General features: G+C 40.0%; 2 protein-coding genes across 2 annotated transcripts; one reads left to right on the plus strand and one right to left on the minus strand.

Annotated features, from left to right (window-relative positions):
- Nucleotides 1-33,802: 33,802 nt before the first annotated feature.
- On the plus strand, nt 33,803-36,285 carry LOC110906351 (secretory carrier-associated membrane protein 1). Its single transcript, XM_022151497.2, has 9 exons — nt 33,803-34,054; nt 34,139-34,201; nt 34,644-34,677; nt 34,741-34,863; nt 35,194-35,256; nt 35,355-35,448; nt 35,863-35,908; nt 36,030-36,097; nt 36,225-36,285. Exons 1-9 carry the CDS (start codon nt 34,016-34,018, stop codon nt 36,283-36,285), a joined length of 591 nt encoding a protein of 196 aa, XP_022007189.2. The 5' UTR covers nt 33,803-34,015.
- A 713-nt stretch (nt 36,286-36,998) lies between these two features.
- On the minus strand, nt 36,999-39,450 carry LOC110907999 (cell division cycle 20.2, cofactor of APC complex). Its single transcript, XM_022152904.2, has 5 exons — nt 39,104-39,450; nt 38,551-38,820; nt 38,203-38,472; nt 37,537-38,118; nt 36,999-37,459 (listed from the first exon to the last, which is right to left on the minus strand). Exons 1-5 carry the CDS (start codon nt 39,173-39,175, stop codon nt 37,316-37,318), a joined length of 1,338 nt encoding a protein of 445 aa, XP_022008596.1. The 5' UTR covers nt 39,176-39,450; the 3' UTR covers nt 36,999-37,315.
- Nucleotides 39,451-72,089: the final 32,639 nt, after the last annotated feature.

Raw genomic sequence — 72,089 nt, forward strand, 5'->3', positions numbered from 1 at the left:
GCTGGATTTTTATAACACATGATCCTTACATGTGATCCTAACCAGTGATCCTTGTTTCTTTGGCAGATAGTGATCCTCAGCAGAGTTCCAGGATCAGGATCACGGACCATCATAGGGATCCTCATGCTAACAGTTGTTTTCATTGAATTTAATGTTATCCTGCAGGAATGTCTAGCAGGATCCGCTCTTAGCATCGCAAACAAGGGACGCGTCTTTACAACTTTGGCATATGCTTAATCAGAGATGAACGTTGTAGAGGATATGGAAACTCGGCATGATTTAAGGGCGATAATTTAGGCTAGATTTACTTTTATTTCTAAAGGGGTAATGAGCTGATTGTTAGTCTATTTACCTAAAATAGGTCACTCACACTTGTATATATAACACTCTTCCCCATTCGGAAGACACACAACACATTTCTCACACGCTTAGACACTCGATACTATAGTGATCCTTGTACTCAGCTCATTATGATCCGAAGTTTTAACCATTTTTTGTTATATTGAAGTTTGGTGATCGGTAGTTGCCATCACCCGAGGTTTTTTATGCCGGAGATCATTCATTGATCAAGGGCTTTTTCCTCGTATAAATCCTTGTGTCGCTTGCATATTTCTCACTAAAGTGATCCTTTACTTTTTCAACAAACCAAGCATCATTCCCCGTTTACCTAGAGTTTGGTTGCATTATCCTTGTGTGATTTTTGACCAAAACACTTGGTAGTATATCCCCCTCCATATTCTTAAGCTGGTATGCTCCTTTTCCGGATTCCGATTCAATCTCATAGGGTCCTTCCCACTTTGGAGCCAACTTTCCATCAGCAGGGTTCGTAGTATTCTGAAAAGCCTTCCTTAACACCCAATCCCCAACCTTAAATCTTCTGGTCCTGATATTCTTGTTATATGCTCTGGATATTCTTTGTTGATATGCTGCCATTCTCAACTTTGCCGCATCCCTTGTCTCATCGATAGTATCCAATTCTTGACATAGGGCTTCAGGATTCTTCTCAGGATCCCAGAGGTTGGATCTTGCTGTAGGTATCACCATCTCTGCCGGGATTACTGCCTCTACTCCAAATACTAAGGAAAATGGAGTTTGCCCAGTAGCATGCTTCACAGTTGTCCTGTCAGCCCATAGGACAAATGGTAGTTCTTCTGCCCATCTTCCCTTTTTAGCTCCAAGTCTTTTCTTCAAATTGTTGACAATTATCTTGTTCGAGGATTCTGCTTGTCCATTTGCTTGAGGATGCACTGGTGTAGATGTGACCATTTTAATTCCCCAACTCTTGCAAAAGTCAGTGGTTCTCTTGCTGATGAATTGAGAACCATTGTCACAAACTATCTCAGCTGGTACCCCAAATCTGGTCAGGATATTCCTCTTTATGAAGGATACTACTTCTTGGTCTCTAACTTGGACAAATGCTTCAGCTTCAACCCACTTAGAGAAATAATCTGTCATTGCTAGCATAAAGACCTTTCCTCCCGGAGCTTTTGGTAACTTTCCCACTATATCCATACCCCACTTCATAAACGGCCAAGGGGAAACAATAGGATATAACGGTTCCGCAGGCTGATGCAATATGTTACTATGTCTTTGACATGCGTCACATCTTCGAGCATATTCTGCGGCATCTTTTCTCATTGTTGGCCAATAATATCCTGTCCTTAACACTTTTGAGAATAATGACCTGCCCCCAGTATGGTTACCACAATCCCCTTCATGTATATCCTGAAGTACTTTTTTGGCTTCAGGATCCTCCAAGCACCTCAAATACGGTCCTGCAAGAGATTTCTTGTATAAAACATTATTTATAATAGCGAATCGTGATACCTTCTTCCTAAATGCCTTAGGATTTTCATCTCCGGGGATATGTCCTTCCTTGAGATATCTCATGATTGGAGCCGTCCAGGATTTAGGATCCTTTTCAGGATAATCCGCTCCAGGATCCTGAATACCTGCTACATCTTTATCCTGAGGATTCGTTGCAGGATACAAGATATGTAATATTGGTATTGGGGTCCCGTCTGGAATCCTGATCGATGATCCCAGGTTTGCTAAGGCATCCGCTTCAGCATTATCCTCCCTTGGTACCTGTTCAAGTGTAAAAATATCGAAATATCCTGCTAATTTTTTGAGAATACCGAGGTATTCGATTAATTTCTCACCCTTGACTGCATAGGATCCGTTAAAATGATTAGTAATTAACAAGGAGTCAACATATACTTGCAAATTCTTGATACTCATATTCTTAGCCAATTCTAATCCTGCAATCAAAGCTTCATATTCTGCCTCATTATTAGTAGCAGGAAATTCACACCTAATAGCCTGGGATATTATGTCCCCCTGTGGCGATTTTAGTAGTATACCTAAACCTACACCTCTTACATTAGATGCGCCATCAGTATATAATGTCCAGGATTCTAAGTTTTCTCCTAGCTGTTGCACTTCTAGATCTACTTCATTTTGAATATCACTACTGAAATCAGCCACAAAGTCTGGTAGAGCCTGAGACTTTATAGCATTTCTAGGTTCATATATTAAATCATAAGCACTCAACTTTACTGACCAATTGGCCATCCTGCCTGACATCTCTGGCTTCCTAAGCACATTTTTAATAGGATAATTAGTTTTAACATGAATCCTATGTGTCTCAAAGTAATGTCTAAGCTTTGTTGATGCCATAACTAGAGCCAATATTAACTTTTCTAGGTGAGAATATCTATTTTCAGCATCTAATAAACTTTTGCTAACATAATAAACAGGATACTGCTGACCTTCGTGATCCTTTACGAGGACTGCACTTACTGCATTCCCTGATACTGCAAGATACAGGGATAATGGTTCACCATCCTCAGGCTTCATCAATAGAGGCGCGGTTGAAAGATACTGCTTCAAATCCTGCAGGGCTGCTTCATGCTTCTCATCCCATTCAAATTTCTTATTCTTTTTCAGGATATCATAGAACTCTTTACACTTTTCCGAGGATCTCGAAATAAATCTATTCAAGGCTGCTACTCGTCCTGTTAACTGTTGAACATCCTTCATATTCGAGGGTGACTTTATATCCAGGATAGCTTTAATCTGCTCCGGGCTTGCCTCTATCCCCCTTTTTGTCACCATATATCCTAGAAACTTTCCCGCCCCCACTCCGAAATGGCACTTAGCAGGATTCAGCTTCATGTTATACTGATCCAGGATATCAAATGCTCCCTTGATATCCTGGAGGTGATCCTCAGCCTTTTTAGATTTCACCACCATATCATCGATATATACTTCCATGGTGTCCCCCAGCTTATCCTTGAACATCATGTTTACTAATCTCTGCTGCATTTTTCAAACCGAAAGGCATAGCAGTATAGCAATATATACCTGTTGGTGTCATGAAAGCAGTATCCTCCTGGTCAGAAGGTTCCATTTGAATCTGCTGAAATCCTGAGGATGCATCCATGAAAGTCAACATTTCATGCCCGGCAGTAGCATCCACCATTGAGTCGATATGTGGAAGAGGGAACGGGTCTTTTGGACAAGCTTTGTTCAGGTCTGTGTAGTCTACACAAACTCTCCACTTCCCATTCTTCTTTTGAACCACTACCACATTTGCTAGCCATCTAGGGAATTTGACTTCTCTGATCATCTTGGACTTCAATAATCTTTCAACTTCCTCTTGGATAATTGCATTTCGCTCAGGGGCGAACTTCCTTCTCTTTTGTTGTATAAGCTTGAATGACCTGTCAATTCCAAGCTTGTGAGTAATAATGTCTTTGGATATACCTGTCATATCCTCATGCTTCCATGCGAATGTTGACATCCTGCATTTCAAAAAGTTAGTTAATTGATCTTCAATATCCTGAGGGATATTGGTTCCTACGAGCACCGAGATATCAGGATTATCCTGATCCAGGATAACTTTCTTCACATCCTGCTCCGAATTCTCCACGATATCCTGGGCCCCCATCTTTAATTGCTATGCTGCACTTGGTTTGGTCGAGGATTTCATTGAGGATGAGTAACATTCTTTCGCCTCCTGCTGATCACTATCGACTTTGACAACTCCCCAAGGGGTAGGGATCTTGATGCATTGGTGATATGTTGATGGTACGGCCTTCATATCATGAATCCATGGTCTTCCCAGTATGATGTTATAGCAGGATAGAGAATCCATCACACAGAAACGTTGTATCGAGTTGACTCCTTCAACATATACCGGTAACTTTATCTCTCCCACCGTGTTCCTAGCTTCTCCACTGAAACCAACGAGCACAGTGGACTTCGAAGTAATGTCCATCGGAGATACATTCATCCTCTTCAATGTTTCCAGCTGAATTATATTGACAGAACTACCGTTGTCTACCAGTATCCTGCGTACAAAATGGTTAGCCACATATAATGTTATTACCAAAGCATCATGGTGAGGATCCTGAACAGTATCCCTGTCATCACTATCGAAAGTGATCACTTTATCAGTTGTGAGGGTAGTCATCCTGACTGGTTTGTCTCCCCTCTCACTCTTAGCTTCCTTTGCATGTCTCTTAGCCGCTGAATACGAAGTCCCACAAATGTCGGATCCTCCTGAAATAAAGTTAATTATCTTGGCATCTACTGGGGGTGATGTTGCTCGTTCAGGATCCTTCTCGGGATCCTGCCCTTTATTTTTCTTTCTTCCCAGCAAGTCCTTCAGATATCCTTTGCTTAGTAGATAGCTTATTTCTTTTCTCAAGGCAATGCAATCCTCAGTAACATGTCCGAAATCCTCATGGAAGGCACACCATTTGGATTTATCCTTCCAATCAGCTTTTTGTTGATTCTTCCGAGGCCACCTGGCTTTATCTCCCAAACCCTGCATAGCATAAATTAGTTCAGGTATATTAACGGAAAAACAATATTCGGATAATTCAGGATATTCTTCAGGATCCTCGTCTTCAACAGCATTCACTCGCTTGCTATCATTTCTGCCATACGGCTTAGAGCGATATGGCTTATATGAGGATTCTGATTTCCTATTGGTTGATTCGTAGGTCGAGGTAGAATTCATCCTCTCTTGCATTTTCTTGTCATCTTCCAAACGGATATATCTCAAAGCCCTGTTACGAGCTTCGTCGAGATTCCTGCAGGGATTCATTACAAGATCCTGATAAAAATGAGAATCCTTTTACAACCCCATCTTAAAAGCTTGCACGGCTGTTGCAACATCAAGATGTGGAATATCCAAGGATTCTCGACTGAATTTGTTCACATAATCCCTCAAGGATTCCTGAGGCCCTTGAGTTATCCTGTATAGATCACTGGTTAGTTTCTCAAAGCTCCGACTACAAGAAAATTGACTGTTAAATAAATTAAGCAAATGAGCAAACGAAGTAATTGAGTGAGGAGGAACGTTTAACAGCCATTTCAAGGCTGATCCTCTCAGAGTAGAACCGAATCCCTTGCATAAGCATGCTTCCTTGAGCTCCGGAGGGATAGGGTTTATCTCCATTCTTTCCCTATACTGAGCAATATGCTCTTCAGGATCCGTAGTCCCGTCATACAGCTTCATGTTGGGAGTTTGGAATCTTTTTGGGATTTCAGCATCGCAAATAGGACGTACAAACCGAGATATCCTGTGGCTATCCTGGGATACTTCAGGAATTGGCTGAACCACCCCAGGTACACTGGATATCATATCCTTTAGCTTCTGAAGCTCCCTGGATAATGCTGATGTTACAGCTGCATCCTGCAAAGATCCAACACTGTTAGTAGCAAAAGTATTATTATTAGGCACGTTACCAGTCGGAGGATTCTGCCCATATCCTGAAGCATATCCTGAGCTCCTCACGGTTGACATCCTAACCGAGGAGGGTATTTCAGGAGTATGATTCTGAGGAAGGCTGGGCACAATATTCCCCCTATTATCCTCAGTATACACAGCTGAACTAAAGTTCAAAGCTCTGGGTTGTAGTGGAGTGACGATATCCTCGGCAGATCTGCTCGAGCCGGACTTCAGGAGTTGTATTTCCCTCAACAGCATTTGGTTTGTTTCCTGTTGCTGCCTCATTTGTTCCTGCACACTTCCAAATAAGGTTAGAATTTCATCATTAGAAGCTAAAATCAGAGCAGATCCCTGAACACTCCGAGTAGGTATAATATCCTGAGGTTGTGAAGAAGATTGCATCCTTGGAGGAGGTGGTGGAAGCACCGGACCAGTAGTAGCAGAAGTTGTAGCAGAAACAGTGGAGGAGCTCATGTTTGATCTCGAGGCCATTGTAAACAATGTGGAAAAAAGGGTTGAAAACAGAAAACTGATTAGCGATTTCACAAAAATTTTTAGTAAAGAGAGCACCACTTGCCCCACGGTGGGTGCCAAATTGTTTTGGTCAAAAATTACCTAAGTAATTAAGTGATCAAATTAGTTTTGTGAGGTAGTGTGCTAAGAGAATGTGTTCAAAAATATGTTAATTAGGTTCTTTGCAAAAACAGTTTCAGGATACGGCTCAGGATATCGAGCTGTATCTATAATCAAACAGTGAGCAGAAAATGTAAAGGTTGACACGTGATGTACGAGGAAAGCCCTTGATCGATCTAGATCTCCGGCATAAAACCTCAGGAGCTGACAATCGCAGCTGCCGTGTTCTTCTTATTACTTCAAACTTCAGGATACAGTGCAGGATGTGGTGCGGATCGACTAAGTGTTACAACGTAATTTGAATACAAGTGTTTGAATGTGGTGTTTGCGGTGAGCTAGAGTAAGAGTGTACGAGAGTGTAAGTGGAAGATTGTGTGCCTTAAACTGATCCGCCCCCATCTATTTATAGTAAAGATAATGTAACTAACTATCCTATATAACCGGGATCCAACGAATATTCCTTAGTCGAACGTTGTAGACCTAGTCTTTCGGGTTCAACGTCTCTCCCTTAACAGATACGTCCGAGTCTTGAGGAGATGAAGTCCATTTAACCGTTAGCAAGTCCAAGTCTTAACCTGCACGTGATTAATTCGATATACCTCAGGATATTACCCAAAATGTTAGCAATATCCCCCTCCAGTATCCTGATTACAAATAAACAATCACAATCAGAATATTAGTCAGGATATATGTTCAGAAAATGGCCCATAACAGTGGCAGCCGTTACAAAAGGTCTGAGCACTGTGTACTGCCCACGTGACAACCCCTGGTGAAAGTGAAGGACAGTACTTTGATGAAAGTGAGAGATGAAGGCAGTGGTAAGGAAGCAGTGGATGATTTTCACTACCAGTGGATAGCATATCAGTGGATAAGACACTGCTTTTGAACAACAGAGTTTATCAAAGGAAGGAGAGAACAGGGGTTGACTTTCAGCAGTGAACAGACTTTTGAAGTAGAGCAGACTTTTGAACAATCAGTGGTTATGGCAGACTTTTAAGGATTTTAATGAAAATTTCATTTTTAACTATTTTTTAGGATGGATTTTTGATTTTCTGAAAACACTTTGTTGCTTTTATTCACAGAAAAACAAGATGTTGCTTGTTATTCCATGTTCAGCATCCCAATCCTAGAGACCAAGCTTTCAAAAGTGGCTGTATCAAGTGCTTTTGTGAGCACATCTGCCAGCTGGTCTTTAGTTGGGACATGATGCAGAGAAATCAAACCTTTTTCATAGCAATCCCTGACGAAGTGATGTCTGATGTCGATGTGTTTGGTCGTCGAGTGGGAAACTAGATTTTTGATGATATTTTCTGCTGCCTGACTGTCCAACATGAGTGGTGTTTTTAAGGCAGTGATACCAAAATCCAGTAACTGATTTTGAAGCCACAGGAGTTGGACTATACAGCTTGCGGCAGCAATGTATTCAGCCTCAGCAGTGGATGTTGAAACTGCTGCTTGCTTTTTGCTTTGCCAAGAATCTAAGCAATCACCTAGAAACAGGCACCCTCCTGAAGTGGACTTCCTTGTGGTATGACATCCAGCAAAGTCACTGTCTGAAAAACCTGAAAGCTTGATATTCCCATTAGCTGGATACCAGATACCAAGTGTGGGAGCACCTTTTATGTATCTGAAGATCCTTTTTACAGCAATGAGATTTGATTTTCTGGGAGCTGATTGACTTCTTGCACAGACACATGTTGCAAACATGATGTCTGGTCTAGATGCAGTTAGGTACAATAAAGACCCAATCATGCTTCTATAGAGTGTTCGGTCAATCAGCTCATCCTTTTCATCAGACATGACCAGCTTATTTGTTGCCATGGGTGTGCTGCATGGTTTACAATCATTCATATCAAATTTGGTCAAAAGTTCTTTAGCATATTTGCTTTGATGAATGAAAGTTCCATTTTGCATTTGTTATACTTGGAGACCAAGAAAGCATTGCAGCTCACCCATTGCACTCATTTCAAACTCAGCTGTCATGAGTTCTCTAAACTCTTCACACATTTTGTTACATGTGCTTCCAAAAATAATGTCATCCACATAAATTTGGACAATCATTAAATCCTTCCCTCTCCATTTAAGAAATAGTGTTTTATCAATGGTACCTCTTTTGAAACCATTTGAGAGTAGGAAGTTGGAAAGAGTTTCATACCAGGCCCTTGGTGCTTGTTTCAGGCCATACAAGGCTTTGTTCAGCCTGTAGACATGATCAGGATAAAATGGATCCTCAAAACCTGGAGGTTGACATACATACACCTCTTCTTGAATTGTACCATAGAGGAAAGCACTTTTGATATCCATCTGAAACACCTTCATGTTGTGGTTGACAGAATGATAGCAAAGGCCAGGAACAGTCTAATGGCTTCCAATCTTGCAACAGGGGCGAATGTTTCATCATAATCAATCCCCTCTTCCTGTCTGTAACCTTGAACCACAAGCCTGGCTTTATTCTTGACAACAATGCCCCTTTCATCAGTTTTGTTCTTGAAGACCCACTTTGTGCCAATGGGACTAACCTCTGCTGGCAGTGGTACAAGCTCCCATACTTGTTGTCTTCTAAACTGTTGGAGCTCCTCTTGCATGGCTTCTACCCAGCTGTTGTCTTTCAGTGCCTCTTGGTACTTGACTGGCTGATGGAGTGATAGAAAACCAGCAAAAAGACAGATGTTTTGGGTTTGGCTTCTTGTGAGCACCCCTTCATTGATGTTGCCAATGATTTGATCAGGTGGATGAGATCTCAAGAAGATTAAATCTCCTTGGTATGGTATGATGGCATTTGTTGGTGAAGGCTGCAAATGTGTATCATCTGAGCTAACCACTGCTGGTGACTTTGATGACCTAGCAGTGGTTTCAAAAGGTGGTGGAATAGGAGGTAATGAAGTGGACAACTGCTGACTTTTATCCACTGTTTGAGGACTTTTGCCAGCAGTGTTTGAGGATGTGGAAGCAGTGGTGGATGGGCTACTTTGGTCAACAACTGTTGAGGTAGCAGTGGTTGAGCTTTGACAACTGTTTTGAACAGCTGGTGTTTTTCCCTTTGTGGCAGACCTTTGAGGGATGATGATTTCATACCCATAGTCTGGTGTTGTATCCTCTGATGGACCTGCACTCTTAGTCTTGACAGTAGTATTTTCAAAAGTAAATTTTTCAAGATCAAACAGATCTGCATGATTTGCTGGGATTTTCATTGTTGAAAGTTCATTGAACTTTACATTCAAAGTCTCCTCCACTGCCTTGTTCCGTGTATTGAACACTTTGTATGCCTTGGCAGTGGTTGAGTATCCCAGATGATAACCACAATCAATTTTGGCTGCAAATTTTGAAATAGAATCTTTTAAGTTCAAAATAAAGCATGGGCAGCCAAACACCTTGAAATATGAGATCAGTGGTTTGATTTTATACAGAATTTCATAAGCAGTCTTTTTGTGCCTGGGGTTTATTAAAACTCTGTTCTGAACATAGCAAGCAGTGTTTACTGCCTCTGCCCAGAAAGTTAATGGCAAACCTGAATCTGCAAGCATAGTTCTGGCAGCCTCAATCAAAGTTCTGTTCTTTCTTTCAATCACCCCATTTTGCTCTGGTGTTCTAGGGATGCTATACTGCCTTACAATCCCTTTCTCCACACAGAAGGCATCCAACTCCTTATTTTTAAATTCTGTGCCATTGTCACTCCTGAAGCTTTTCACTGGAAGGTCAAATTGCTTTTCAACCTGTGTTACAAAGTCTTGCAAAATGCCTGCAGTCTCATCTTTTGAGTGTAAAAATAAAGTCCATGTAAACCTAGAAAAGTCATCAACAATAACCAGACAATATCTTTTCTTTTTGAGGCTCATGACTTGAACTGGGCCAAACAAATCCATGTGTAGCATTTGCAAGCACTGGGTTGTTTTGGACTCTTCAATGGACTTGAAAGAACTTTTATGTTGTTTTCCTTTTAAACAGGAAATGCAATGTTCAGTACATGAAAACAATTTTTGTGGCAGGCCTCTCACCAAACCATTTTTTGAAATTTCACTGATTGTCTTAAGATTTGTGTGCCCCAGCCTTCTGTGCCAAAGTTCTGTCTCTTTGTTAGAGGCAGCTGAGAACAGACAGGCATCAGCTCTGGGACACTCTTTTGACATATCAACAACATAAACATTGCCACTTCTTTGAGCAACAAGTTTAGTGTGACCAGTTTTGATTATTGCTTCAATCTTTTTGACCATTTCTGGTCCAACAATCCTACAACAATCTTTTGTGAAGAATGACCCAAACCCTTTGTCACTCATTTGTGATACACTCAGAAGGTTGAATTTTAGATTGTCTATTAGATTGACATTTTCAAATTTTACATTCCCAGATTGTACTGTACCAGACCCTAGAACTTTCCCTTTACTATTATTCCCAAAGGATATATCACCCCCTCCATGGATTTTAAAGTCTTTGAGGAGGGCTTTACATCCTGTCATGTGCCTGGAGCCTCCACTATCTACATACCAAAGACTATCAAAGCATGCAGAAACTCCCTGCACATGAAGTAAAAGGATTAGTTCATTAAGGGCTCCAAAGCCAACAGGGCTTTGGATGGGGATTCAGCAGTGTCTGGTATGGATGCAGAGTGATGGACAGTGGTTAGGTCAGGGGTTTGGACAGTTTTAGTATTTTTTTCTTGCTAACCACTGTTGAGGGTCTTGACCAATCACGTGCTGATAACCAAAAGGATGCCTATTCACTCTAGGTTTAGAGGGCTTTTTGTAGACCTCATAAATGTGTGGAATCCTTTGGTAAGACTGTTTTTCCTTGCCTTTTCTGAACTGGTTGGCAGGGGGTGCATCAGTAACCTGAACATCTCTTTTGACAGATGTTTGGTTCAGCTGTTTTGTGACAGCTGTTTGAACTGGTATAAACAGTGGTTGTTTCTTGGTGAATTTGACAGATGATGATGATGATGGACTCAAGGATGTTTTAGCAAGGTACTCATTCTTTTTCACATCAAAGTTTTTGAGATACACACATGCTTGAGTTTTGTGGTTTGTTTTACCACAAACAATGCAGCTTTCAGCTGGAACTATGACGCTTGTTCTGTTTATATCATAAGCTTTTAAGTGGAAACAATCTTTTGTTAGATGATTCCTTTTCTCACAGAATTCACAAAACAAGTTATCAATTTTTTCTTTCTTCTTTTTCTTTTCAGACTCCTTTGCAACAGAGGTTTTAACCACTGCTGGGATGTCTTTGAGATGTATGACTTTAGCTTTTGGAGCTTTAACACTATCAGTTGATGTAAAGTCCATTGGCTTGAAATTTTCAAGAATATCACACTCATCGGACCATTTTGGTTTAAATTGATGATTTTCAAGCTCCTCAAAAGTAGAGGATCCCATTGGTCTGTCAAGTGTGATTTTGTTACCAAGTTTGTCAGTGATTTTCACTTCTTGGCCATTCTTGTTTGTGGGGATGAACTCAGTGGTTACATCAGTGGTTTGAACAGATTTTTCAAAAGCAGTGTTTTCATCATCATGTTTACTATAACCAACCCCAAATTTCACATTGCTTTTTATCTGTTTTTCAAGCATAACCTCATACCCTTTGCATGATTCCACGCATCTCTCACATGTGATCTGGGTGGACTCTAACTCCTTTTTGCAAACTTGGTATTTTTCTACTAAAGTTTGGAGTTGAGTTTTGGTTATGCTCTGCTCTTCTTTCAAGCTGCTAATCTCTTTGTCCTTTTCAGTCAATTTGTTTTTAAGTTCTTTTAGAGATCTTTCAAATTTGACTTCATCGGTTAAGATTTTATCCCAAAGGTTTTCGTTCATCTCTTTGATGTTAGCAAAAGCAATAATGCAATTGTCAGAACATAGTTTTTCAAGAACTTGAGGTGTTACCTTGGCAGCAGCCATCATTGCACAATCACATTGAGGATTTTCTTCATCTTCAGCTCCTTTTTCTCTCTCACCTGCTTTTTCTTCTTTGTTCTCTTCGGACCATGGGTCTGTCAGTGGTTCAATCAGGGTACCTGAACTTTCTCCCAACAGTACTTCATCAGCCACAGCAGCAACCACTGCTTCAGTCACCTCATCCACTGTTTCAATACTCAGCTGTTCCTCCTCAGTTTCAACCCCCTCCTGTATTGACTCTAATGTCATCAAACAAAATTCATTATTAGAAGAAACATTGGAAGCATAGAGTGCAAAATTTTCATCACTGAGGTCTTTAGGCATACTGCTCCAGTCAACAAACCCTTGAGTGAAAAAACTTTGTTGATCTGGTTGTACTGCTGCTAGAGCAATGGTTTGAGGTGCAGGCTGCACTTGTGCCTGAGGGACAGGGGTTTGAACATATTGGATCTGTGGAACAGTGGCTTGGACATAGTGCACTGGCACAGGGGCAGCAGCATAGTGAGCAGTGTTCACTTGAGCTGCTGGGGCATATTGGGCATAGTGCACAGTGCCTTGATTTTGAGGTCTAGGATTTGAGCTAGGATGAGTGATTATGGGACCAGTAGTTTGACTCCTACATTCCCTAGCAAAGTGTCCCAACCTATTACACTTGTAGCACTTGATTTTCGATTTATCCAGCCCAACCCTTAGATTCCCATGCAAACCTGGGAATTTTCGCCCTGTTCTTTTATAAAATTTGCTAGTTCTAACACTTAGCAATGCCAGTTGATGTAGGATGTCCATTTCCTCTAAGTCAGTGGGGTCAAAATGCTGTAGATCATTGAGTTCAAAGCTTAGGTTGTCTGACATCTGGTTTTCGTTTGCAGTGAATGCATAACTTGTAGAGTGAGGATCAGGGTTGTTAAAATTTGCACCAGCAGTTATGTCAATGAAGTGATCATAACCCTGATCCTTACCACTACTCCCAGATTCTTCTTGACCCAAAAGAGCAGTGTTACCGAATGTATAATCATCAACGGTTTTTCCTGACTCTTGTAACTTCCTTTTTTGGTTCAACTCCCTTTCGTAGGTCAGGAGTCGACCGTGAAGTTGGGTCAAGGTCAAATCCTTGAACTCAGGTGAATTTCGGGTGACAAAAGCTATGGTGTCCCATTTTTCTGGCAGTGACCTGAGGAACCTGCTATTTTGAGTTGAGTTTGTAAAAGTGGTTTTAACAAGCCTCAGTTCACTGATGAGACAACTGAAACGCTCAAATTGTTGCGTCAGTGATTCACCTTTAACGTGACAAAATGTTTCATACTGTTGGTTCAGGATTTCCCTATTGTTTTCTATGACTTCTTCGGTCCCCCCAAACTGTTCCTTAAGCGCGTCCCATAACTCTTTGGCAATGTTACAGTGTAACAGTCCAGCATATATTTCATTGGGCAGCGCTGATGCTATGATACTAAATGCTTTAGCATCTAGTTCGATTTTTTGAAAGTCGGTTTCGGTATAATTTTCAACTGGTTTTGGAACGTTCTTTTTAGCATCTTCAGCGCTTGGCACTGTAGGAACATGGGGACCAAAGACGACAGACCTCCAACAACCTGTGCTTTGTTGAGCGAGGACTTTGTTGAGCGAGGATGTGACCCATCCTCCTCTGCCAGATGTTGTACTCATTTCTTTTTAGCATAGGTGGTTTAAAAAGAGAGCCGATGTTGTTTTTATCATCCTGAGATTGTGACGTCATTCTTGTTGTTTTACAGACACTGAGAAATCAACTATAATGGTGATTAATCCTTGCTCTGTTTTTCAACAAACGAACAAACGATCAGTATCAACTGTTATGAGCTGAACTATTTACGTCAAAATGATTGTTAAATCAAATTTGACTGTCCAAGCTCTGATACCAATTGTTGGATCTGAGTTTGATTTTGATTGTATTTTGTGTTTGTAATTAAGGTGAAAATGGATGAGTGTAGTGGAATTAAGATGAAAACAAACTTTGCATACAATCAAACGAGAGTAATACTTTGATCAAACATCTTTACACAATGAATCGGAAGATTGAATTTATTTCAGTAACGATTACAATGATTGATGAATGAATGCAAACTCCCCCTCAGCCAGAGCTCAGTTGTTTGTTCGTGCAAAGAAGACGATTGTGCAAAAGAGCTAATAAAACAGTACAAAGTACTGAACTATTTATAGGCACTTGCAAACTACTGAGCATCTTAGCTGACGTCACCATGAAAGTGACATCTAACCTCCTAACAAACTCTAACCTCTGATCTATACAAACACTGTTGTGTTAACTACTGCTACTACATTACATTACAAACAGACTATAGATCAGCTGCTGCAACCTTCCACTGTTGTGAACCCAGCAGCACTTGTCCGGATTAGCAATGCTTGACTCAAGCAGTAGATTGAATCAGCAGGGCTTTAGTCTTTCATCAGGTCTTTACTTGAGTAGCAGTTGTAGGTCAGCATTTAGCAAGATCAGCAGATAGGAGGTCAGCAGATGTTGTAATCACTTTCAAGGGGAGATATTTGTATGAAGACATCTGCTTATTCTGGATCCACTGCTCTGATCCAGTTTTGGCTTTAATTATCTGTTCCTCTGATAGGGTTCAATCCCAACAGGAACAGATAGCAAACAAGTTTCTAAACCTTAGAATGACCGGGGTAAATAGTAAGGGTTACACTACCACATTCTTTGAATATGCTAGAATAGTACCAACCCTTGCATCACCTGAACCGATATTAATCTCCCGTTACATTTGGGGATTAATTGGAGAGATTAGGCATGTAGTCAAGGCAGCTAGACCCTAAACCATAGAAGAAGCTGTAGAACTAGCTAATACCTTGACAGATGAGTTAATCCGTACTAGAGAAGAAGACCAGAGGAGAAACCTAACCCAAAGGCTTACTCAAGAATTCCGTTCTGGGAATTCCAACCGTAGGAATGTAGGTTCTACCTCTGCACCATACTGCAGGATCTGCAAGAAGAAGCATTCTGGAAAATGCTCCACTCACTGTAATTACTGTAAGGCACCAAGACACAAGGAAGAAGATTGCAGGAGAAAAACCAGTAATGGAATGTGCTTCAACTGTGGAGAAAAAGGTCATATCAAGCCAAACTGTCCGAAGTTAGCTCCAACGGCAAACAACAAGAACACTAAAAATGCTAGAGCATTTGTTCTAACTGCAGATGAAGCCAAGATGATCCCGGACGTGATAGCTGGTACGTTTTTAGTTAATGATATTTTTGCTAAAGTATTATTTGACTCTGGTGCAAACCAAAGTTTTATTAATACTTCGTTTTGCAAACTTTTGAATCAATCATTAACTAAACTACCACAAGAATGTCTAGTAGAGACAGCAAATGGAGAAACCGTTAGGATTTCTGAAATCTTGCAGGGAGCAAGAATAGAAATTTTTAATCAAAACTTTATTGCAAACCTTTACCCAATGAATCTGGCAGGATTCGATGTTGTGTTAGGAATGGATTGGTTAATAGCCAATAAAGTCAGTATTTTATGTGATCAAAAGTCAATTCAAGTAAAATCACCAAGGGGTGAAAAGATCACAATTAAAGGAGATAAACCATCTAGATCCACTAAATTCATCTCTGTGATGAAAACTGCAAGTTATATAAGAAAAGGATCTATAGTGTATTTGATTTCTATAATCACTAACACTAAAGGAAAAGAACTAAAAGACATTCCAGTAGTGTCCCAATTTTCAGATGTATTTCCAGAAGAATTGTCAGGACTACCGCCAGACAGGGAAGTTGAATTCAGAATCCATCTGCTACCAGGGACAGCACCGATTGCCAAAGCACCTTACCGTTTCGCACCCGCTGAAATGCAAGAACTGAAGAAACAATTAGACGAATTGTTGGAGAAAGGATTCATACAGCCAAGCTCATCGCCATGGGGAGCACCGATATTGTTTGTTAAAAAGAAGGACGGATCAATGCGTATGTGCATTGACTACCGTGAATTGAACAAGGTCACGATTAAGAATCGGTATCCATTGCCGAGGATCGATGATCTGTTCGATCAACTTCAAGGAGCTTGATTTTTCTCTAAAATCGATTTAAGATCAGGATATCATCAATTAAAGGTACAGGAAGAGGACATTCCTAAAACCGCATTTAGAACAAGGTATGGTCATTATGAATTTACTGTCATGCCATTTGGTTTAACCAATGCCCCAGCCGCATTTATGGACATGATGAACCGAATGTGTAAGCTATATTTGGATAAATTCATAATTGTCTTCATAGATAATATTCTAATTTACTCTAGAAGTAAAGAGGAGCATGCAAAGCACTTGCACTTACTTTTAAGTCTGTTAAGAAAGGAAAAGCTTTACGCTAAGTTTTCCAAGTGTGAGTTTTGGTTAGAGCAGGTACAATTTCTTGAACATTTAGTGAATCATGAAGGAATCCATGTGGATCCAACAAAGATCGAGGCGATTACCAAATGGAAAACCCCTGAGTCGCCAACCGAGGTTAGAAGTTTCTTAGGATTGGCTGGTTATTATAGAAGATTTATTCGAGATTTTTCTAGAATAGCTATTCCCTTAACCAAGTTAACCTGTAAATCCATTAAGTTTGAATGGGGACCAAAACAAGAAGAAGCCTTTAGAATCCTTAAGCAAAGATTGACCCATGCACCCATACTAGCTTTACCAGAAGGAACTGAAGACTTTGTAGTCTTTTGTGACGCTTCTAAATTAGGTTACGGATGTGTGTTGATGCAACATCAAAAGGTTATAGCTTACGCATCTAGACAGCTTAAGAGTCATGAAGAGAATTATTCAACCCATGATTTGGAATTAGGATCTATAATTTTTGCCCTTAAGATTTAGAGACATTATCTTTATGGTAGTAAGTTTACCATATTTACCGATCATAAGAGTTTAAGGTATGTTTTCGGGCAAAAGGAGTTGAATATGAGACAAAGACGCTGGATGGAGATGCTTAGTGATTATGATTGTGATATCCAGTATCATGCAGGAAAAGCCAATGTAGTGGCAGATGCTTTAAGTCGAAAGTATCACGAAAAGCCAAAAAGGGTACGTTCTCTTAAATTAAATCGACAAGTAGATTTAAACGAACAGATTAGAAAAGCACAAGAATCAGTAATCAAAGAAGATACTGAAAAATTAAAAGGAATGATTAAGGAATTAGAACAAGGAACAGATGGAATTTGGAGATTCCATAAAAAGAGAATGTGGATACCTAAATTAGGAAACCTACGTCACCGGATTTAAGGAAATGATAAATTAGGAAACCTACGTCACCGGATTTAGGAACGTATATTAGAAGAAGCTCATAAATCTAAATATACGATGAATCCAGGAAATGATAAAATATACCAGGATTTAAGGAAAAATTTCTGGTGGATAGGAATGAAAAAGGATATAGCAGCTTATGTTTCTAAATGTTTAACTTGTTCACAAGTAAAAGCTGAACATCAGAAACCCTCAGGTTTGTTACAGCAATTAGAAATGCCAGTTTGGAAATGGGAATTAGTAACAATGGATTTTGTTACCAAATTACCTAAAACAAGAACAGGTAACGATACAATCTGGGTGATTGTAGATAGGCTAACCAAGTCAGCTCATTTCTTACCAATGAAGAAAACTTTCAGTATGGAATAATTAGCCAAATTATATGTATATGAAATTGTTTCATTACATGGAATACCTTTATCAATTGTTTCTGATAGGGATAGCCGTTTTACCTCTCATTTTTGGTCAAGTTTCCAAAAAACAATGGGAACCAAGTTGAATCTAAGCACAGCTTATCATCCTCAAACGGACGGGCAAAGTGAAAGGACAATTCAGACAATGGAAGACATGCTTAGAGCTTGTGTAATTGATTTCGGAGGTAATTGGGATGATCACTTACCTTTAATAGAATTTTCTTATAATAACAGTTATCAAACAAGTATCAATGCTGCACCATTCGAAGCACTTTATGGACGAAAGTGCAGAACCCCAGTCTGTTGGGCAGAAATTGGGGAAAAGCAACTATCTGGACCTGAGATAGTACAGGAAACAACTGATAAGATCATTCAAGTCAAGGAACGACTGAAAGCAGCATGTGATCGACAAAAGAGCTACGCTGACAACAGACGTAAGCCGTTAGAATTCCAAGTAGGTGACAAGGTATTGTTAAAAGTCTCTCCTTGGAAAGGAGTATTAAGATTCATCAAAAGAGGAAAGCTAAGTCCCAGGTATATTGGACCTTTCAAGATTATTAGAAGAATAGGACCTGTAGCCTATCAGCTACAACTGCCAGAGGAAATGGCAGGAATACATGATGTATTTCATATATCTAATCTCAAGAAGTGCCTAGCTGATGAATCACTTGTAGTGCCTCTTAAGGATATAGAGGTAAATGAGCAACTAAAGTTTGTAGAGAGGCCTCTACAAATTGAAGATAGGAAAATTAAAAATCTTAAGCTTAAAAGATTAGTTCTGGTCAAAGTGAAGTGGGACTCCAAAAGAGGACCTGAATACACATGGGAACTTGAATCAGAAATACAAAGGAAATATCCACACTTGTTCCGGTAGATCTCGAGGATGAGCTCTAAAACAAGGTGGGAGGATATAACAACCCTAACGTAAACCAACACCCTCGATTATTTTTCTGACACCCTAAAATATTTTAAAATATCCCAAAATGTCTTTAAATACACCCCGTATGTGAAAACCGAGCCCGAAATACAATATAACATTAAAAATAAATAAAAAACAAAGAAAACAGGGTTCAGGCGGGCCGCGTAAGGTCTCACTTAACCTTTACGCGGGCCGCGAGAGCTTAAAACCTGGCACGACCCTGGGCCGCCACGTGGCCCAACACATGTCGAGCCTAGTTGGTGATCCGGATGGGCTACGTTGTTGACCAGCGTTGACGCGGGCCGCGTAAGCCAAGGCTTACCTTTACGCGGGCCGCGAGAAAGACAGATTACAGCCCTATATATAGAGGGCCTCAGATCTTCAGTTTGCTTCGTTCAATTCTCTTTCTCTCTCACGAATTTCTTAATAGTAGAAGCTATACCCAGGTACTATACCCCCTAAATAGCGAGGTTCTGCTACGATGTAAGTATTATAACCCCTGGAGACGTATTAGATACTCTGCCCGATTGATCTAGGGTTCCGTAACGGCTGTCGTGGTTCTGCCCGACGTAGTCGTTGGAATGCCGTCTCGGGGAGGGTATTACTAATGTTAAAATGGGTTATTATACTAACACACATGCATTTGTGTAATTTATAGTTTATTCCCAGGAAATCCTTACTGAAAACCCTAAAACAGCAATGTGAGTTAATCCTCTTTTTATACACTCATTTTTGTGAGTTGATCCACTTTTTGTAAATCTTTTTGTTAATTGTTTTTACAAAACCTTAAATACCTTTCCATGCGAATAACAGTTATTGAGTATTTGTAAGAATACAATTATCGTGGGTATGTTGGGTTTTGTATACAAAATTTGTTACCACCTGGTCAAGGAGTAACATTTCCACAAGTCAGGTCTGACAGTACCAACGGGTGATAATTGACATAACTTGGAAACAAATGTAATTGCGGGATCGCCCTCAATACTCTACACTGTGAAATGATTTTACTTAAACTCGATTAAACTGGGATTCACTCACCAGTATTTCCCACTGACAAAATGTTTTTAAAACGTGTTTCAGGTAATAAAATGTGAAAGCCAAATAGAAGCCAGCTGGACAGCACTGAAGGCTTGGAAAAGTGGCAATAAAGTTACCTAAGAATAAAATAGATGTTTTGTTAAATAAAATAGGATTTATTCCTATAAAAGTGTGTATACTGAAAACTTGGGTTTTGCCCATGTTTTTAATATTATAAAACGTGGTGGTTTACTCTGATAACCTATTTCCTAACTACGGTCCTGATGAAAATTTTCGCTGCCAAATTGGTTAATAACGTGATACCACCGAAACTGGCTCGCGGCCGCCCGTTCCCGGGGATTTGGGATCGAGGGCTGTGACAAAGATGTTCCTCCAATATACCTGAAATAACCTTACTGATCGACTTGACAGTTCTGTGTGTTCATACCGAATAGAAGACAACAAGTTCCCATCCTGGGTCTCTTTTGCAGCAGATATACAATCAACTGAGGGCTTGGCAAACAAATCTTTAAGTTTCTGGACAAAATTTTGAGATGCTGGTGGCTTTTCGAAATTGTCAAACAGGTCCAGTTTCTGGTTAAGATTCAAACCCATTAATGATTTAACATATGAAACCATATTCAAAGAAGGGTTGAAGTCATTTTTAAAATTAGCATCCCGTTTTGTCCTTTGTTTCCCGTCCTTGGACTCTTTGAGTCCTAAAAAACTATCAAAAATCATAGTAGACAAACTCGCAACCCGATAATCATCACTAGTAGGGAAGCATGTCGTGCACACGATTTCATAGATTCCATCAATTAACTGACCTGCGTACGTTGTAGGTGGTGCGTTCTTAAAAACAGTACCAAGGTACATAGCCATTGTTTCCTCAGTAACAATTGTAAAGCAGTTATAAGAGTCTGGTGGTTCTGGTTCATCATCCAGATAAAAGAACTTAGGAGCAGGGGGTGCAAAATTCAGCATGGCTTGAGCAATAAATGTAGGCACAGGATGCAAATGTAACACCCCGTGTTTTCCAAAAGTCAAAGTCAAAGTCAAGAGTTGACTGTTATTGGAATTAAAGATCAATAAAGATTAATTTCATTTTAGTTTCATTTTGATTTTCATATTATTTGGAGTAAGTGTTGTATAATCAAACTAATCGACCAGTAATCGAACTGTGAATCAACGACCGACTGTGAATGATAGGAAGTAACAATGCAATAAAGCTAGTCAATCAATAATCAAGCTAATCAAATCAATCATCAAACTCAAGTGTGGGGATTTTAGTACTTTTATACGTGTGTGTGTGCCTTATGTGTTACTTGTGCATGTTTACTTTTATGTTAAAGTGTGTGGTGAATCAATCAAAATCAATCAAGACTCAAAGGTGAATCAAACTCAATGGAAATCGAACCCGAAATGGTTGTAAGGATGCTCGTGTGTTAGATATAGTAGTTGAGACTAAAAGTAATTTGATTAGGAATTCTATCATTCTCAAATCATCGTTCATCGAAGTCGAAATATCAAAAATCGTCGCGAAACACTCAAAAACCAGGCAAGCCGATCGAACAGGGCAACCTGATCGAACAGGCTAGCCGATCGAACAGGGCAACCTGATCGAACAGGCTAGCCGATCGAACAGGGCAACCTGATCGAACAGGCTAGCCGATCGAACAGGCTGTTCGATCGGGCAGCTGCTCGATCAGGGATGCTGTTCGATCAGCTGACCCTTTCCTCTTTTGGAAGCCTATAAATAGGGCTGTCTTTGTCAAACTTTCCACTTTTGGAAAAGCTCTGACCGACCAGCCTCTTCTTCTCACTAAATCTCAGATTTCTCTCAAACCGGTAAGTATTTCGCTCTAATCCTTGTACGTTTTTGTTCATTAATCGATTCTCCACCTTTCTATCTTTCAAAACTTGGATTTCAACCGTGAAATCACCAAGATCTAGGTGTTCTTGAGTGATGTCATCATGGTGTTCTTGGTGTTCATCAAGAACTTCATGTTCTTGACTTCATTCAACCATGAATAAGCTAGATCTAACCGATTTCCACATCAATAACTTAAAATCTACCAAAGATCTTAACATTTCACGGTGGAAAAAGGATTGGAAGATGGGTTTTCATCTATCTTTCAACTCTTTTACACTCAAAAAGGTGAAAACGAGACTTGAACCGATTTACAAATCAATCTAAACAAACACATGGTTCAAGATTCGGGTTTTACCGAGAGATATACCGATTTCGGGTAGAACGTTAAACTTAAGTTCCAAACCGCCTCTGGCCAAGCTTGGGTGATTCCTGCTCGAGTCAGTAGACTAAGTAGGGACTTCAGTTTTGTGGTTCAACTCGTAGTCAAAATATCTCTAAAACATCAACAATTAACGGGAATAACCAAGTGTTAAGTGATAGGTTAACCGAATCGAGAAGCTGGCCGAACGGCTAGGCTGTTCGATCGAACAGCCCAACCGAACGACTATGCCAGCCGATCGACTAGGCTAACCGATCGACTAGCACTTAGTCCCACAAACTCATGAAGTGTAGTATTGACGAGGTACTGTTCGATCGACTACGCCACTCGATTGTAATCATTACTGCTCGAATCATGAGATACTATACTTCAAAACACTTAGACTTTTCGAAACATTGGAATGTCACCCGATCGAACATGCCAACCGATCGAGTGACATATTTGAAAACAATGAAGTGCTAGCCGATCGGTTGGGCTAACCGATCGAACAGCTGTTCGATCGGCCAACTTGAAAGGTAGTACAAACCATCATACACAAACACATCCTTCACATCAAAGGAAGAAACAATCCACTTGAAGAAACCAGCCGATCGAGCCAGCCGGCCGATCGAATGGATGTTCGAACGGACTTTCAAACCAATCGAACAGCCCACTCGATCGAACTGATGTCCGATCGAATGGCCTACTCGATCCAAGTACATTGTTTACTTTTTCCGCGTTACTCATCGTTGTGTTATCGAACTATTCAGGCTAACCTATTCTCAGTGTTCCTCTCAATCCACGATCAACCACTGTGAGTATACTCGATCCCTTTTTGCTTTCAGCACTTTTGGGTGTTACATACGTAATCTATCAAATTCACAAACAACACAAACTATTCGAACGCTAACCTACTTGCATGTATTACTTGTCTAAATGATTGCTGTTTATTATGTTTACACGTGGAGTGCTATCTGCCTGCTTTAGCAACGTAGTACTATAGTTTGGACTCAGCGCCCGTTCACACGGGGGTTGCTAAGGACAATTACTTGCATGGATTACGGTGGTAATCATGTATTGCGAACTGTCACGGACAGTCAACTTGAAGTCATTGGTATCGATGGTCCCATGTTGATAATTTACATGCATCGTTTGCCCTTGTGTACGTGTTTGGTTATGCGTAAACTTTTCGAACTTTATATGCTATATCAAACTTGTGTACTCACCTTTACATTATATGTATTGACTTTTATTTTAACGTATGTGACAGGTGTTTAAACTACTAGCGTGCTAGGGAAGCGAGGCAATAATAAGCTTCTAGGAGCCTGTGACCTTAGGACAGTGTCCACATACCTGTTCCAGGGCCATAATTATCTGTAGATCTTGTACTGGCACCTGTAGTCAGTAAGATTTACAGTTAGCCGTCTAGAAGTCTTAAGACAATATTTAATTCGGTCTGTAATAATTAAGAATTTGAGTTGTCGGAACAGTTCCCATATTGTTTAGTTGATTTCTATGATAACTTGTTATTATTTGGGACACGGTATGGGACGTGTTATATAACTGAATTGTATGATAGTTGTTGTGGAAACTTCTGAACAATCTGTTTCGCTCAGTGCCGCGCCCCGATGATTCCGCCATCGGTTGGGGTGTGACAGATTGGTATCAGAGCCATAACTATAGGGAATTAGGTTAGACACGATCTAGTCCGGATCGCTGTCTTAGAGACCTAGACTATAGTTAGGAACCAAGAGACCAAGTTTACGTGCTTATTTTATGTTGTTTCCTTCTATTCTATCATTACATCCGAACTCCGAGCCAAATTTTGTAATTTGGACGGGATTAGGAGTGAAACCCGCGAATTCCTGCCTAAATTACAAATTCTTGCCAATTATTTTGTGCGATTTTCTATCAACAAACGGGGGAGAATTATACCAAATTAGGGCTGAAACCCATAATTTGATGAAAACTTTCCTCTAAATTTTCTTAAAATAAGGAAGAAATTGCTGAGCTAGGGGTGAAACCCTAACCTTGGCAGTTATTCCAACTTTAATTTATCTCGCCAAGGCAATTGACGGACTCCAACGACCTGAACTCACGAGTATGGCCTAGAATGCGCATGCATAATGCCCAAGAATCGAGGCAGAAACATGTCCCCTAGAGTCGAAAGTGACGACAAGTCAACTGTGAATAGTTAAATTGCCATGGTTAGTCAAAGTCTAGTAGCCGCAGACAATCCATTTTCCGATTTTGAGTGTTGCTTCGTTGATTTTATGTGATTTACCTGTTTACGTGTTTTAAGATTCGTTGGTTACTCCATTTGTTATCAATCTGCGTCACCTTTGTTGCTATTCTATCTCGATTCAAATCCCTGTTGACGTGATCTAAACGAAACCAGTGTGCTATGCTACGCTATACGACTAAGTTAGACGATACAATGTGATGCTATCCGATATGCAAAACGAACGACACTCGACATGTGGCTATAGGTTTCTGTTTTCTGACCGCCTCTGTGATAGAATTGCGTACGTGTTTAGGAAATTAAGTGCTCTATTTGCTTAATTGCTTATGTGCTCTAATTGCTTCTGTGCTTATATGCCTCTATGATTATGTGCTTATGTGTTTATATATGTTACGTGACGTGAGATGCGACGTGATTCTAAGCTTTAGTAAACTAAGACGTGCGAGATTCGAATTCGTTGTGTTGAGCCCTATGGCGATGTCTATTGCAGACCATGTCGTCATCATCAAGAACTCGCCAAAACCTTTCCCGTCAGGAAAAGAGAGACCGACGTCTCGCCAAGCTCATCTCAAGGTCTGTAGCGAAAGCTGTCAGCGAGGTGTACGAAAACACCAGCAAGTCGTCGGAAGAATCCCGAACCCTCACTGAACCCAGCAAAGCTCCGTTCAGTTTCAAGCAATTTAAGGCATGTGGACCGAAGGAGTTCACCGGTGAAGAAGGCCCTACAGGCTTATTTCACTGGTTTGACTCTGTGGAAGTTACCCTTCGTCAAAGCGGATGCCCGGATCATCTTCGAACTCTCAATGCTACCGGTGTCTTCCAGTCGCGGGCATTGGACTGGTGGACAGCCGAAAGGAATAAGCGCGGGAACGACGCTGCCTACGAGCTGACGTGGGAGGAACTGAAGGCTATCATGCTGGACGAGTTCTGTCCTCCCCACGAACGCCAAAAGTTGGAGGATGAGTTCTGGACCATCAAGCAGAAGGAGGGCGACAACGCTGGTCTCACCGCCCGTTTCAAACAACTGAGCATTATCTGTCCAGACCAGGTCAAGACTCCCGAGATGACCATCAAGAAATACATCCGTGCTCTTCCGGATTGTGTTGCAGATTATGTGTTCGCCGCCAAACCCGCATCAATCGAGGAAACCTACCTACTCGCTGCCGAGATTAATGACAAGCGAGTTAAGGCTGGTGTCTGGGATAAGCCATCCAAGTCGTTGCATCAAGTTACTATCGCATCAACCGACAACCCTACCGCTCAAGCCTCCAAGTCCTCGAGAAGGAGAAAGAAGAACAAGAGTTGCGCCGCCGCAACCAATGCTGCTCCTCTTCAGTCAGTACCGCCACAACAGCAACAACCACAGCGCACTGCGCCAGTGATCAATGCGCCGCCGGCTAAGCGTGCGTACACCGGCCCCCACCCACTCTGTGCTACATGTTCTTATCATCACCCGGTGGGTGTGGCCTGCCGTTACTGTGCCCACTGCAACGTTTACGGGCATTTCACTGCGAATTGCCGCTATGGTCCTCGTCAAACGCAAGCTCAAGCCGCTGTTAACCAAGCCCTGCTACCTGCTCCTCAAGCTCCTCAAGCTGCACAGGCCCCGGCAAACAATGTTCGGACCTGCTTTGCATGTGGTGACCCTAACCATTTCGCAAACCGGTGCCCGAACAGAGTGGTGAAACAAGAAGCTCAACAACCCCAGCAACAACAACAGCAGCCTCAACAACAAGCCGCTCACGCCAGAACTTTCAACATCAACGCACGCCAGGCTCAAGCTGATAACAACGTGGTCAATGGTACGTTCCTTGTGAATGGTATATATGCATCATGTTTGTTTGATACTGGAGCCGATAACTGCTTTGTGTCATTTGAGTTTGAAAAACTTCTTAGACGTAAGCGCTCTTATCTTTCGACACCCTTCGAAGTAGAAGTCGCTACCGGAAGAACCGTTGCTGTCAATTCTGTGCTCCGTGATTGTACTCTCGAGCTCAACAATTATATATTCCCGATTAATCTCATTCCAATGCAGCTCGGAAGTTTCGATGTCATAGTAGGCATGGACTTTCTTCGTGAAAACCGTGCTGAAGTTGTGTGTTCCGATAAAATGATTCGTTTTGTGCTAGCTAGTGGTGATATTCTATGTGTTTATGGTGAAACTACCGCAAAAGATCTCAAGCTCATGTCATGTCTTCAAGCTCGCAAATATCTCCGCAAGGAATATCGAGCCTTCTTGGCCAACATTGTTGTAGCTGAGACAGACAAGAAAAGGAAAGTTGAAGTCAAGGATGTTCCTGTTGTCCGAGAATTTCCTCAGGTGTTCCCTGATGATCTTCCTGGATTACCTCCAAGCCGTGATATCGACTTTCGAATCGACCTTATTCCAGGAGCCAACCCAGTGGCCAAAGCTCCGTATCGACTCGCTCCATCTGAGATGCGAGAACTCTCAAACCAACTCCAAGAGTTACTTGAAAAAGGCTTCATTCGCCCGAGCACTTCTCCATGGGGCGCACCAGTCCTTTTCGTCAAAAAGAAGGACGGGTCGTTCCGAATGTGCATCGATTACCGGGAATTGAACAAGCTGACCATCAAGAACCGATACCCCTTACCAAGAATCGATGATCTGTTTGACCAATTACAAGGTGCTCAGTGTTTCTCCAAGATTGATCTACGTTCAGGCTACCATCAGTTGCGGATTCAAGAGGAAGACATACCCAAAACCGCTTTTCGAACCCGTTACGGCCACTACGAATTTGTTGTCATGCCTTTTGGTTTGACCAACGCACCCGCGGTCTTTATGGATCTGATGAATCGCGTGTGTAAACCGTTCTTAGATCGTTTCGTCATTGTATTTATCGACGATGTCCTGATCTATTCCAGATCGAGGGCCGAACATGCGCAGCATTTGCGATTGGTTCTCGAGTTGCTTCAGGGAAACCAACTCTACGCCAAGTTCTCCAAGTGTGAGTTCTGGTTGGAGGAGGTTCAATTTCTGGGTCACATTGTGAATAGTCGGGGTATACACGTTGATCCTGCAAAGATTGAGGCAGTCAAGGGATGGGTTACGCCAAGGAATCCGTCAGAAGTTCGCTCTTTTCTCGGATTAGCTGGTTACTACCGGCGATTCATCGAAGGATTCTCAAAGATTGTTGTACCACTTACCTCCCTTACTCATAAAGACAAGCCTTTTGTGTGGGGAACCGCACAGGAGACTGCTTTCCAAACCCTCAAACACATGTTGTGCCATGCACCAGTTCTTACACTGCCGGACGGAAGCGATGACTTCGTTGTCTATTGTGATGCTTCAAACCTTGGACTTGGCTGTGTTCTCATGCAACGAGACAAGGTTATAGCTTACGCATCTCGACAGCTCAAAATCCACGAGAAGAACTATACAACCCATGACCTCGAGCTAGGCGCAGTTGTCTTTGCCTTAAAGATTTGGCGACACTACCTGTATGGTACAAAGTGTACGATCTTCACAGATCACAAGAGCTTACAACATATCTTTAACCAGAGAGAACTCAATATGCGTCAACGCCGATGGGTAGAACTTCTTAACGATTACGACTGTGAGATCCGTTATCACCCAGGCAAGGCGAACGTAGTTGCAGACGCCCTCAGCAGAAAGAATTACGTGATAGGTGTTCGAAACATCCAGGCTCAGTATAACCTCGAAGCTCTCATCCGCGAAGCACAACACGCTTGCTTTAACGAGCGTACGTTGAAGAAAGAACGAATCTATCACGATGGAACTCAGCTCGTGAGCAAAGCCAACGGGATATTCTATTATCTGGACCGAATCTGGGTTCCGAGGAGGACAGATTTGCGAAAGATCATCATGAACGAAGCCCATAAATCCCGATATTCCATTCATCCCGGTGCGGACAAGATGTACCAGGACCTTCGCTACAAGTACTGGTGGCCTGGGATGAAAAGGGATATTGCTCTATACGTTGGTAGCTGTTTAACTTGTGCAAGAGTCAAGGCTGAACACCAAAGACCGTCAGGCTTACTTGAACAACCGCCGATACCCGTATGGAAGTGGGAAAGCATAGCTATGGATTTCATAACTAAGCTTCCGACCACGCCATCAGGTCACGACAGTATTTGGGTTATAGTCGACCGTCTAACCAAATCAGCCCACTTTCTGCCAATACGAGAAGACTATAAGGTGGCCAAGCTAGCCCAAATCTACACCGACGAGATCATTAAGAATCATGGTACGCCTCGAGACATCATTTCTGATCGCGACGCTCGGTTTACATCGAGATTGTGGGAAACTTTTCAAGCAGCTCTGGGTACGACGCTGAATTTGAGTACCGCATTCCACCCGCAAACCGACGGGCAGACTGAAAGAACGATTCGTACTATTGAAGACATGCTCCGTGCGTGTGTTATCGATTTTGGTGGTAGTTGGAGCAAACACCTACCGTTAGTCGAATTTTCGTACAATAATAGCTATCACTCCAGCATCGAAATGGCACCTTTCGAAGCCTTGTATGGTAGGAGATGTCGCTCGCCTATTGTATGGCACGAGGTCGGTCATTCACAATTGACTGGGCCCGAGATTCTGCAAGAAACGACTGACAAGATCCACCAGATAAGGGAAAATTTGGTAAAGGCCCGGGACAGACAAAAGATGTACGCCGATAAACGACGCAGGCCCCGCGAATTTGCAGTTGGCGACTACGTGCTCCTAAAGGTATCACCTTGGAAGGGAGTAGTCCGATTCGGCAAAAGAGGGAAACTTGCGCCTCGATTTGTTGGACCTTTTAAGATTCTGGAAAGGATCGGTAAAGTTGCCTACAAACTCGAATTACCGGAGGAACTCAGCAATGTCCACCCGACTTTCCATATTTCAAACCTTCGAAAATGCGTAGCCGACCACGACGCAATAATACCACTCGACGATCTTCAGGTCAATGAGACGCTACACTTCGTGGAAAAGCCTGTCGAAATCATGGACCGACAGACCAAGCAACTCAGACGCTCTCGCATTCCTATTGTAAAAGTACGATGGGAAGGCAAACGAGGCGCGGAGTTCACTTGGGAACTCGAAAGTGACATGAAGGCCAAGTACCCGCAGTTGTTCAGATAGATCTGAAGCATCAAATTGGTAAAATCACACGGCGATGTACGGTTCTCGGCCTAATTTCGGGACGAAATTCCCTAAAGGAGGGGAGACTGTAACACCCCGTGTTTTCCAAAAGTCAAAGTCAAAGTCAAGAGTTGACTGTTATTGGAATTAAAGATCAATAAAGATTAATTTCATTTTAGTTTCATTTTGATTTTCATATTATTTGGAGTAAGTGTTGTATAATCAAACTAATCGACCAGTAATCGAACTGTGAATCAACGACCGACTGTGAATGATAGGAAGTAACAATGCAATAAAGCTAGTCAATCAATAATCAAGCTAATCAAATCAATCATCAAACTCAAGTGTGGGGATTTTAGTACTTTTATACGTGTGTGTGTGCCTTATGTGTTACTTGTGCATGTTTACTTTTATGTTAAAGTGTGTGGTGAATCAATCAAAATCAATCAAGACTCAAAGGTGAATCAAACTCAATGGAAATCGAACCCGAAATGGTTGTAAGGATGCTCGTGTGTTAGATATAGTAGTTGAGACTAAAAGTAATTTGATTAGGAATTCTATCATTCTCAAATCATCGTTCATCGAAGTCGAAATATCAAAAATCGTCGCGAAACACTCAAAAACCAGGCAAGCCGATCGAACAGGGCAACCTGATCGAACAGGCTAGCCGATCGAACAGGGCAACCTGATCGAACAGGCTAGCCGATCGAACAGGGCAACCTGATCGAACAGGCTAGCCGATCGAACAGGCTGTTCGATCGGGCAGCTGCTCGATCAGGGATGCTGTTCGATCAGCTGACCCTTTCCTCTTTTGGAAGCCTATAAATAGGGCTGTCTTTGTCAAACTTTCCACTTTTGGAAAAGCTCTGACCGACCAGCCTCTTCTTCTCACTAAATCTCAGATTTCTCTCAAACCGGTAAGTATTTCGCTCTAATCCTTGTACGTTTTTGTTCATTAATCGATTCTCCACCTTTCTATCTTTCAAAACTTGGATTTCAACCGTGAAATCACCAAGATCTAGGTGTTCTTGAGTGATGTCATCATGGTGTTCTTGGTGTTCATCAAGAACTTCATGTTCTTGACTTCATTCAACCATGAATAAGCTAGATCTAACCGATTTCCACATCAATAACTTAAAATCTACCAAAGATCTTAACATTTCACGGTGGAAAAAGGATTGGAAGATGGGTTTTCATCTATCTTTCAACTCTTTTACACTCAAAAAGGTGAAAACGAGACTTGAACCGATTTACAAATCAATCTAAACAAACACATGGTTCAAGATTCGGGTTTTACCGAGAGATATACCGATTTCGGGTAGAACGTTAAACTTAAGTTCCAAACCGCCTCTGGCCAAGCTTGGGTGATTCCTGCTCGAGTCAGTAGACTAAGTAGGGACTTCAGTTTTGTGGTTCAACTCGTAGTCAAAATATCTCTAAAACATCAACAATTAACGGGAATAACCAAGTGTTAAGTGATAGGTTAACCGAATCGAGAAGCTGGCCGAACGGCTAGGCTGTTCGATCGAACAGCCCAACTGAACGACTATGCCAGCCGATCGACTAGGCTAACCGATCGACTAGCACTTAGTCCCACAAACTCATGAAGTGTAGTATTGACGAGGTACTGTTCGATCGACTACGCCACTCGATTGTAATCATTACTGCTCGAATCATGAGATACTATACTTCAAAACACTTAGACTTTTCGAAACATTGGAATGTCACCCGATCGAACATGCCAACCGATCGAGTGACATATTTGAAAACAATGAAGTGCTAGCCGATCGGTTGGGCTAACCGATCGAACAGCTGTTCGATCGGCCAACTTGAAAGGTAGTACAAACCATCATACACAAACACATCCTTCACATCAAAGGAAGAAACAATCCACTTGAAGAAACCAGCCGATCGAGCCAGCCGGCCGATCGAATGGATGTTCGAACGGACTTTCAAACCAATCGAACAGCCCACTCGATCGAACTGCTGTCCGATCGAATGGCCTACTCGATCCAAGTACATTGTTTACTTTTTCCGCGTTACTCATCGTTGTGTTATCGAACTATTCAGGCTAACCTATTCTCAGTGTTCCTCTCAATCCACGATCAACCACTGTGAGTATACTCGATCCCTTTTTGCTTTCAGCACTTTTGGGTGTTACATACGTAATCTATCAAATTCACAAACAACACAAACTATTCGAACGCTAACCTACTTGCATGTATTACTTGTCTAAATGATTGCTGTTTATTATGTTTACACGTGGAGTGCTATCTGCCTGCTTTAGCAACGTAGTACTATAGTTTGGACTCAGCGCCCGTTCACACGGGGGTTGCTAAGGACAATTACTTGCATGGATTACGGTGGTAATCATGTATTGCGAACTGTCACGGACAGTCAACTTGAAGTCATTGGTATCGATGGTCCCATGTTGATAATTTACATGCATCGTTTGCCCTTGTGTACGTGTTTGGTTATGCGTAAACTTTTCGAACTTTATATGCTATATCAAACTTGTGTACTCACCTTTACATTATATGTATTGACTTTTATTTTAACGTATGTGACAGGTGTTTAAACTACTAGCGTGCTAGGGAAGCGAGGCAATAATAAGCTTCTAGGAGCCTGTGACCTTAGGACAGTGTCCACATACCTGTTCCAGGGCCATAATTATCTGTAGATCTTGTACTGGCACCTGTAGTCAGTAAGATTTACAGTTAGCCGTCTAGAAGTCTTAAGACAATATTTAATTCGGTCTGTAATAATTAAGAATTTGAGTTGTCGGAACAGTTCCCATATTGTTTAGTTGATTTCTATGATAACTTGTTATTATTTGGGACACGGTATGGGACGTGTTATATAACTGAATTGTATGATAGTTGTTGTGGAAACTTCTGAACAATCTGTTTCGCTCAGTGTCGCGCCCCGATGATTCCGCCATCGGTTGGGGTGTGACAGCAAAGGCGAATTACAAGACTCAAGCAAAACCATAACAATAGGGCCAAGTGCCCTACTAAACTGAACATGATAAAGCGTGGAAATAAGAACCAGAGTGGTAACACAACCCAATTTCATCCCTCGCAATTTAGCATCAAATTTCAATCTAGAGCCATTAATAAATTTAGCAGAACCACCAACATTACGATGCTTTATACTAACATCTGTAATAGTAGGTTTTAGAGGGGATACCTGAATAGGAGTTGTGGTAATTAGAAGATTAGCAATCGAATCCCAATTCAATCCTACAGAAGAAGGAATACCGGCAACAGAAGCAATTGAAATTGAGGAAGCTGTAGTCAAGCTTGATGCAGGAGGTAATAAAATCGAGTGTTTAAGTCCTTGAACGTTATGCTCAACCCAACCCGGTTTCCATGCAAAGTAGTGAATAACTTTTGAATCAACTACACCAACCATTGATTTAGTATTGATTGCCGAAACCTCATCATCAATGGTTTCAACAACTTCACTATTAATAGCATTTACAATACTATCAGACATTTCATCAAACACCTGGAGGGCAGATAATGGTGGAGACAAATTAACAATGGTATCAATAGTAGGTTTTAAGGACGAAGAATTGAATCGATGAAGCATTGCAGTAGTGAAATCGTTCCATGTGAGGTCATCGCTTCGAAACCAGGAATTGAACCAGTAGAATGGTTCATCCTCAAATGCTTCAATAACGTATGAGAATCGTTCATCACCATAGATTGAGTAAAATCGAAAGTATAGCTCGGATTGAGAGATCCACGAGTTAGGATCAGAGCCAGTGAAACGAGGTAATTGTGGTTCGAAAACTTCCAAAGCCATCGATGCTAAGGATCAATGAAAGCACCAATGTTGTGACGGGTTATTTCACAACTCAACAGGAAATACAAATACGTATAAAATCTATAGGTTTCTATTAAGTTTCTGAACTAGTACAAATAAGAACATAATGTAATGCAAGATAACTGAAGAAGAAGGTGATGGGAAGCTTAGGGTTTACAGAGTAGGAGGTGGGAAGAAGAAGCCAATAACCTTCTAACAATATTCATTCATGCCCTGTGTTTCGATTCTGTACCTTTTTATATACCACCATGTTTCTTTCCCCCAATCGACAGGTCCGTGTAACTTGATGGGTGTCTTGAGCTGGGTCTGTTGGCTCAGGCCCATTAGGTTCATAACACCTTTGACTACCATGCCATAGACAAAAATAAAGAGAAATATGAAAATTAACATTTATCACGTTTTTTTCAAAAAAATAAAGTGATTTATCATTTTTTTTAAAATCCAATATATGTGGTATAAAATAGAAATATTGAAAAGTAAAAAACTAACCAGTGATGCAGCAAGTTAAGTGCCTAGTCCACAGTTAACTACATATAAATACACTACTTTTTCTCATCTACTGATCTTTGAAGATTTCATTCATTAAGTAGCAGCTGGTGAAATACTACTACAATAACCCAAACATTCGCTCAAAACCTTAAATGTCTTGATCATTTACCGTATGTTACTGATCATAGATTTTGTAGTTAATGTGATTTCTTTTATCTCATGGGTAACGACTACGATTCTAATCCCTTCGCTGGAGAGGTAATCATTGTTATAACTGCTCTTGTTTGTAACTTGTGAGTTGTTATTCTTACGATGACCGGTTTTTATTACTCGGTTAATTAGGACCTGAGCGCCAAGGAGAAAGAACTCGATGCCAAGGAGATCGAACTGAATCAGCGGGAAGAGGTGTTTATTTTTTGTGTCTTATGATTGTATTTTTTTTAAATGCACATTATCGGTTTCTGTCGAAATTTTATATGGCCAATAGTGCAATTGTGATTGAATCTTGATTATGAATGTTGTTGCTAATGATCATAGGTTATAGTTATATATGACTCGGTAACACTTGGTGGATTATTCGAAATCTCAATCAAATGATTCAGAAAATCAAGAACGAGTGTGTGTGTGTGTTTTATAAGTGTCTAACATAAAATAGACCAAATTAAGATAACGCTTTTATAAGCATCGAATCATAACTCTAAACGACATAGTGAAAACGATAATCAGATTAGTCTCCACACCTCCTAAGTCGTAACAAAACTTATTCAGATTTTCCAGTAAATTACCTAAGATGAATTTATAACACTAAAGTCACCTACATCTTACGGTAGTAATTTTTTTTGTGTAGGAATTAAAGAAGAAGGAGGACGCTATCACAAGAGGTAATTTCATTTTTTTTATAAATTAAACTTGCTTGAATCGATATAAACTTGTATGTTTTGCAGCCAGAATTGGCGTGGAAGAAAAAAATTGGCCACCTTTTCTCCCTCTAATTCATCATGACATTCTAAATGAAATCCCGATTCATCTACAAAGAACACAGTATGTTGCATTCACAACATTGCTCGGTATGTTATTCTCGAAAATTGTAATGCAAATTGATATGTTCTTAGTCTCATGAAGATTGTAATGCAAATTGCCTGTGTCTAAAACTAGATCAATACTGTTTCCCTGTCACTAAGTAGGAAGAATGACAATATGACATAGGACCGAATTGCTAACGGTCTCAAGTTGGAAGCAAAAAAGGCTAGATACGTTGTAGCAAATTTAGAATTTAATTAATATCCCTTTTAACATTCACGTCTTAACGTGTTAAAGTCAAAACGTTTCTTTAGATCAAAAAACGAAATTCAACTTAAAAATAAAATAAGATTTTGTACAATGTGATGTTTTTTCAGGTGTAGTCGTCTGCCTCATATGGAATCTTGTTGCAGTCACAACGGCCTGGTTTAAAGGCGCAGGTTCACATAACACTTAACTCATAATATTTAACAAAAGAGTCATACGTATTGCTATATAACTACATCTTAAGCTAGATCATTGTTTCTTAATTTCCCAGCCTTGGAGATCTGGTTACTTGCAATTATCTACCTCATAACAGGAATTCCTGGGGCTTATATCTTGTGGTATCGTCCATTGTATCGCGCTATGAGGTATAATCCTAAGGCGTATATGTAACTAGATCATGTGATCTAAATTTCAAGTGACAAATGGATTTTGGTAATCCAAACTATGACCTTTTGTTGCCAAGGATAATCCCACTTCAATGGAAAAGTATTTTTGTTTGCCCTTAATGAACAACTAGTTGATTTTTATCCCGACCAGAATGTTGTAAAATGTTTTAAAACACCTGGAAGGTAGGGGTAACAAAGTTGCTTTTAAGTTAGAGTGAGATTGCACTTTACAACGAAAGTAAAAGTTAAAAGTGTGATCGGTCACATGTTAGTATATATTTTATCGGGATATTGTCATACTTTGAATTATTAAAATCCAGTTTGATGTTAAAGAGAATACGGAATCTTAGTTGTTACTGTTAATTATATATACTTTTGTTGTTTTCTCAACAGGACTGATGGTACTTTGATGTTTGGATTCTTTTTCTTTACATACAGTGTAAGCAGTTTCCGATATGTTTTTTCTTTATGTTTTTTAAATGTTTTCCACCTATGATTTTGTTCTTGCTATATTATTGATAGTTAAGGTGGCTTAATCCGTCAAGATTTTCGGTTTGCAGTGTCACCTTTTCTTTTGTGTATATGCCTCTATTGCCCCTCCTGTGATCTTCGACGGGAAATCTCTAACGTAAGTTGATTCCTTGAATCATGCTCTAGAAATTAAGCCATCACTGTTTGATGCTCTTCATGTTTTGATATTTTTGTTTACAATATTTAACGACACGCAATGCTTGATTTGTGTTTAAATGTTACAGTGGGATTTTGCCAGCGCTTGATGTTTTACCGGTTAATGGTATGGTTGGAGTAAGTTCTTAACCTTTTTTTTTCCTTCAAATATTCACAATACACATAAAACAAACACACGTCACAAAACAGTGAAGGAAACTACACAAGTCTAAGGGGGGTATTTTTTGTTTGCATTTGTAGTGTATGTATTTGGTCGGATGCGCGCTCTTCGCTCTTGAATCAGTGATAAGCTTATGGGTTATTCAGGTTCTGTTACACAACATGCATAACTTGTTCTGGTTCTTGTCTATTGATATATTATATGTATGTGCAGGACGTTTTTAGGTATTTTCGTAGCAGCGGAAAAGTTGAAGAGGCCAAGCGTGATGTGAAGAGAACGAGTATGATGGTAGCATTAGGACATGGCTAACCATGGCCAAAACGGGCCAAAGTTTAAGTTCCTTGTAGAGGGTTTTAGATGTGCAAACTAGTTGGTATTAGAGTCAGCGATCGACCTTTTGTCAATTATCTAATAAAATATTTCTATGTTGGGATTCATACATGAAAAGTTCAGCCTCGCGTGTACTTTTTTTTTGAACGGCAAGGAACTACGTGCCAACCACCGTGACACCGGGCACTGTGGCCAACGTCGACTACTCGACCGCCGCCAGCCCCTTGGCTCTCCCAGATGCGCGGAATCCCGACCTCCCCCCGCCCGAAGGCACGACAGTGGAATAATCGGTAAAACCTCGCCATCAAAAGATAGAGCTACATATTTACTAACAGAACAATAAGGCAGGATGTAAACCAAATTACAAGTAGCCATATCAAATATGCTGCTACATGACATCCTTCAGTTACTTTTTGAATTATACAAGAACTTTCAAATCTATTTTGACTATACAAGAATTCGTGATAACTTCGACTATACAAGAAACAACCATGAATCAGCGGTTCATTAGTGTTCTCATTAGCATTCCAAAAAGCATGAGTCGGGTTGGTTTTTGGGTATCTTTAGTTATAGTGCACCCAAAAACAATACAAAACTTCGACAAATATTGTTCAAGTGAGCAAAAGGCCAAGTCGGTTTGTAGGTAGCTCCAACATTTTTTACATAAAATCAACGAATACGATTCACGTTAGCAAAAGGCTCGGGAACAGCTTTTCGGGTAGCCTTAGCAGCCACTTCCGGGCTCCCAAAAACATTCCAAAATCTCAGCGTCTCGTCTCCTGCAGCAGTTGCCACTGTACACCCATCCGGGCTCTGCAAACATATTGGATTATAGTTACAGATCATTGTTTATATATAAATGTTACAACTTTAGAGTTGAATATATTTACCTGCGCCATAAAAAGAACTCTGGATGTATGCCCAGTAAGCTCGGCCATTTTGACCATTGACGGATACTTCCACAAAGTCAACTGGTTCTGAGTAAAACCGTGTGAACTCAACAGCTCACGCTCATTTTGGTTCCATAGAAGCGCACACACCTGGGACCCGGTGTCCACCGAGTTCAAGCAAGCACCGGTGTGTGTATTCCAAAACTTTATACATTTATCACCACCGCCACCACCGGACGCAAGAAGATTACCCTGGAATGGACACCAGGCAAGTGCTTTCACTGCAGCTGTGTGATCCTCCAGCCGGTGAAGCCATCGACTCCGTGAATTAACAGAAGCCACTGATCTGTCCCAAATGTGTAAGAGATTGTCGTTACCACCGCTAGCCAACTGTTGACCAGAAGCTGACCATTTTAACCCACAAACCTCCTGATGGTGGCCGGAGTATGTTTCCACTATATGTGCTCTAATTCTGACATCGTTATTCACGATCCGGCCATCCATTCCTCCAGTTGTGAGGATGTGGTTGTTCCAATCCATTGATCCGACCCGAGATTGATGGCACCCTCTCAACGTTCTCAACTGTCACAAAACGATTAATTTAAAAAACAATTATAAAAAAAACACAAGATATAATCATAAAAGTTCCAAGGACCAGATCAGTACCAGTTTATTCGAGGTGGAATCCCAGAGTTGGACTTCCGAATTGTTTAATCCAACTGAGATGTGGCGGCCATCTGGTGCCCACTTAACACTCGTAACCGGACCCACATCGTCATCTACAGTCACAAGTTCCGATGTGTTACCATCTGCAGCATCCCATAGATACACCGTATTTCCTAGGGCAATAGCGAGGACGTTGCCGCTCCCCCAATCTAACAGATTCAAGTAGTAATCATCTTGAATATCGGGTGCATCCAACGTCCTTTCCGAAGTCTGTAACCAAACATTTTAGGACTTTAAACAATAACACAAATTTGAATTTAATCACAAACAGATATTGTAAATAATCACCTGAGGGATGTATCTACGGGCCTTTACTGGCTTCGCCTGCTGCACCGAAGACCACTCGCTTGGAACCGCGTCTCTTGGTGTCGGAGGCTTGTTCCTGAAAGCTAGAATCCTGGTTCTGTTCATGCCGAGGCTGTCCGCCAACAGCTTCCTGTACGCTTCCTTCGCCGGTGAGCTTGCAACCGGATTCTCCTTACCTTTTTTGGACTGTGTTAGCATGTAATGCGCGTAATCAAAATCCATCGCGGATCTATTCGGTATGAATCTATCCAACTACAACAAACAAAACCCTAATTCAGTAACCCAATTCAATCAAACAAAAAGCCCTCATTCAGTAACCCAATTCAATCAAACAAAACCCTAATTCAGTAACCCAATTCAATCAAACAAAAAGCCCTAATTCAGTAACCCAATTCAATCAAACAAAACCCTAATTCAGTAACCCAATTCAATCAAACAAAACCCTAATTCAGTAACCCAATTCAACCAAACAAAACCCTAATTCAGTAACCCAATTCAATCAAACAAAAAGCCCTAATTATGAAACAGAAATTACGTTTTCTTGAGAACTTTTTCTTCGAAGAATTTGGTGTCGTGCTGGAGAACAAGTTACAGATCCTGCATCCATGATATTAGTAGTAACAAATATAGATATAATAGACGTATAATCAAATATCAAAGATAAGAAAGATGAAAAATTCCTGCAAAAAAAGAGATTAATACACAAAAAAAAATGAACAAAACAGAAATCAGAAGTAAAGAGCGTGATTAGATCAATGGATATTGGAAGAATGTAAGAGCAATTGTTTGATTAAACAGCGAGATTTGGGGGTTTATATATATGAAAAGAAAAACTAGGGTTTTGAATGGTATTTGGGGTTTGTTCCGGCAGTGATCAAACGGCTAGCAAGTAAAAAGTAGCCGTTGTAAACTTCTTTTGGGCTGGGCTTATGGCAAGGAAACGAATGGGCTAGCCCTAAATGACAGCTTTAAATTCGTTGCTACCCAAACCCAACATCTATAACCCGAACCGAGTCTCGTTAACCAGACCAAAGCCTCATAAACATGTGAACCGGACATAGGTGGTGTTTTTTTGGTTGGTCAGTCGTCTAGGTGTAGAGTGTATATGGGTCGGTTTTGAGCTTAAACCGAAATAAAACTGAGGTTTTCGGTTTTAGGAAACCGATTGGTTTTGGTATCTAGGTTTTATGTATTGGTTGGTTTGCCTTTCGGTTTTACATGTAGGCTTTAAATGTTTGGGACTTACAAAGTTGGTCTAGATAATAAATATGGCCTAAAAACTTTTGGTCTAAGTATTCTGTTAACAACTTATTAAAAGCGTTTGACTGAGTTGACTTCCATGATTTTGTTTGTTGGGAAAATATCAAATAGGAAGTTAATTTTCGCTAGGAATGATAGGAAGCCATAGGATTATGACATGTGGCAAATTTTAAAATAAAGAGAAAGGGGATTTTAGTCAATCCAACTCCTTCTTCTTCCTTTTTCAAAACCCAGTAACTTCAAAACCCACCATTTTCAAAACCCATCATCTTCAACTATTTCTTCACTTTCTATCTCAATAATCACTACATTATAGTGCGATTTTCATCACCAATCAATGATTCAAAACCCGATCAACGTGTTCTTCAGCTTTTTTTGAAGAAAACCCAATTTAATTTCATAAAAAAATCTCGTTTTTTCCGGTGATTTTGGAGATAATCACTCGATTTGTTCGATTCGAGCGTTGATAAGTGTTTCTATCATTCAAATTTCGTTAATTGATGAAGAAATCGGCTTCGATCCATGTAAGAAATTCTTTATTTCATTTTCACGATCTGGGTTTTTGATTTAGTCATTGCGTTTTACGATCTTTGCGGGGGTCCGAGGGCGGCAGCCCTTGGCGGGGTCCAAGGGGCAGAGCCCCTGGCTGGGGTTGAATTAATTTTCCAGAAATTGGCTCATTTCGAAGACAGTAATTCGTAGACAATTCAGATAGTTCACAGTGACAGGCAGTTTTATGTGTCCATTGCGTTTTAGAAATAAGAGAGTTTTATGTGGTTTCTGGCTATTGCGTTTTAGAAAAAAATACATTTTTAAGTGTTTTTAGTCATTGCGTTTTAGGTAAAACACATTTTTTAGGTGTTTTCAGTCCATTGCGTTTTAGAATGAGTCATTTTTAAGTGTTTTCTGGCCATTTCGTTTTACATATAAGACATTTCTTTGTGTTTTTTGTGCATTGCGTTTTAGGTAAAACACTTTTTATGTGTTTTAAGTCCATTGTGTTTTAGAAAACAGACATTTTAAGTGTTTTCTGGCCATTGCGTTTTACAAATAAGACATTTCTTTGTGTTTTTGGTGCATTGCGTTTTAGGTAAAACACATTTTTATGTGTTTTCTGGCCATTGCGTTTTACAAATAAGACATTTGTGTGTGTTTTCTGGCAATTGCGTTTTACAAATAAGTCATTTCTTTGTGTTTTTGGTGCATTGCGTTTTAGAAAAATGTCATTTTTTAGGTTTTTTCATTGCGTTTTACGTAACTGGTGGTTTTTCTATTGCGTTTTACGCAACTGGGTTTTAAAAAAAAATTTAAAATATAGCAATAGTATACTCATTTTAAAGATAAAAAAACACTCGTTTTTTTGTGTAATTTTTATAAAAAAAATAATGTCGTATGAAAAAGTTATTAACGTTTAAAAAATGAGGGGGAATTGGAGGAGAGAGAAACTATTGGCTTGGATTGACTAGAATGCCCTTGAACAAACTCACGCGCCTCTTTTCTTTTTTTCAATTTCCCTGATTTAATCTTAGCCCTTGATTAACTTAATGGATGGTCAAGATCACTTCCTAGCCTTCCTAGCCAAATAAACTTCCTATCGTATCTCCACCCTTTGTTTGTTTGTAGTTTTTAGCTATTTTCAATATTTATATTTTTCGGGTTATTTGAAACCCTTTGTAATATTTAGGTAAACAATAAAAAGAGCTTTATTATAAGGTAAAACATTTGGTTTTTAAATAAAGTTGTTAATTTGATAATACTATTAATTAATAAATGTTAATTAATTTAAAATCAAGTTCGCGATTAACGATCATAATAGTTTTAAATAGGTTATTTAAAATTAAGCTGTGTTGAGAGTTCAATGGATTTTCAAACTAATTACGAACATAAACTAAAATTGGACTTTTACTAAAATTGGATGACTTGCCTCATGCTACAAGTCGTCAACTATATTCTACCGTTTTGTTAATCAAAATATAAAAGTAAATCCCGTATTAACTCGATATTTCTATGTCATCTTAAAATGGAAATAGTAACCAATTTATCTGAACCCTTTTGTTAGCTTTTACCTTGCGTTGGGCCTACTGTTTTGGGAGAGGTTGATTCGCGATTCCTAAGTCACTAAGGCCATTTCCACACACTTCTATTAGAGAACCAATATCACTTGAAATAATTTTTAAGTGGGCATAATTGGGGTTAAATGTACCATGTCTTGACACGTCGTCTCATGCGATCCCAAGCCCGAGAGTTGTGTATGACACAACTGATAATCGTTACCTACCTATGTAATAGATACCGAATGAACATCGATCAACCACTCACTTTGTATTTATGAAATGTGATCTCATATCCTAATAACAATTTTGCAGTTGGGTCACAATGTTAATTAGCATTTTTAAACAATGAAATTATAAATATTTTTGTCTCTTTTTTGTAGATGTTTCACAACTATTTCGCCATTTATCCCCATTGTTCCATAATTTATCGATACAGAGTCAATAACAAAAATTTCCCAGTCAAGAATTTGAGAAAAAATCTCGAATAAGAAAAAAAAAAGGTGTATGTCTTTGACTACCCATTTTCTATAGTTCCTCTTGAAAAGGACTCAAAGGAGATTGATTAATTGCAGTCAAACATCTTGTTTGTTTGAATTCTTCTGAAAAATTCAAATCTCAAATCAAATCAGTGAGAATCGATTCTGCCATTTTTTTAGGAATTCAAAAAACAAATCTGTTTTTTTCAAAAAGAACATAAAGTAGGGGTGTGCAAAAAACCGACATTAACCGAACCATAACCGAATTAACCGACAAAACTGAACCGAAAAAACCGAACCAAATAAAAAACCGGTGGGTCGGTTAACGGTTTTTTTGAAAACCGAATGTAGCGGGTCGGTTATGGTTATCATTTTTTCCATGCCCACGATAACCGAACCAAACCGACATGTAATAAATCTTTGTAGGATTTAGGACTTTTCACCATATTTTAATATTTGATGTTTTTGACTGAAGATTTTTAGTATTTATTGGTTTTTCATATCATTTTTTGGTTTTGGTTGAATGTTTATTTGAATTTATGGAATGTATCATATCACTTTATTTGAATATTCGATAATAATTGGTATTAATATTATAGATTATATGTATCTTTTAATACTATGTAATATACTAATATATACAAATATGCAATAACAATTTACTCCATGTTTAAACAATTAAGCTATTTTTAGCTAAGCTAAATACACAGTTAACCACCCATAACCGACCCGCTATAACCATCAAAACCGAATAACCATAACCGATCGGTTATGGTTATGGTTATCCAGTAACCGACATCGCGGTTATGGTTATGGTTTTGGTCAAAACCGACCCAAACCGACCCATGCACACCCCAAACATAAAGTATGTTTTAAAAAAGAACGCAATTTAAAATGAATCTCAAATAGCAAGTTCAAAATTCGAGAAAACCTGTGTGGTACAACCTTCATGGTGGAAAACCCTTTGTGGTACAAAATCTTCGTGGTACAAAAAACCTGTGAAGTACAACCTTCGTGGTGGAAAAACCTTCATGGTACAAAAACCTTCATGGTGCAAAACTTTTGTGGTGCATAACCTTCGTGGTACAACCTTCGTGGTGATAAGACTTGTGTGACCAAGAAGACTTGTGTGGCAAATCAAGACCTGTGTGGTGCAAGCAAGAAGAAAGATTGAATAATAGCAAGAAAATATTGAAGTAAAGCAAAGAAGATAGGAAAGAAAAAGTCTAAGAACATATATCAGAATGGAAGTATGTCAGGAAAAGACCACAAAGAAAGCATGCCAATGCCAATCCGCAAGCAAGTAAGTATATCCCTTCAATGCCCAAAGTTAACAGAATCAAATTATACATAATGAACAATTCTAATGGAAACGATCTTAAAGGCATGTAGTCTTTGGGGCAGGGTTGTTTCAAAAGAAGGGGTAGATGAAAAGAAGGTGCATACAACGGAAGCAATGATCTTCCGAACATTACCGAGAGATATTCTAATACAAGTTGCGTAATACGAAAGTGCAAAAAGTTTGGGATGCAATTAAAGTTCGATATCTTGGATTCGATATGGTTCAAAAAACGCGTCTACAAACTTTGAGAAGCGAATTAGAAGCCTTAAAGATGGATGAGAACGAAATAATAAGTAGTTTCGCAAGCAAGTTGGGTGGTATAAAAGCCAAGTTTAAAAGTCTCGGTACCACCATTAAAGATAAGAAGATTGTAGGGAAATTGCTTATCTCTGTTCCGAAGGAGTTTCTACCAATGATGGCATCCATCGAGCAGTATTCAGAAGTGGATAAATGACATTTGAAGAAGTAGTGGGTAAGATTACAACATACGTAGAATGCCTCAAAATCCGGAACGAACCATAGAACAAATAATCTATTGATGGCAAGTTCAGACAATCATTCCGAAAATTGGCATCATGGAAAAGGATGTGGCGATCAAAGCCATGATAGAGGACATGAACGAAGTTCGTTCAGAGGAGGAAAATGACGTGGACGAAATATGGATCAAGGAAATAGAGACAAGAGCGAGTTAAAGTGCTATGAATGTAGTGAATTCGGTCATTTCGCATACGAGTGTAGTAAGCGAAAAGACAAAGAAAAAGATAAGGATGAAAAGGCTCATCTCGCGTTGGAAGAAGAACCAATGCTACTGCAAGTCAAGCAAGTGGAAGACCTTCGTTAAACTATATTTAGTTTAAAGGGGAGTATTGATGTTTAAACTAAATATAGGGGTTGTTCTATAACTAGTAGAGATTTAGTTTTATATTGTATTAGATAGTTAAACAAGTGCGAGGACTGGAAGAGACAAAGTGAAAGATTGAAACCTACAAACTAAAGGGATTGACATCTCTATCTCCTGGAGACGCGACCCTTCAGAATGGCGGCAAACATCACAAACTTCATCAGATACATCGATTCAAGGAGGAGATGCGTGGTTCGGACAAGTATTTCGATTGTTCGTAGTTTATCATTGTGTTCATGTTCGTAAGGGTTCTGACCAAAATGGTCGAACATCTAGGAGTGAATAGCTTCTTTCTCATGGATGCACCGGATGTGGTTGGCATTGAAGCTATTGTGTGTTTGGGTAAGCAAGACATACACACATTTCAAGGGACCCTGAGCTATTAGGTTTTTACTAATTTTTTTTTTAAACCAATAAGTTTCTTGTTACAATGTTTCAAACTAAATACAGTTATATTTTATTTTATTGCACATTTCCTTCCAACTATATCCCAACTTATACAATTATGGTTTTATTATCTTGCATGTTTCCAACTTTATCCCACATTAAAAGTCCTGCATACCTTACTGATACTACTATATAGAATATGAGACAAGTATTATTATGTAAAGTTAAATTCCTGGTTGGTCCCTGTGGTTTGCAAATATTGCAGACTTGGTCCTAGTGGTTCAATAATTACAAAGTTGGTCCCGGTAGTTGTAATTTTGCTCTCGGATGGTCCTTATCACTAACCCTTGTTAGATTTTTCAGTTAAATATGTGTAAAATGACATAAATGCCCCTGAACAATTAAGAAAACCAAAAATATATAAATTATAATTATTACTAAATTCAAGTGGGTCCCATTTCCTACCCTTACCCCTACCCCTCCCCACTCCCCACCTTTTCTTCTTCAATCCTCCTGACAATAAAACCTCCACAACCACAACCACTACCTTACCTCCACCACCGATAACCCACCACAACCACCGTCAACCTACCCCCTATATTTTTACCCATCTATTTCTCTCTCTCTCATCTCTTTCTCTCTCTGTAATAACTGTCGGTCATCTCATCTCTCTCTCTCTCTATAAACTTCACAATCTTCAAAAAGAGGCCCAATTAGAACAGAACAACACAACCCTTTGTTCTAAATTACTTCATTTTTGCGGTACCCATTCTTTCTTTCTTTTTCCATTTACCAATTTTTCATGGATTCATGACTCCAATCTCTATTCCTCAAATGGGTTTTGTTCTTTAACCTTAAAGCTTACACCTTTATTCAAAATCTGGCATTCTTGTTCCTTATATCTCCTGAAATAGCTGTTGTTGTTCAATTAGAGATATGGGTGCTTTTGATTCTTGTTTTGGTCTCTATTCAAGATCTAGTTCTTGTGATCTCACATAATCTGACATGCAACTCAGATGATCTTACATGATTAAGAGGCTTCATGAGTGGGTTCGAAGCACCAACTGATGGTTGGTTGTTTGCAAATTCATTTTCTAATAATTGTTGCAAATGGGTAGGTATTATTTGTGATTCTTCAAATAGGATTGTTGGGTGTGATGGGTTGACGACGGTGGTGGTGGGAGATGGTGGTCGAGGTGGTTGTGGTGGGTTACCGGTGGTGGAGGTGAGACAGTGATGGTGGTGGTGAAGGTTTTATGTCAAGAGGATAGAAGAAGAAGAAGGTGGGGGTGGGTAGGGGTAGGAAATGGGACCCACGTGAATTTATTAATAATTATAATTTATATTTTTTTAGTTTTCTTAATTGTTCATGGGCTTTTATGTGATTTTACACATATTTAACTGAAAAAACTAACATGGTTGGTGATAAGGACCAGCCGAGTACAAAAATTACAACTACCGGGACCAACCTTGTAATTATTAAACCACTAGGACCAAGTCTGCAATATTTGCCATCACCACCACCTCCTACTGTTACCCGCCTAAGATCTCAAATCTCAGATCCAAACATTCACCACCATCAGACACCTCCCTACCCACCCACCTGTTTTGCTCAGATCCAAACGACGATTGAACTGAGATAATCCCTAACCCTAGGTTGATTGCGATGATTTTGAAGGTGAAGTGGTGAACAATTTGTTGTCGGTTTCGGCTTTCTGTTTTATGAAGACGGAATTTGGGGAAAAGGGATTTTGGATTTTTGTTTTGTTTGTTGTAGCAGCCGGAGGTCGGAGTGGTTACAGTGTGATGATGGTGGTTAGGCAGTGTAATAGTGACATGTGTTTGGTGAGGTGGTGGCTAATGGTGGTGGTTGGGCGGTGTGATGGTGGTGGTTTGGCGGTTTAATAGTGGCAGGTGGTTGGTGAGGCAGTGGTTGTTGGTAGTGAGGGTGTGGGTGGCAGTTGGGTGGTGGTGGTGGTGTTTGGTGGAGAAGAGAGATGGAGATATGTAGAGAGAGAGAAGAGAAAGGAGAGAGAGAGTGTTTGTATGTGTTAATATATAAATAATAAAACTTTTATTTTTCTGATATTATAATAAATAGTTAAATGGTTATGTTAAATATAAATTGCCAAAGTACCCTTACTTTATACTTGAAAATGACAAAATACCATTCCAGTTAAGATACAATATGGATGGAGTTAGAGCCGGGGAGCAAATTGGCGACAAGATCGAAACATTAAGGAGGAAAATGACCCTTTTTAAACGATTTGGGCAAAACCATTAAAACGATCAAACCACAGGGAGCAAAACGGAAGTTAACTCTTTATTCAAGTTGGTTTTACTCGTATGTTTATTATTAAAATCTATATCCTCATAAAAGGAGAATTAGAGCTGACCTAAGAAAAGCTTACTTGGTAACCAATGAGCTATGCCAACCCAGCTTTACTTACTTCATTATTACATCATAAATATCATTTTTATTGATTTAAAATACATCATTTTCATTTATTTAAAATACATAATACATAATTGTTTTCCCCCTTCATTTGAATTTGAATTTTAAAATTGAAAACATATATATCCTAGAAGTATCTGGGGATTTCAAACAGATCATTCCAAATTTCAAAATTCAAACATAATATATGCTCTCTCTCTCTCTCTCTCTATCTCTCTCTCTCTCTCTCTCTCTCTCTCACTCACTCACTCACTCACTCACTCAAGCGACAACACTCTTTGAACTCTTCCATACAGAAAATCCTAAATCTCAAACACAACCTTAGAGATGCAGATTGAGGAGAATAGGGGTTGACATAACCTTAGCACTATCATTCTCGGTGGTGAATGTGATGGAAGATGGTCTTCAACATCAACTATCCAGACCATATCGACGCTTTCTTCTTTCTCAAATCATCCAAATCTCCGATTCAAGTCTCTGATTCGGATGATTACTATCCAGGTATCAATCAAATTTCATGTTTCTTTGTATTTGATTTCTAAATATTTGGATTTTGATTTATAGGGCTTCACTGATTTGGGTTTTGTTTGTTCGATATTATTCTAAGCTTCACCAAACTGTATCCTTAAGTCCACAATCTGAGATTGATCTATTCCGTAGGGTTTTGATTTCAGCAATATTTGATCTATTCCGTGAACTATTATGTTTTGTTCTTCGATTATGGTAGCTTCCTTCTTTTCAACGCCGTTTCAACCCTTTGTTTATCATGTATTTTTATAATTTTAGTTACAATACTCTGTTTGATTCTACATCTGACTCGACTAGCGTTGTTTGTTTGTTGAAAGCTTGTAATTTAACACTCTGTTTTGCTCTTCGATCATGGCAGCTCTGTTCTTTTCAACGTCGTTTCATCCCTTTGTTTATCAGGTATTTTTATAATTTTAATTCCAACACTCTGTTTTGATTCTGCATCTGACTTGATTAGCGTTGTTTGTTTGTGAAAGCTTATAATTTAACATATGTGTGTATATATGCATCTGAATTGTATGGAAACCTGATTAATTCGAATTCACACTGAATCTTTGTGGTTTTGAGGAAAGCTCACTTTCTTGATTAGCTTTGAAGAAAGCCTAATTCACATAGTGTAAGTTCAATTCAGATTGGAGTTGATATGTTTCTTACCTGTTTATTGTAGTTATTTTTAAGTTGATTTTTACTTCAACCACTTTTTGTGTTGCAGGTGAGTTCATGCTCTCTGATTATGTGAGTAATGAATTTTATAAGTTTTGTTGTTTTTATTTGATTGGTATAGTTTTTATTTGATTTTTGAACTTCTTGATGATCTGTTGTTCTTAACTGATCACATTCATTTTTTAATCATCTATGTATATATTTACATTTGTATATTATTGTTTCAAGTACACCTCTTTTTTTCCTTTTCTCTGTTTCTCTATAAAATGATTATATCTTCACACTTTGTTGTAGTATGGAACATTGAAAGAGGCATGGTATATGAAGATTCGTACAATGTGTTTTGTTGGGATTGAACCCTATGCAAAGGAACAGTTGATAAAGCCAAAACTGGTTCAGATCAGTGGATCCAGAATAAGCAGTTGTTTGCAACAGATCTTTCTCCTTGACAGTGGCTCCTAACATCTGATAGACTCAAGTACTACTCTTCTACAACTGCTGCTGACCTAAAGACTGATGAAGACTAAAGTGTTGATGCTCAATCTACTGATATGACTCAAGTACTGCTGAAGGCTAAAGCACTGGTGGAGCTATAGCAGTGGAATGGAGAATCAGTGGTTTTGCTTTGTATTACTTTATTCTCTTATGTAATCAGTAGTTTGTAATCAGTGGTTGCATAGATCAGTAGATAGAGTTTGTTAGGAGGTTGATGTCACTTTCATGGTGACGTCAGCCAAAGATGCTCAGTGGTTGTTCTGTTAGCTCTTTCACACAAGTCATTTTGTACGAACAATCAAGTGAGCTCAGGCTGAGGGGGAGATTAGTGCATGCATGCATTGTAATTGATTTTTGTAATAAATACAATAATTCGATTATATGTCAAACATGTTTTCTTAAAACTTATTCTTCCATTGATTGTGTGTTGAAAGTTTGTTCCATCTATTTCCGCTACAATTAACTCTGTTTCATCTTCGTTCTAATCAAACGAACACAATCAAAAGAAACTCAGATCCTAACATGTTTGAACTTTGAAGCCTCCAATTCTGGTGGAATAAAGGTATTGTTTCTTAGTAGGCTAAGAAAACTCACTTATGTTTTCCAGTATTTGAGTACTTTACCATTCATTATTTTGTTTTTTCAATTCTGTAAGTTTCATTATATGTATAGATTATGGTCAACGTTATGTTCCTAGCATTCAATAGTTAACTCTACATCCTAGATTGCAAATGGACCTGAAGTTCTGAGTAAGTTTACTGCTAAAACTAAAAAGAATGTAAGGGATTTGTTTGCTGATACTAAACAAGATTTCAATAATTCTCTTCTTATTAATGAAAAAGGTACTTGTGTGTTGACCAACGTTACCTCCCAAAACATTTGCACTTGAAGAGGAAAGATAGCGTCAGGTTCAAGGATAATCAATACAGTAGTGGTGGCTCGGTACATTCATTACAGATTGTTGGTCAAATGGATCTCAGTGTATATAAAAGGTTTGCTTCTTAATAATTTGCTTTACTCTGGTTCATTTTGAGTTCTGTTATAGTATGATACCGTGTACGCATTTCTCTTGCAGAGTGGTTACCTGGGTTTTTGCTATTTCTCTTGATTTGTTGATTTTATATGCATTATAAGATCAATAAATCATGTTTCAGGTACAAGGTTGCACACGGGAAGAAGCAACTTATAAGCTCTGTTTGTCCTTGCATTTGAACTTCTTCTTAATTTTTTAAGTATAATATTTTAATTTTCTTTTAACAACATATATATGTGGTATATGGGGAAGTCAGAGGTATTTCTCTTTTTAAAGATTTTAATTAATGAATTTGCTTTAGGGATTTAAAGATTTAATTTACTTTGCTCCTTTAAAAAAAACAAATTAGGGAAAACCCACACAAGAGACACTCAAATGTTTGACTTTTATTAGTTAAACTGCAGGTCTTGGATAAACATGAATTAATTGCCTACATATTGATTACAAGGGGCATTTTAGTCATAGTGCATGTTGAAGTTTCGTTCAGTTTTGTCTACGGAAAGTGAGTTATGGGTTTTTGTTATTTCACGGTTCAAAATGAACTCAAAATGAACAAATTATATTTTGGCTATTAGTTAGTTAACTGGGCAAATTTTGATCCAATAGGTCATTTCGATTTGATTTTTAGTCTAAAGAATACAATTGTTTCTCTAGAAAAATGTGACGTCACCCCTACGTGGTTTATTTACATGAGTCTGACGAATATGATTCAATCTGAGATTTGAATTTCATATTCTTTACGGGCTAACAACTATAACAAAGATTTAACAGAGGTGACTCACAAAGTATATTATGATGTTGAGATTGCTGGAAAACTTATTGGTATGCCATAGTTTCCTTTCTAATATTAACTTATGGGTCATGCTTGGTAGCTTAATAGTGATCATTCATAATTGTTGAGATTTCATGTGATTTGCAGTTGCATTTCAGTAACGCCTGATAGTTTTTTGACCTGCAACTCACACTTCACTTTTAAAAATGTAAAAAATTGCAAGGAAATTAGGTACATATATATCCATTGATAAATTAAGGTTCTTTATGTTACATATTGAAAAGTGGGATAAAGCCCACTTAATAAGTACATCAAATTTGAGCTTGAGATGTTATTTTTTTAAAATTTTGTTATTTTTTAAATAATTATTTTTATTGGTAAATTAAGACTTTTTATGTTGAAGCTTTAAAGATAGGCTGAAGCAGTAAGAGATTATGAGGTATAGAGACGAGAGCTTCCAAACGATATAGCCGAATCTCTTAAGTTATGTTAAACGATATAGCCGAATCTCTCAAGTTATTGGTAAAAACGCCGATATTTACCGTATATGGAATTTGTATAAAACCTAGTGGAGTAAAGTATACAACCGTGGTTATACTTCTATCGACAGGGCATTAGTGAGATTAGACGATATTGATGGGGTAGATATTGTATTGGCCGAATGGGAATATGTGTACTGTTGAATTCGTTTAATTAGCCTGTTGATGAATGGTGATAAGAAAAGGAAAGAGAGGTTGAGTGAGAGTGGTGGAGATGTACCGAGAAGAAGTTGAAACCTTCATTTGTTGTGAAACATGTATTGCAAAGGTCTGTTTTATGTTTTGAAACCTCTACTTGTTGTGAACAGATGTTAGAAAATAAAATAGATGTTTGAAACTACTGTTGGGTTAAAACAGTGTTTTATGGAGAAAACAGTGGTTGAAACCATTGTTGGGTTAAAACTGTTGTTTGAAACCACTGTTGGGTTAAAACAATGTTTTGTGGAGAAAATAGTGGTTGAAACCACTGTTAGGTTAAAACAGTGTTTCGTGGAGAAAATGGATAGTTGAAACCAGTGTTGGGTTAAAACTAACAATTTCGTTAATCGCAATGATTATTTGAACAATTTGAAGATGTCGCGATATAATCATCTAGGAAACCGTTCTGGTGCTGGTAATTCCGATAGTAAAGTCAAATATACGGATTGTGATGATACTCGATTGGTGTGGAAACCAAAGGCGAAGGTATGATTTTCATGTGTTTTCATATTTTATTATTCGATTAGGGTTTATTACTTGAAAAATTTGTAAAAGGCGCGAGGCGGAGTTTACTAAGTTTGATGTTTTTTGTTTGGTATCATTAGCTTATCGTTGTCAATTGTCAAGGTTAACGGTTAATCTTTTTGAAGTTGTAGGTGAAATGAAGAACCCTGCAGTAAATCAAATGATGGAAGTAGATCAATTGCCTGATGGTTTGTTGATAGCTCTGCAGAACCTCTAACCTCTTCGACCCAACACCAGATCAAGAAAGTCAACTCACATATTATAAAGAGGAAAACTTAATTTGCTTTCTCTTGCTAGGTTTGTATATCGTTTGGTAATTTGTTTAGCAAGTTTATTGGATTTTGTACTTGATGAATTTTGTAATGGTCTTGAATTCATGGTAGGGTAGTTGCAATTCATGTTGCTAACCCAACAATGGCTTTTGGTTTTATGAACAACTTCGCGTAAGTGTAGATAAATTGTAGAGAAAGGGCGAGCTCATATTTCGTTACCTCTTTTAATTGTAAATGGCCACGACCTAAGCACGGGGTGTAGGCATACACCTGACAGATGCGATATGGTTCATTAAATAATTTTATATAACCCAATACGGGTTTTGCCCAATATGGGTTTTCCCAATAAGGGAATAAGTGGTGTGTTGGTTAACCATGAACCGGCATAGTTTTCAGGCCCTATATGTATTGTCAAGTTATGTAAAACTGATAACATGAGATATAGTTTGTCCCAATTTATAAAATATTTTATGTGCCTTGTGCACATAAATCAATTTTGAAAATGATTTCAAAATGTGTCGGTTGATTGTATTTACCGGTGAAAACCGACGTATTTTCAAAAGACTAAGTGACAGGTGCAAATACGTAATTAGGCTGGAAGCTGCTCGGTATTGCTAAATGAGGAATTTGCAACTCCTTCGCATAAGCCTATAGTCTGATGTTCTTATTTTGTACATAATGATCCACCTGTGGATTATTGTTACAAGCTCGCCTATATTTATTACTTTGGTATTTCAAGACATTTGAGTTTGTAAAAATATTTTATATTTCAATGACTTCCATTGTGCTATTCTGTGTATGTATAACTATGACGATACCAATCTTACGTCACGATACTCCCCACCGGGCTGAGCTGTAAATATCGGGGTGTGACAGCTGAGGCGATTGCTGTGAAGGTGCTGGCTAAAAGCACAATACTAAAGCATAAAATGGTGGATCAGGTGTGAATTTTACTTACAGGTGTTTATTTATAAATCCTAACACAAGTATCTCACAGATGAATGTGGTAGGTATATTGGATGTTGTTATTCATGTTTGTTGCTCATAGTGAGACTAATGAAGAATTCTACTTCCGTTTCATCTATTGAAACTGTAATTTTACCATGAATTATGGTCTTTATAGCTTGTATGAAACTTTAATCATCATTATAATTGAAGTCAGGGAAGCAGACAAGTGCAGCCGATTGTAAGATGCTGAAAAATTGAAACAGAATATAAACATTGAAACATGCAAGTCATACAAGTTCACGCAACACACACTTTTAGGTTTCACAAATAAAAGATGATGTGTAAATGATGTATGTAAATAGAATTAAAGGGCTGAATATGAAGCCGATGTAAGCAAGCTTTACAATTAAGAGAAAATAGTTGAAAGCTTTAAAATATATTTGATCATGTCTTGACATCTTGCAGAATCTTCTCTTTAGTAGATATCAATAATCAATTTTGACTATTCAAGTTGTAATGGTGGGTTATCAGTATCACTTATTTTAAGTTTATTCGCAGATTAAAAGAGAGATATCCATAATGAAGATAGTGAGACATCCTACTATTGTGAGACTGCATGGGGTATAATTGAAATCTTTAAAATTTATTTGATTACAAAATCTCATTTCTGTGCTTACTACTGTGATATATCAGTGAATACATACTTTCATATATTTTATAATCTAATTTTTAGTGACCTAAACTTTTTCTTCTGTTAGGTTAACAAAGATGTATATAATACTAGAGTTTGTCACTGGAGGTGAGCTTTTTGATAAAATTGTAAGGTTTACTTATGTTAAAACATTGATGCATGTCTGTACCCTCACATTATTCTCAATATATTTTTTGAAATGTGATCATCCATCTCATTCAGAACTATTTCTTTCTATCTCCCACAAGTTTCCTCTTTATCGGTTCATGTTGTATTTAGATGTCTTTCTAGAATTTCATGACGATATATGCTTGATCCATATCAAGTAATGTGTAATTTAGACTTGCAGAGTAAACTTCTTCATGAGTATTCACTTCTTAGAATCAACATACAAATTAATAACTGATGCACCTGTCATTTGTAATATTATGTCTCCTATAATCAAGCAATTAGATTACACTATTGTTCCCAAAAAAAGTAATTATATTTCTAATAATATAGTCTTCTAATTCTATTTTCCTAACAACATACTTAAATATAGTATGCATGAATTTCTAAAAACCACCTGTGTTTGCACACGGGTATCACTACTAGTAATAATAAAAATACAAAACAACCCTTATAGTTTACTTTTAATTTTGTTAAACTCTATAGTTTATAAATTTATCTAACCACCACCACTACTACTACCCACTTGAATAATGTTTTTAATGTTTCAAGTTAGTTATTCTAAACTACGATAATGTTTCAGGTTTCGCTCTAAATTTTGTGAGTTAACATCCTAAAATGCACGAGTTTGGTTTGATATTCTATGTCTGTTTTTTCTTTGTTTTAATATTTTAACTTAGTTCTTATAAACTACGATAATGTGTTATGTTTCCGTCTAAAATTTACGAATTAATAAACTCCAACGCAGGTGTGATTAAATAGGGTAAATTACTTTTTGAGTCCCTGTGTTTTAGGGGTTTTAACCACTTGAGCCCAAAATCAAAATGTTTAATGCCCTGAGTCCCTATAGCCACTTTTCTTAACCATTTGAGTCCAAATTTCTAACACCATCCAGAATGTCTGTTAACTCTAAGGGCATTTTGGTCAATTACACCAAGTGTACAAGTTAATAATGCACAATGTATTTACAAGTTAATTTTACCAATATATATACACACAAACAAACACATAAACCTCTGTTTCTTTCTCTCCGCCTTAACCACACAACACTACCACCACCACCGCACTAGCCACCACAATTGCCGTCATCACCAATATCAACCACCACCCGTACCATCAACGCCACCACCAACCGCCACAATCATAAACCCCCATCATCAACGCCATCACCTCTGACCACTACCCACAGAACCCCTGTTTCTCCTGCTAAACTTCACAGGTTTCTTATCAACACCATCACTATTAGATTCAGAACTCATAGCAGAAACCGAAACCCCTTATCAGTACAAAACTCCTCTATCAACACAAACACAAAAAGTACCAGCAGAAATTATCACAGTACAAATCCCCTCTATCCTTCAACCCCCCTTATCCTTCAACCGACCCATGCCCTAGACTGAACAATATTTACAGAGCACCTGGAAGCCAAATGAGGAGAATTTGAGCAGGTGTTACTAGTGGCAAAAGGGTTTCTACAGGTTTTAGATTCGGTTGCTCCGATGACCGTACATGGTGCATCTCCAGATGCATCTCTGGCTCACTGGATCTATGTTCCCGGTGCATACGGGTATCATGTCACACCCCAACCGATGGCGGAATCAACGGGGCGCGGCACTGAGCGAAACAGATTGTTCAGAAGTTTCCACAACAACTATTATTACAAATTTAGTTAAATGATACGTCCCATACCGTATCCCAAATAAATAAACAAGTTATTATAGATAACAACTAAACAAATAGTACTGTTTCAACAACTCAGATTCAATTATTACAAGCCAAACGAATAAAATACTGCCCAGAGTCATTAAGACTCATCTGGACAAGATCTACAGACAGCTAATGCCATAGATGCTTGATCAGACAACTCCAACGGCTCCATGGCAATTGTTTATCTGCTTCTAGAGACCCCTAGGTAGACCACTACCTACAACTATTTGCTGGGCTCTAAAGCTTTATTATTGCCTCACTTCCCTAGCAAGCTAACACCTTAAACACCTGTCACATACGTTAAAATAAAGTCAATACATATAATGTAAAGGTGAGCACACAAGTTTGGTAATAGCATATAGAGTTCGAATAGTTTACGCATAACTAGGCACGTACACAGAGGAAAACGATGCATGTTAATTATCGACATGGGACCATCGGTACCAACGACTGTGGGTTGACTGTCCGAGACAGTTCGCAATACATGAATACCACCGTAATCCATGCAAGTAATTGTCCTTAACAACCCCCGTGTGAACGGGTGCTGAGTCCAAACTATAGTACTATGTTGCTAAGGCAGGTAGATAGCACTCCACGTGTAAACATAATAAACAACATTCATTTAGTCAAGTAGCACATGCAATCGGTTAGCATTCAAATAGTTTGTGTTTGATTGTGATCTGATAGATAACGTGTGTACCACCCAAAAGTGCTAAAAGCAAAAAGGGATCAAGTATACTCACAGTGATTGGTTATGGATTGAAGGGAGCGCTGAGAGTAGGTTAGCCTGAATAATTCGATAGCATGACGATGAGTAACGCGGAAATGCAAACGAGTGATATTGGGTCGAGCAGTCCGGTCGATCGGACAACAGGTTCGATTGAACGGGCGGTTCGTTCGGTTTGAAAGTCCATTTGAACAGTCCAGTTCGATCGGCCGGTAGGCTCGATCGGCTGGTCCTTTCGAGTGGATTGTTTCTTCCTTTAGGAAAGATGTGTTTGTGTATGATGGTTTGAACTTTTGAAGTTTTTGCAGCATTATCAGGACACATTGAAGTATCCTTACCTTTCAGGTCGGTCGATCGAACGGTCCGTTCGATCGGTTAGTTACTTAGTATAGTCCCATGGCAGGGTGTCACTCGATCGGGTGGCATGCTCGATCGGGTGGCACTCCAATGCTTTAAACGGATTGAAAAATGGTTAAGTGTTGAAGCATAGTATCTCATGATCCGAAGAGTAATGTTACCAATCGTGTAGCACATTCGATCGAACATCACCTCGTCAATAGTACACTTCTTGAAAATGTGGGACCATGTGTTAGCCGATCGGCTGGCCCGGTCGGGCGGCTGGGAAGTCCGTTCGGTTGGGCTGTTCGGTCGAACAGCCTAACCGTTTGGCCAGCATTCCTGACCTGGTTGGCCTATCTTCTAACACTTGGCTGTTTTGATTACTTTGATATGATTTTGAGGTGTTTTGACAGCGAGTTGAACCGTAGAACATGGGTTCTTACTTGTTTTACTGGTTCGGACAGGAATAACCCAAGCCCGACCAGTAAACTGTTCGGAACGGCAGTTTAGCGTTTAACCGATATCGGGTTAACCTCGTAGTTAGAATCCGAACCATGAACCTTGTGTTTGACAAAATGATTTGTGAGCTGGTTCAAGCTCCGTTTCTACCGGTTTTTAGTGTGTTGAGTGTACAAGAGTTGAAAGAATATCGGAAAATCCATCTTTCAACATTTCACACCGTGAAATGTCTAGATCTATAGTAGATTTTAGTTTGTTTATGTGGAAATCGGTTAGATCTAAGCTATTCACGGCTGAATGACGCCAAAACATGATGTTCTTGAAGAACACTATGATGACATCATCCAAGAACACCTATATCTTGGTGATTTCACGGTTAGAATCCAAGTTTTGAAAGATAGAAAGGTGTATAATCATGTAATGAACAAGAACGTACAAGATTTAGAGTAAAAACTTACCAGATTGGAGAGGAATCCGAGAAAAAGTAAAGAATAGGAGCTGGCCGGTCAGAACTTTCCAAAAGTGGAAATGAAGACAATGACAGCCCTATTTATAGGCCTCCAAAAGGGGAAAGGTGTAACCGATCGGCCAGGCATGTTGATCGAATGGGCTGTCCGATCGAACAGCATGTTCGATCGGTTGGCCTGTTCGATCAGGTCATCCTGTTCGATTGACACAACCCTTTGAGCGTTTTGCGACGGTTTTGATATTTCGATTTCGATGAACGATGTTTTGAGTATGATAGAGTTCCTAATCAAATTACTTTTAATTCCAACCACTATATCTAACATACAAGCATCTATAAGTCACACCTCGGGTTCGATTTCGATTGAGTTTGATTGCCTTTCGAGTTTCGATTCAATTTGATTGATTCACCACACATAACATCATAAAATAAACACGCACAAGCAACACATAAGGCACACACACACGTATACGCACCAAAATTCGCTTAGTTCGAGATTCGAGTTCGATGATTGATTGATTAGCTTGTTTGTTGATTGATTAACTTTATCGAATTGTTACTTCCTATTATTCAAGGTTGATTAACGATTCGCATTCGATTAAAATTCGATTCATTTTGATTAGACAACACTTACTCCACATAATACAAAATTTAAAATAGATTAATTACAATAAAAGTCAACATTTGACTTTGACTTCGACATTCGAAAACACGGGGTGTTACAGCCTCCCCTTGTTTAGGGAATTTCGTCCCGAAATTAGGCTGAAAGCCGTACATCACCGTGATTTTACCAATTTGATGCTTCAGATCTATCTGAACAACTGCAGGTACTTGGCCTTCATCTCGCTTTCGAGTTCCCAAGTGAACTCTGCGCCTCGTTTGCCTTCCCATCGTACCTTCACGATCGGGATGCGAGAGCGCCTGAGTTGCTTGGTTTGGCGATCCATGATTTCGACAGGCTTTTCCACGAAATGTAACGTTTCGTTGACCTGAAGATCGTCGAGTGGTATGATTGAATCATGATCAGCTAAGCACTTTCGGAGGTTTGACACATGGAAAGTCGGGTGGACGTTACTAAGTTCCTTCGGTAACTCGAGTCTGTAGGCAACTTTTCCGATTCTTTCCAGAATCCTAAAAGGTCCAACATATCGAGGCGCGAGTTTCCCTTTCTTGCCGAATCGGACTACACTCTTCCAAGGTGATACCTTTAGGAGTACGTAGTCACCAACTTCAAATTCAAGGGGCTTGCGTCTTTTATCGGCGTAACTTTTCTGTCTATTCCGAGCTTTCACCAAGTTGTCTCGAATCTGGTGGATTTTGTCAGTCGTTTCTTGTAGAATCTCGGGACCGGTTAATTGAGAATGACCGATCTCGTGCCACACAATAGGCGAACGACATCTTCTACCATATAAGGCCTCGAATGGTGCCATTTGGATGCTGGCATGATAGCTATTGTTGTACGAGAATTCGACTAATGGCAGGTGTTTGCTCCAACTACCTCCAAAATCAATAACACACGCATGGAGCATGTCTTCCAGAGTACGGATCGTTCTTTCAGTCTGTCCGTCGGTTTGTGGATGGAATGCAGTACTCAGATTAAGCGACGTACCAAGGGCCGCTTGAAACGTTTCCCACAATCTCGAAGTAAACCGAGCATCACGGTCAGAGATGATGTCGCGAGGCGTACCATGATTACAAATAATCTTGTCGGTGTAGATTTGGGCTACTTTGGCCACCTTATAGTCTTCTCGTATCGGCAAAAAGTAGGCTGATTTGGTTAGACGATCAACTATAACCCAAATACTGTCGTGACCTGATGGCGTGGGCGGAAGCTTCGTTATGAAGTCCATAGCCATGCTCTCCCACTTCCATATAGGTATCGGCGGTTGTTCGAGTAAGCCAGAAGGTCTTTGGTGTTCAGCCTTGACTCTTGCACAGGTTAAGCAACTACCAACATAGAGGGCGATATCCCGTTTCATTCCCGGCCACCAGTACTTGTAACGAAGATCCTGGTACATTTTGTCAGCTCCGGGATGAATGGAGTATCGGGATTTGTGGGCTTCGTTCATGATGATCTTTCGCAAATCGGTCCTCCTGGGGATCCAAATTCGGTCCAGATAGTAGAATATCCCATCGGATTTGCTTACCAGCTGAGCTCCATCGTGATGAATCCTCTCTTTCTTCAGTGTACGCTCGTTAAAGCAAGCATGTTGAGCTTTGCGGATGAGGGTTTTGAGGTTATGCTGGGCTTGAATATTTCGGACACTAAGCACATAATTCTTTCTGCTGGGCGCGTCGGCAACCACATTCGCCTTGCCTGGGTGATAACGAATCTCGCAGTCGTAATCGTTGAGGAGTTCTACCCATCGGCGTTAACGCATATTGAGTTCCCTCTGGTCGAAGATATATTGTAAACTCCTGTGATCGGTGAAGATCGTACACTTGGTACCTGATGTGTGTAAAATGCAACATATAAAACACATCAATTAAGGCATAAAACTAACCCTTTTTAAGTACTAATGTTGGAAAAAGAGTGTTTTTGTCTTCCTTTTGTATTTTCAGGATGAAATGAGCTCAAAATCACAAAAGAAGCAAAAAGACTACTAAATCTACCATAAATACAAGAAAAGGAACAAAAGTGAACTGCCCGGACCCTCAACGGCACCTCCCAAGACAAAGAGAAGAAAACAGAGCCTGAACACGCCCCGTGTCCAGTGAACACGGGGGCGTGCCCAGGAAGCAGCAGAAAAGACAAACCAGTAGAAGCTTCCATTGCTCACCACGGGGCCGTGCCCAGCGGACACGGGGGCGTGTTGAAAGTACAGCAGGCGCATTAATTGTAATTCGCAATTACAATTAATGAAGAGAGAGAATGTCAGACGGGCACGGGGCCGTGTTCAGCGAACACGGGGCCGTGTCCAGCGTTCTGTTCAGCCTATAAATAGAGGAGCTTGGCTTCATTCTCTCTCATCCCTTGGCACACCACCTCTCTCACACTTCATCCACCACCCACCACCACCATAACACCATCATCCACCACCATCATCCATTGTCCATCATAGAGTGTGTGAGTCGTCTCGGGATCCAAGATTGATCGTAAGAGTTCTTGACAATCAAGGCCATGTTTGCCTAAGTCTCTTACATCACTTGGTGAAGACAAGTGTTTAGTATAATACTTTTTATTTTTAATCTTTTGCACTTTTTATTTGGTTTTGTATTAATGACTTTAATAACTAGTTACTTATGTTGAAGGTGATCTTTCCTTATCGTTTGTCCGTGGTGTCTTGGCATTATTTTACTGTCTATATAAAATAAAAGATTTTCACCATTCATATCTCCACGGTCTATATGGAGGTATGTTGGCTACCTGGTCGGGGGTTAAGGGAACGGTTTGGTAAGGGTCTTGCCCTTGTTCAGCGTTTAGAGGTCCTGCTTGGGACCTGGGTCAAATTTAGTAGGATCTCCTTCAATGCCCATAGGTATTGGATGGCGGGGATCCAAACTCTTTGACCCCCTCATAAGCTAACTACTATTAATACTATAACCCGGCTATTTAGGACTGTATCCCTGCTGACTCAGACTACTTAGCCGAGGGTAACGTCACCGCCAAAAGCGGGGCCTACCATAATTTGCATTAATAACTTAATTCATTATCTTTCAATAATCCAACCCTTTAGGATTGTATCCTTGCTGACTCAAACTACTGGGTTGAGGGTAACGTCACCTCCGAAAAAGGGGCCTACTACAATAACTAAGATAATCTCTTAAACAAGTGCAAAAGTGCGAAAATAATCAAAGGTTATACTAATACACTTGTCGGATCCAAGTGATTCATCTTGTCTATCTGTTTTTTTTTATTTTATTTTATTTTTCAGCATTTAGTTAGTTTTTTCTTAGTTTAAAACATTTTTCTAACTTTTTGATTTGATTAGACGTTGAGGATAAACCGGTATTAAAAGCTCTTGTGTCCTTGGACGACCTCGGTATCTTACCAACACTATACTACGTCCACGATGGGTGCACTTGCCCATATGTGTGTTTAGTGTTAGTAAATATCGTGTTTTATAAATTTAAAACTTGGCTAAAAGTGTAAAAAGGGCTTAAAAATATATCTAAATTATATACACACCGACACGCATCAAGTTTTTGGCGCCGTTGCCGGGGACACAAGGATTTTAAGAAAGTTAGGAATCAACGGCCTAATCATCTTTTTATTTTTCTTTAATTTTTTTAGGATTTTTTTAGATTTTTCAGCTTCTGCAGAGCTCAGCACGGGGCCGTGCCCGCTGAACACGCCCCCGTGCCCAATCATTGGAACTGGCAATCCTGTTTTATATCAGACAGTAGGCTGAACACGGGGCCGTGTCCACTCAACACGCCCCCGTGCCCAAGATTCAGTTGCTGAAAACAGAACCGTTTGATCCCGGCGGTTGGTAACTTCTGATACAAACATGAGTAATAGTGATTCTTTTTTACTTTCGGCACTCTTATGGTTTGTGGTGTCAAATATGTGGAGGCGAACACGAGGAATTAAAATGTTTCTTCCTCACTTATAGGCCACACTATATAGACCCACCAATTCCTTGTAGCCTTAAGAGGGGCGAAAGTAAAAATAAACACTATTTCTCCCTCGAATGCGCCCAACCGGATATTCTAGGAGATATGCTCCTTGACGAGCTATTTCAACTAGAAGAACTACTTCTAAATTGGTCAAAAGAACTTAGGAAGGATTTCTTAGATCCATCCCTAGACGATGACCATGAGGAAATGTTGGAACCGCATTCTGACAACCTCGTTGCTCCCGAAAATACCTTTCTTCCTAGACAAGACGTGGACGATAGTCGTCCCTGTGCCGATTGTGCCGTGAAGGACTCCCCATCGACCTCGTTCGGTGCATACATAGACCTGAGCGATTCGGCATACACCTTCTTTAACGAGAGCCCGGGAAAGGGTTGGACTTGTCCACCTAGAATGAAAATAGGAATTACCCTCACCGACAACCTCTTGCGTTCTCGCCTTAGTATAGGACAATTAAGGTATCTTAGGCACTTTGGGGTTGTTCCAACAAGTCAGGAGCCACCCGATAAGAATTAGCTCCTTAATAAAGACAAACTTCATAAATCAGCTTTCCGACACGGGGCCGTGCTCGGCCAACACGCCCCCGTGTCCATCAAAAGATTCCCTTCTGATCATGACGTCAGAATACGGACAAACTGTGTCAGAATTTTCTCTGCACACGGGGCCGTGTTCAGCGAACACGGGGCCGTGTCCAGCAGGCTGTCATTTTCTATAAATGCAGCCAAAAATCCTGCACATTTGGACCAACTTGGGGACAGAGATTTGAAGGAATCTTCTCTCAAACAATCCTAGGTAAGTCTAAAAGAAGTTTCCAACAACTCATCTTGTCCTTTCCTCTTCTAGACATTTCCTTCTTCTTCATCTTTCTTCAAAAGCCACCATGAAAAGTTTGAAATTTCAATCTTTATGGTAGGAAACAAGGAGTTTTGATCATGGAATCTTGGTAAAAACATGTTATGTAACATTGTTTAGAGTTATTTACTGTCAAAAAGCTTGCACAAACACAGAAAATAACTCGAAACCCCAAGGTTCCTTGCTCCAAAAATCTGCAGAAAGATGAACACGGGGCCGTGCTCAGTGAGCACGGGGCCGTGTCCAGAAACTGTTTCGTCTTATAAACTATTTTGGGTTTATTTTTCGTAGAATGGCGAGTGAAAACAGCGAAACATCATCCGTGCATTCCTCAAACAGCCGAAGGGGAAGGAGACCCTCCGTTGAAGCCACACTTGTGCACTACGTGATAGCACTAAGAGAGGCTCTCGACGAAATGACGTCCGTAGAGGAGGTCCTCATTGACCGTATCAACGATCTTACAATGGGATTGGAAAGCAGCTTCCAAGAGATTAACCTTTTGCACCAAAGGTTAAACATTTTGGTGGCACCTCCTATGGAACCAGTCCTTCCACAACAAGACTGGAACTTAGCACTCGGTATTAACAACCCTACCGGGTGGGGAGACATCCCCGCGGAACCTCCTATGGAAATCCCACAAGAAGTCCCGGCGGAAGTTGAAACTCCTCAAACAAATGCGAACGAGCCTTCCTTCCTCCTTCCAAGGGAGGTAGAGGAGTGGCTTGCCGACATATGAGGAAAAACGCATCCGAAAGTTGGAGCTCTACAAAGCCTTGTCTAACCAGGATCAATAGATTCTTGGAAATTTTGCTAAAATTAAAATAAAACATAAGGCTAGAACTCCATAAGCTTACTATCTATGTAACTTTTATCTTTATGTAATCTCTCTATTAGCAATGTTATGATGGTTTTTATGATTTATGGACTCATGGTGGTAATGGATGAAAAAGGGAACGAGAAAAAATGGAACCATGCAGAAGAACAGAACAAACCGACAAAAATCTCCATAACAGAAGGCTCCACACGGGCCGTGCCCAACCAACACGGCCCCGTGCTGAGCCCCCTGCAGGAAATCACCCAATTCAGGTAACTGGACACGGGCCGTGTTCAGCGAACACGCCCCCGTGTCCAAGCTTCTGTTTCAATTCTATAATTTTTGTTACTGGCACTTGACCACGGGGCCGTGCCCGGTCAACACGGGGCCGTGTCCAGAGTGCCAGTAACACAAATCTTTGTTTTTAAACACACTTTTACATATTCTAATCAGCCAAAAACTCTATTTTTGGACACATTGAGGACAATGTGTAATTTAAGTGTGGGGGGGATGCTAAAACCTTGGAATTTTGCAAAATCCTAAAACAAGCCTTACACAAAACTCTATTGGAACCGCTAAACACCCCAAATTTTTTCAAAAACTTTTTCAATTTTTTTTATTTACTTGTCTTAGTTTAAGTTGGGAATAACAAGTTATAAAAGGGTTATATTTTTACAAACTTACAACCGATAGCGTCGTGATAAAAAGAACTAACATAAGAAAATTATGAAACGGTATAACAAGTCTAGCTAAAATTCGATTATATATGATTGGTCACATTAAAAACCCATTCCCACAAAAAGTGAGTTTTGAGCCTTTATTGAGCATAAAAATACACATATTTAGATTAAATGCTCATTTTTCGTTTCTTGTGTGAATAGCCGCTCGGTCTTTACAAATCTAGAACTTGCCACGACGATACATTCCCGGTCCTTACCAACTTAAACCCAAGTAAGTAAATGATGGAGGCATTAGGACTAACTATTTTTCTTTCAAAACCATTATTTTTCATTTTTTTTACCTACCCAAAATCCCCCTAGAAAACCCCTTTGAGCCTAAACCTTTCATTTCATTACCCCAATTTTCTACCCACCAAAAAACCTTTTTCATTTTTTTTTTCACTTTTATTTTAGTGACAAACTCGGTTTTTCATAAACATACCTTTACGTGATCAAAAAAAAAAAAAAAAAAAAAAAAAAAAAATTTGATGAAGTCAAAAACAAACATAAGCTACAAAAAGCTTGTTTGGAGAAATACTTCAAAAATAAATATCACCAAAAATAAGGTATTTTACGAAAACCGACACTTGTTACGATTTTCGCCCTTTTTACTAACCACTAACCAACCACCCACCTTTAAACCCAAGCCTTCACCCCAAAAGACCTCTTGATATTTACAAAGGTAAAAGTTAAAAAGGAGGAGGATTGATCGCTTGGCAAGCATATGGAAAATGTAGATCCGTGCCGCTCTCGAGCGATTCACTTAAATATACACCTTCGGCCGAGTGATTGAGTGATCTCCCGTGAGGTATGTGAACTTGTATATAAATGGAATTTTAATAAGGCATGCTATGCCAAATTAAGTAGTTTATCTTATGTAAAGTTCAAAATAAACCATGACGAATAAGATTGTAAATAAAATAAAAATAGAACCTATACAAACCTTGGATTCCCGACACTCTAGGACAAGTTAAAAAACTTCTCTTCTACCTATTCCATTTGGGAGTGTAAGCCACATTAAAAGAGTTTTGCTTGAGGACAAGCAAAAGTTCAAGTGTGGGGGTATTTGATGTGTGTAAAATGCAACATATAAAACACATCAATTAAGGCATAAAACTAACCCTTTTTAAGTACTAATGTTGGAAAAAGAGTGTTTTTGTCTTCCTTTTGTATTTTCAGGATGAAATGAGCTCAAAATCACAAAAGAAGCAAAAAGACTACTAAATCTACCATAAATACAAGAAAAGGAACAAAAGTGAACTGCCCGGACCCTCAACGGCACCTCCCAAGACAAAGAGAAGAAAACAGAGCCTGAACACGCCCCGTGTCCAGTGAACACGGGGGCGTGCCCAGGAAGCAGCAGAAAAGACAAACCAGTAGAAGCTTCCATTGCTCACCACGGGGCCGTGCCCAGCGGACACGGGGGCGTGTTGAAAGTACAACAGGCGCATTAATTGTAATTCGCAATTACAATTAATGAAGAGAGAGAATGTCAGACGGGCACGGGGCCGTGTTCAGCGAACACGGGGCCGTGTCCAGCGTTCTGTTCAGCCTATAAATAGAGGAGCTTGGCTTCATTCTCTCTCATCCCTTGGCACACCACCTCTCTCACACTTCATCCACCACCCACCACCACCATAACACCATCATCCACCACCATCATCCATTGTCCATCATAGAGTGTGTGAGTCGTCTCGGGATCCAAGATTGATCGTAAGAGTTCTTGACAATCAAGGCCATGTTTGCCTAAGTCTCTTACATCACTTGGTGAAGACAAGTGTTTAGTATAATACTTTTTATTTTTAATCTTTTGCACTTTTTATTTGGTTTTGTATTAATGACTTTAATAACTAGTTACTTATGTTGAAGGTGATCTTTCCTTATCGTTTGTCCGTGGTGTCTTGGCATTATTTTACTGTCTATATAAAATAAAAGATTTTCACCATTCATATCTCCACGGTCTATATGGAGGTATGTTGGCTACCTGGTCGGGGGTTAAGGGAACGGTTTGGTAAGGGTCTTGCCCTTGTTCAGCGTTTAGAGGTCCTGCTTGGGACCTGGGTCAAATTTAGTAGGATCTCCTTCAATGCCCATAGGTATTGGATGGCGGGGATCCAAACTCTTTGACCCCCTCATAAGCTAACTACTATTAATACTATAACCCGGCTATTTAGGACTGTATCCCTGCTGACTCAGACTACTTAGCCGAGGGTAACGTCACCGCCAAAAGCGGGGCCTACCATAATTTGCATTAATAACTTAATTCATTATCTTTCAATAATCCAACCCTTTAGGATTGTATCCTTGCTGACTCAAACTACTGGGTTGAGGGTAACGTCACCTCCGAAAAAGGGGCCTACTACAATAACTAAGATAATCTCTTAAACAAGTGCAAAAGTGCGAAAATAATCAAAGGTTATACTAATACACTTGTCGGATCCAAGTGATTCATCTTGTCTATCTGTTTTTTTTTATTTTATTTTATTTTTCAGCATTTAGTTAGTTTTTTCTTAGTTTAAAACATTTTTCTAACTTTTTGATTTGATTAGACGTTGAGGATAAACCGGTATTAAAAGCTCTTGTGTCCTTGGACGACCTCGGTATCTTACCAACACTATACTACGTCCACGATGGGTGCACTTGCCCATATGTGTGTTTAGTGTTAGTAAATATCGTGTTTTATAAATTTAAAACTTGGCTAAAAGTGTAAAAAGGGCTTAAAAATATATCTAAATTATATACACACCGACACGCATCAGTACCATACAGGTAGTGTCGCCAAATCTTTAATGCAAAGACAACTGCGCCTAGCTCGAGGTCATGGGTTGTATAGTTCTTCTCGTGGATCTTGAGCTGTCGAGATGCGTAAGCTATAACCTTGTCTCGTTGCATAAGAACACAGCCAAGACCAAGGTTTGAAGCATCACAATAGACAACGAAGTCGTCGCTTCCGTCAGGCAGTGTAAGAATCGGTGCATTACACAACATATGCTTGAGAGTTTGAAAGGCAGTCTCTTGCGCGGTTCCCCACACAAAAGGCTTGTCTTTATGGGTAAGAGCGGTAAGCGACACAGCGATTTTAGAGAATCCTTCGATAAATCGTCGATAATAGCCCGCTAGTCCGAGAAAAGAACGAACTTCAGACGGGTTCTTAGGCGTAATCCAACTTTTGACTGCTTCAGTCTTCGCATGATCGACGTGTATACCTTGACTACTCACGATGTGACCCAGAAACTGAACCTCCTCTAACCAGAATTCACACTTGGAGAACTTGGCGTAGAGTTGATTCCCCTGAAGCAACTCGAGAACCAAACGTGGATGTTGCGCATGTTCGGTCTTTGACTTTGAATAGATCAAGACATCGTCAATGAACACGATGACGAAACGGTCTAAGAAGGGCTTACATACGCGATTCATCAGATCCATGAAAACCGCGGGCGCGTTAGTTAAACCAAAAGGCATAACAACAAACTCATAGTGGCCGTATCGGGTTCGAAAAGCGGTTTTGGGGATGTCTTCCTCTTGAATCCGCAATTGATGATAGCCTGAACGCAGATCGATCTTCGAGAAACACTGGGCACCTTGCAGCTGATCAAATAAGTCATTGATTCGGGGTAGGGGGTATCGGTTCTTGATGGTTAGCTTGTTTAATTCCCGATAATCGATGCACATCCGGAACGACCCGTCCTTCTTTTTGACGAAAAGGACTGGCGCGCCCCAAGGAGAAGTGCTCGGGCGAATAAAGCCTTTTTCAAGCAATTCCTGGAGTTGGTTCGAGAGTTTCCGCATTTCGGATGGAGCGAGTCGATAAGGGGCTTTGGCAACAGGGTTAGCTCCAGGAATAAGGTCGATGCGAAAGTCGATATCACGACTTGGCGGTAGCCCAGGGAGATCATCAGGGAACACCTGAGGAAATTCACGGACCACTGGAACGTCTTTGACTTCAACTTTATTTTTCTTTTCCTTCTTCGCTACTACAATGTTGGCCAAGAAGGCTCGGTATTCCTTGCGGAGATACTTCCTGGCTTGAATACACGACATGAGCTTGAGACCTTTCGAAGCAGTTTCACCATACACACATAGAAGATCACCGTTGGCGAGCGAGAATCGAATCATCTTATCGAAGCACACAACTTCAGCATGGTTTTCGCGAAGAAAGTCCATGCCTACTATGACGTCAAAACTTCCGAGTTACATCGGAATAAGGTCGATTGGGAAGATGTGATTGTTGAGCTCGAGAGTACAATCACGGAGCACAGAATTAACGGCGACAGTTCTTCCAGTAGCGACTTCGACTTCGAATGATGACGAAAGGTAGGAGCGCTTACGACTAAGGAGCTTCTCGAATTCAAACGACACAAAGCAGTTATCAGCTCCAGTATCAAACAAACACGATGCATAAATACCATTCACAAGGAACGTACCATTGACCACGTTGTTGTCAGCTTGAGCCTGATGGGCGTTGATGTTGAAGGTTCGAGCATGGGCTGCTTGCTGCTGTTGCTGAGGCTGCTGTTGTTGCTGCTGCTGAGGCTGCTGGGGCTCTTGCTTGACCACCCTGTTCGGGCACCTGTTCGCAAAGTGGTTGGGATCACCACATGCGAAGCAGACTCGAGCATTGACTGCTGGTGCTTGAGCTGCTGGTTGGCCTTGAGGGGCAGGGAGTAGAGCTTGGTTGGCAACGGCTTGAACCGGGGCTTGACGGGGACCATAGCGACAATTCGCAGTGAAATGCCCGTAGAGGTTGCAGTGAGCGCAGAAACAACAAGCCAGACCCACTGGATGATGATAAGAGCATGTCGGGCAGAGTGGGTGAGGGCCTGTGTATGCACGCTTTGCTGGCGGTGCATTGATCACTGGAGCTGAGCGATGGTGCTGCTGCTGTTGACCTGGTATGGCTTGGAGAGGAGCAGCAGTGGTTGCGGCAGCACAGCTCTTGTTGCTGGAGCTGTTGTTCTTCTTCCTTCTTCTTGAAGACTTGAGGCTTGAGCAGTGGTGTTGTCGGTGGATGCTGTTGTGGCTTGGTGCAGAGACTTGGCCTGTTTATCCCAAAAAACCGGACTTAACGCGCTTGTCGTTGATTTCAGCGGCAAGTAGGTAAGTCTTCTCAATCGTTGCTGGCTTGGCAGCTTGAACAAAGTCGGCCACGCAATCTGGCAGAGCTCGAATATACTTCTTGATGGTTTGATCCGGGGTTTTGACTTGATCAGGACATATGATACTTAGCTGCTTGAAGCGAGCAGTGAGAGCAGCGTTGTCTCTGTCCTTCTGCTTAATGACCCAAAATTCATCCTCCAGCTTTTGGCGTTCATGAGGAGGGCAGAATTCATCGATCATAATTGCCTTCAGTTCCTCCCATGTCAGCTCGTAAGCTGCATCATTCCCACGCTTGTTTCGTTCAGCAGTCCACCAGTCTAGAGCACGGGACTGGAAGACGCCAGTAGCATTGAGAGTGCGGAGATTTTCGGGGCATCCGCTTTGTCGGAGGGTGACTTCGACCGAGTCGAACCAATGAAACATGGCAGTAGGCCATCCTCACCGGTGAACTCCTTCGGTCCATACGCTTTAAACTTCTTGAAGCTAAAAGCAATTTTGCTGGAATCTTTAGGGGTATCAGCATGAGATCCCTCTGATGACTTGCTGGCGTTCTCGTACACCTCACTCACCGCTTTCGCTACGGATTTGGAGATGATAGCAGCGAGACGCCTGTCTCTCTTCTCTTGGCGGGTCAGACGTTGACGTGATCCGAACGACGACATGGTCTGCAATAGACATCGTCACAGGACTCAACACAACGTAACCGAATCTCACCTCACACGTTCTAGATTACTAAAGCTCGGAACACATCGAAAGCATATCACGTAAACACATAGGCACAAAAACACAGAATCCACATAACCACAGAAGCACATGAGCAAGCAGGGCACAGAAGCACATAAACGCATACACTCTTTAGCACAGAGGCAGTCAGAAAACAGAAACCTATCCTTCCAAATCGAGCGTCATTTGTATAGCGATCGCGTATAGCACATAGAGTAGCATAACATAGTATAGCCTAACTTAGTCGTATGGCGTAGCATAATATCGTCTAGATTACAGCAACCGAATATCAGATAGAGATAGATTAGCAGTACGAGTCGCGTGAAATGATAGCAAAATCGAATAATATCCGACAATTTAAACACGTAAAACAGGTAAAGCACTTAAAATCACATAACATCAACGAGACAACACATAAAATTCGAGAGATAGATTGTCTGCGGCTACTAGACATCGACTAGCCAAAGCAATTCAACTATTCACAGTGGACTTGTCGTCACTTTCGACTCTAGGAGTTGCGTTTCTGCCTCGATTCTCGGGCATTACGCACATATTCCCTAGGTCATACTCGTGAGTTCAGGTTGTTGGAGTCCGTCGAATGCTTTGGTGAGATAAAATAAAGTTCGGAACAAACTGTCAAGGTTAGGGTTTCACCCCTGACTTAGCAAATTCTTCCTTGTTTTAAGAAATTTTTTGGGAGAGTTTGCATCAAAATGCGGTTTCACCCCTGATTTGGTATAATCCTCCTTGTTTGTTGGTGAAAGTAATGAGATAAGCATAAATAATCAGCATAAGTCGGGCAATTTGGTCAGGAGTTTGCGGTATTCACACCTATTCCTGGCTAGATTGCTGACTTGGATTGGACTTCGAGTGCAGTGATAGCGAAGAATAGCATGAATAAGCACATAAACTTGGTCTACTGGTTCCTAGCTATAGTCTAGGTCTCTAAGACAGCGACCCGGACTAGGTCGTGTCTAACCTAATTCCCTATAGTTATGGATCTGATACCAATCTGTCACACCCTAACCGATGGCGGAATAATCGAGGCGCGGCACTGAGCGAAACAGATTGTTCAGAAGTTTCCACAACAACTATTATTACAAATTCAGTTAAATGATACGTCCCATACCGTATCCCAAATAAAAAAACAAGTTATCATAGATAACAACTAAACAAATAGTACTGTTTCGACAACTCAGATTCAGTTATTACAAGCCAAACGAATAAAATACTGCCCAGAGTCATTAAGACTCATCTGGACAAGATCTACAGACAGCTAATGCCATAGATGCTTTATCAGACAACTCCAACGGCTCCATGGCAATTGTTTATC

This window comes from Helianthus annuus, chromosome 14 (genome assembly GCF_002127325.2).
Source record: "Helianthus annuus cultivar XRQ/B chromosome 14, HanXRQr2.0-SUNRISE, whole genome shotgun sequence".
NCBI lineage: Eukaryota > Viridiplantae > Streptophyta > Magnoliopsida > Asterales > Asteraceae > Helianthus > Helianthus annuus.

Coding starts and splice junctions, on each gene's coding strand:
- LOC110907999 (XM_022152904.2), bottom strand. CDS start 39,175: ATGGATGCAGGATCTGTAACTTGTTCTCCAGCACGACACCAAATTCTT. Junction 38,473..38,550: donor CCCGTAGATACATCCCTCAG/GTGATTATTTAC, acceptor GTTTGGTTACAG/ACTTCGGAAAGGACGTTGGA. Junction 38,119..38,202: donor ATTCCACCTCGAATAAACTG/GTACTGATCTGG, acceptor GTTTTGTGACAG/TTGAGAACGTTGAGAGGGTG.
- LOC110906351 (XM_022151497.2), top strand. CDS start 34,016: ATGGGTAACGACTACGATTCTAATCCCTTCGCTGGAGAG. Junction 34,055..34,138: donor CTAATCCCTTCGCTGGAGAG/GTAATCATTGTT, acceptor TCGGTTAATTAG/GACCTGAGCGCCAAGGAGAA. Junction 34,678..34,740: donor GGAGGACGCTATCACAAGAG/GTAATTTCATTT, acceptor TATGTTTTGCAG/CCAGAATTGGCGTGGAAGAA.